This window comes from Mustela lutreola, chromosome 16 (genome assembly GCF_030435805.1).
Source record: "Mustela lutreola isolate mMusLut2 chromosome 16, mMusLut2.pri, whole genome shotgun sequence".
Taxonomy (NCBI): domain Eukaryota; kingdom Metazoa; phylum Chordata; class Mammalia; order Carnivora; family Mustelidae; genus Mustela; species Mustela lutreola.
Window position 1 is genome coordinate 51,015,652 of NC_081305.1, and position 71,516 is coordinate 51,087,167.

At 44.8% G+C, this 71,516-nt stretch overlaps 3 protein-coding genes across 3 annotated transcripts; 1 reads left to right on the forward strand and 2 right to left on the reverse strand.

The window, feature by feature from the left end:
* The first annotated feature begins 6,606 nt into the window (after positions 1-6,606).
* LOC131817672 (cationic amino acid transporter 3-like) lies at positions 6,607-11,117 on the forward strand. Its single transcript, XM_059151208.1, has 11 exons — positions 6,607-6,997; positions 7,420-7,578; positions 8,345-8,522; positions 8,726-8,838; positions 8,998-9,220; positions 9,370-9,509; positions 9,610-9,712; positions 9,903-10,105; positions 10,281-10,447; positions 10,720-10,828; positions 10,996-11,117. Exons 1-11 carry the CDS (start codon positions 6,607-6,609, stop codon positions 11,115-11,117), a joined length of 1,908 nt encoding a protein of 635 aa, XP_059007191.1.
* A 4,564-nt stretch (positions 11,118-15,681) lies between these two features.
* ZNF331 (zinc finger protein 331) lies at positions 15,682-28,477 on the reverse strand. The gene is made up of 5 exons (XM_059151423.1): positions 28,290-28,477; positions 27,518-27,581; positions 20,824-20,868; positions 19,473-19,599; positions 15,682-17,010 (listed from the first exon to the last, which is right to left on the reverse strand). Exons 3-5 carry the CDS (start codon positions 20,830-20,832, stop codon positions 15,824-15,826), a joined length of 1,323 nt encoding a protein of 440 aa, XP_059007406.1. The 5' UTR covers positions 20,833-20,868; positions 27,518-27,581; positions 28,290-28,477; the 3' UTR covers positions 15,682-15,823.
* A 9,034-nt stretch (positions 28,478-37,511) lies between these two features.
* Positions 37,512-48,119, reverse strand: LOC131817673 (zinc finger protein 83-like). Its single transcript, XM_059151209.1, has 3 exons — positions 48,085-48,119; positions 38,087-38,720; positions 37,512-37,751 (listed from the first exon to the last, which is right to left on the reverse strand). Exons 1-3 carry the CDS (start codon positions 48,117-48,119, stop codon positions 37,512-37,514), a joined length of 909 nt encoding a protein of 302 aa, XP_059007192.1.
* Between the last annotated feature and the right edge of the window lie 23,397 nt (positions 48,120-71,516).

The window sequence follows — 71,516 nt, forward strand, 5'->3', positions numbered from 1 at the left end:
AACCCAAACATCCTGGGTGCATTTACTATAAGCTGTCCAAAAGGTCCAGGTGTGTCCCCTGAAAAGCATTTCATAGATAAGGAGTCTAGTTAGGTTTCTCTGATACCAGGAGAAAGTCTGATAAGCATCTTTATAAGTCAGGATAGGAAGAGTGGATCATAGACCAGATGCTAACTCATTCCTTTCTAGCACTCCACAATTCAGACCTTTCAGAAAGGAGGGCCCATAGTCCAACTATGGAAAGAGACTTGATGTCCATCGACAGATGAATAGATAAAGAAGATGTGGTATCTATATACAATGGAATACTTACTACTCAGCCATAAAAAAAAAAAAAAAAAAAAAAGAAATCTTGGGGCACCTGTGGCTCAGTGGGTTAAAGCCTCTGCCTTTGGCTCAGGTTATGATCCCAGCATCCTGGGATCCAGCCCCACATCAGGCTTCCCACTCAGCAGGGAGTCTGCTTCCTCCTCTCTCTCTGCCTGTCTCTCTGCCTACTTGTGATCTCTGTCTGTCAAATAAATAAATAAAATCTTTTAAAAAAATGAAATCTTATGATTGGCAAGGACATGGATGGAACTAAAGGGTACTATGCTAAGTGAAATAAGTCAATCAGAGAAAGACAATTATTTTATGACTTCACTCATATATGGAATTTAAGAAACAAAACAGGATCATAGGAGAAGAGAGGGAAAAATAAAACAAGACAAAATCAGAGTGGGAGACAAACTGTAAGAGACTCTTAACTCTAGGAAACAAACTGAGGGTTGATGGAAGGAGGTGAGTACGGGGTTGGGGTAACTGGATGATGGATGTTAAGGAGGGCATGTGATGGAATGAAAGCACTGGGTGTTATATGCAGCTGATGAATCACTAACCTCTACCTCTGACACGAATAATACACTATATGTTAATTAATTGAATTTCAATAAGATAAAATAACTAAATAAATAAAATTAAATTTAAAAAAAAAGGAAAGCACCAATCACTCCACCTGACAAATGACTTAGACAAAAACACAGTGCTGACCCACCACAAGAATCTAGAAGGCATGGTGGAAAAGAGAGAGATAAGTAACACTAGTGGTCTTGGGTCCAAGGTGCAGTGGAGATTATGGCTTGTTCACTAACCACACTGAAGTAAGAATTCCGTGTAGACAGTGGCTGGAACCTTAAGGATTCAACCACTGGGTGGGCTTAAGGTGGAAATGATGATATTTGAGAAGTGAGAGGGTTGTGTAGTAGCAGATGTCACATCGTATCCCCTTGGTGCACCTGGAACGTCAGCCTGGGCTTTGATGCATAGTCTCATGCAATCACGGGCTCCCCTTGTTCTGCCATAATCTTAACCTCAAAAATGGACCATTCATCCTACTGTATTCATCTCTGGAGTCTTTTCTGGTGCTAACCCAGAACTATCCAGGAAGTCAGTGCCTCCTAGGAAAACTCCTAGCCAATGGGGGAAGGGTTAAACTTGGTACATAAATGCCCTAAACTCCCGTCTTTCCCTCAGGGGATTATATAAGGCATCATATATGCTCTTTCATAGGATTCAAAGGGATGAACCACCCCACCATCGCTCACACCATGGATTTCAATCCCTTATCCTTGCGTTGGCCTCTTCCTTCCCCCATCTTCCTCTATTCTCCTTGCTACCTCCTTCTTGTTTTGGGGGATCATTTTCCAAATAAAGTCCAAATCTTGAACTCAAGTCCCTGTATCAGGCTCTGATTTGGGAAATTCAGATTAAGGCAGTATTACTATTCTTATAAACAGGATGAGGAAGAGATGCAAGAAACAGACAGAAGTGAAAGATCTCCATTTCCCTAAAAAAAAAAAAAAAAAAAAAAAAAAAAAAAAAAAAAAAAAAAATTCAGTGATGGATAAAATTACCAGAGTACAAAAGACTCAGGGATAGAAAAACGTAAAGAAATGGGCGAGCGAGTGCAATTGCTTTTGCAATTCTCTTCTTTCTCCCCAGTTATTCATACCGTCTCTGAATTCTTACACTACACTTAAGATAATTTCTCTAGGGTGCATCAAGATTTGGTGCATCAAGAGTCAATTGATGTATATATGGTGAAGACAAGAACTGTTCATAAAGAAATAACAAAAGTCCCCCCAGCAATCCCAAGTCTGTTCCTGCATCCTTCTGCAAGCCCATTCAAGAAAGCCTATCTATGGTGATTCCTATTCTGATCGAAGATAATGTAGCTCATAGGTGAGATTGCAAATCAACAGTAGCACTTAGGAGTTCAAAACACCAGGGCTGGGACGCCTGGGTGGCTCAGTTGGTTAAGCAGCTGCCTTCGGCTCAGGTCATGATCCCAGCGTCCTGGGATCGAGTCCCACATCAGGCTCCTTGCTCTGCGGGGAGCCTGCTTCTCCCTCTGACTCTGCCTTCTACTCTGTCTGCCTGTGCTCGCTCTCGCTTGCTCTCTCTCTGACAAATAAATAAATAAAATCTTTAAAAAAAAAAAAAAAAAAAAAAACAAAAAAACACCAGGGCTAAAACAAAAAGAAATAACATAATTTTTTTTTTTTTTTTTTTTTTTTTTTTAAAAAGCCAGGGATAGGGTGTTATGTATTGTGGAACTGGAACCAAACATGAGGTCTGGTAGTTCCCAGGCTGGCCTGCAGGGATCATGTGGCTCTGAAACAGATAGCAGTATGCGCAGAAATGGAGGCAGGAAAGGCATGTGTGGAGGGAGGTGGTGTCTGGGGTGGGAGGTATAGATTTGCCTTGGTCTTGGTCATACTCATACTGACCTTGACTCACCATCCAAGTATTTACTGCTGTTCTTCCTGCAACAGCTTTTATGCCTCTCTTTTCTCTGGATGGAGTCCATCGCCTAGTAGACCAGGACTGAAGAATGTGGAGAGCATGGGCTGCACCTGGAGAGTTTTCCTTATTTTTTAAGAGGCAGCTGCCGCCAGGCAGCAACATTTGGTGCACATCTCCTCATCCCAGATGAAATGAAGAGGACCCTTCCACACTTGCCCCTAGCTAGGTTTTCCCAGAAGAAGTAAAGGAGATGGGAAGTAGAAGTGAAGAGATTGGAAGAAAGAGGAAAGATCAAGAACTCTGTAGGAGGATGGAAAGAAAGAAAAATGGATCCATCCCAGAGGCTCTTCAGTGGGTTTCAGTAAAGGCCCTGGAGTGTGGTCAGCATGATCCAGCTTACAGAACTCTGAATGTGATCTGGAGTCAGGGGTCCTCAGGGATTATCCTAAAGGGTTTGGGGGCCTTGGAGACTCTGAGGAAATCTGTGGGATGGGGTCAAGCTTGCATTGATAGAGCCCCTAGTGTGGACAGGTTCTGTACTCAAGGAAGCATCTTGGTTGCTGGAAAACACCTTGATTGAACAGAGTTCATGGGAGCATGGAACACATTGACCATTGAGCCTGTATATCATGACTTTCAGAGTCTTGTTTGGGTCTCCTAATAACAAATATATTTTTCAACATGACCCAATATACAAACTTGGACAGTTGTGCTTTGATGTTTCTAATCTATTCTGCCTATGTTTCCCAAAATCTGAATCATAATCAATACACTAATTTCATGATCCACTAATTTGTTATGGTGAGCTGTTTGAAAAAAACACTGTGGGAAGGGGGAAGGATGGTCTTCCCAGTAAGCGGTGCTGGGACAACTGAATTTCCACGTGAGGAAAAAAAGTACTGGACCTCTACCTCACCCTACGCACAAAATTAATTCTAGTTGGTTGTAGGACTTAAATGTGAAAGGCAGGACACGAAAGCTTACAGAAGAACTTCCTGACTTCAGGACTAGGCAAACATCTCTTAAACAGAAGGCAAAAATATTAACCATAAAGGAAAAAGGCTGAAACATTTTCTTATATTAAAATTAAGGATCTGTGTTAATCAAGACTATTTAAGACATTCCCCATAGCGTCATGGTAGACACTTACAGATGAATCTTCATACATCCTTTAAGAATCAGATCTGCAGAATGAAATCCCCCCCCTGCCACACATTAGGGCATAACCAACTGACCTTGACCCTGTATTTCCCCATACACAAAAATCCAGTATGAATGACTTACAAACCTAAAGTCAGAAGGCAGAACAGTATGTTTTTAGAAGACAATGTACAAGCACATTTTGATGATTTAGGAATAAGCGAAGACTTACTGAAAAGGAAAATTATTGCTTGATTCTACCTCTATGAAGCATCTAGACGTCAACCTCACACAGACAGAAACTTGAATAAGCTGAATGGTGACTGCCATGAGCTGGGGGAGGGCGATGAGCGAATTGTTTAATGGGGACAGAGTTTCAGTTCTGCAAGAGGAAGCTTTCTGGAGACGGACGCTGGTGACAGTCGTACAAAATATGACCGTACCATACACTTACACGAGTGAACCATACACTTAAAAACGGCTCAGAAGACAAATTTTAAGTTATGTGTATTTGACCACAATTGAAAAAAAGGTCTTTAAAAAAACTCTGTGGAACCACGAGTGTCCCTGTCAGACAGCATTGCTGCGGAGGCACCCTGCCCTACCCATCCCCACCCCACCTACCAGGCAATCCGAGTTGTCTTTTCTGCCTGTGGGCTCCCAGCTCCAGGTGTTAGAGCCTGACCCGCTCCAGCCCAGCTCGGCAGAACTCTGCTCTGCTGACAGACCCCACGCTCCAGGGTCTGCTCCCACCACCTGGTAAGCTGGTGGCCCTTCTTCCTTAAGGGATCCAGGTGCACAGTGCAGATACTCCTAAAAAGACCTGCAACCCAAGTGTGGGGTTGCTTGGCCAGGCTCCGGGTGGAGGGTGGTAGGACCTGTTTTCCACATGGAAGGCGGAGCGTGGTGCTGTGTGTACTTCCCTGGGTGGGAAAGACTGGACAGGTGTCTGGAAGCTCTTAGACTCACTTTCTTTGACTTGTGTTCAAACAGTATTAGAGATTAAACCTTACAAGGGGGTTGTGATTTTAGCCTCACGTCTGGTTATTCGTTTGGTACGCACAACAGCGCAATGAGGCTGCCTCCATTATTAGCTTCGGCAGCATTTCATTTATTTATTTATAGATTCTATTTATTTGTTTGAGAGCGAGAGCTCAAGCAGGTGGAGGGGCAGAGGGAGAGGGAGAAGCCTACTCCTTGCTGAGCAGGGAGCCCAATGCGGGACTCGATTCCAGGACCCTGAGATCATGACCTGAGCCAAAGGCAGATGCTTAACCAACTGAGCCACCCAGGTGTCCTATCAGCAGCATTTTTTAAAAAAATGGTGGTAAAATACACATAAAATTTATTGCCTTAAACCGTTTCTTAAATGTACATTGTGCAACCCATCTCCAGGACTCTTCATCAAGGGGGGAAAAACTCTGTATCCATCAAACAATGCTTACCATCGCTCCCTTGAACCCAAGGCAACCACCGTTCCTTTTTTTTTTTTTTTTTTTTTAAGATTTTATTTATTTATTTGTCAGAGAGATAGCCAGTGAGAGCAAGCACAGGCAGACAGAGTGGCAGGCAGAGTCAGAGGGAGAAGCAGGCTCCCTGCGGAGCAAGGAGCCCGATGTGGGACTCGATCCCATAAAGCTGGGATGATGACCTGAGCTGAAGGCAGCTGCTTAACCAACTGAGCCACCCAGGCATCCCGCAACCACTGTTCTACTTTCTTTTGGATAGATACACCCTGAAGTGGAATTGCTGGGTCATACGGTTGTTCCATTTTAATTGTTTGAAGAGCTGCATCTTACCCACAGCAGCTGGACCCTCTTACGTGCTTGGTAACGGTGCATGATTCATCGGCAGCATTAGGTAAGGAAGAAGTACTGCTCTTCACCAACACGCTGATCTTGTCCTTTGGATTATCATCGGCAGAAGCCCTTGACAATACTGGTGTTGGCTGGCTCAGTCTCGCCCTGCAGAGCAGTGAGGAGACCTTCCCTTGCCCCAAAGGAGCAGATGGCAGGTCTGTCTCTTCTGCCTTGGAAGGAAGGTCAGTCCTCCCTACCTCTAGGCAACTGGGAAGTCACTCAGGTTTCCTGCTCTCCCTCAGCCAGGCTAGTTTCTCCCTCCCTGCAAATTCCGTCTCATTCTGCCCCAGCTCAAAATTCCAGTTGCATTTTGCTCTGCAGGCGAAGGAGGCAAAGTTATCAGGATCCTTGGTGCAGAAATGCCTGGGGTGTGAGCTCTCTGCCCAGTTCCTCAAAGCAAGCATTGCTTCACACATAATAAGGGAGGCAGGGAGTAATGGCCATCATGATGACTTTCCCCTGTTTTACGGAGGGGAGGGCCAAGAGTGGCAGGTGGCTCGTGGGAGATCGAGATGGCTGATATGAGAACCTGGATGGTCTGGCTTTGGAGGTCAGGGCTCTTGTCTCCTCAGCTAATGGGGATAAACTTAAACGTTCTGCAAGGTTTTGCTTGCTTCTTTTCAAGTAACCCTCCCGGAAACTTTGCAACATACTCAAAGTCTGTCTTACCACCCTCGCTCTGTGGGATGGGTCTTCTGTCCGAGGACTCTCAGGGCCCCGGGGGATAGACTTCCAGGGCCCCGGGGGATGGATGCTCTTGATGGTGGTCTCTCATTTTCTTTGCAGATATTGGCCTCCTCTTCTTCTCCTCCACTCCACGAGGATGCTGCATCACCACATTTGTCAGTTTGGCCGGAAGCTGGTGTGCAGGCGGCCCCTGGGGCCGAGGGAGGGGGTTGAGAGTGGCTTGGCCCGGTGCCTGAGCACTCTCGATCTGGTGGCCTTGGGCGTGGGCAGCACCCTGGGAGCGGGCGTGTATATCCTGGCCGGTGAAGTGGCCAAGTACAAAGCTGGGCCGGCCATCACCATCTGCTTCCTCGTGGCTGCCCTGTCTTCCGTGCTGTCCGGGCTCTGCTATGCAGAGTTTGGGACCCGTGTGCCAGGCTCCGGTTCTGTCTATCTCTACAGCTATGTCACAGTTGGACAGTTGTGTGCTTTCATCACTGGTTGGAACCTCATACTCTCCTATGTCATTGATGAGGTGGCAGGGGAAGGTTGGGGGAGCTGGGCCATAGTACAGGAAACCCCCAAACTTCATTCTACTGAACTCTGTCCTGCTTTCCTAGAATGACAGGACTGGGGAACCAGGAAGGAATAGGGACTGTAGAACACGGGGAGGCGGAGCTCTGGTGGGAGACAGGGAGACAAGTTTGGGAAGGCTCATCCCCCATGACCCCCAGCTTCCCCCTGTTTTCTTGCATGAGATAACCTCGATCTCTTTCTGACTGTATTAAATAGTTGACCTATTTCATGAATCTTCTATGTCTGCTCTCCCCACCGCATGAAAGGAAACTCTTAGAGATTAGGCATTTTGTCTGGTTTCCGTCCCCCTTGGCCCCCAAAAAAGAGCTCTTGTGGTGCATAGTAGGAACTCAGTTTTGTTTGTCAGTGAACCTTCCTCCTCCTCCCCCCACAGGTGCTGCCAGTGTGGCCAGGGCCTGGAGCTCCGCCTTCGACGACTTGATTGGGAACCAGGTCTCTCAGCTCCTGAAGGGAGGTTTCTCTCTGCAGGTGCCCCATGTGCTGGCCACATACCTGGACTTCTTGGCGCTGAGTCTGGTGCTACTGCTTACTGGTAAGGCTGGCGTCCTCTAGGATGGGAAGAACAGGGCGTAGAGGGGGAGTTGGTTTGGACTGGTGGGCAGCGCTGGAAGGGAGGGTCTGTGATGAGAGACAGGAAGACAAGTCTTAGACCACTGCTTCTGTCCCTGGGCGTTATTGACATTCTGGGCTGGATCAGTGTCTTTGGTGTGGAGGGCTGTCCTGGGCATTACATGTGTGGTGTGTGTGTGTGTGTGTGTGTGTGTGTGTGTGAGAATCATTGTTGGATGTTGGCCTCTACTTCCAAGATGCCATTGGCACCCCCCCACCCAAACTGTGACAGTCAGAATGTCTCCAGGTATCACCAAATGTCCCTTAGAGAACAAAGTCACCCCCAGTCGAGAATCATTCACTTAGACTGACAAGTTTCTTCCTTGGTACTGAGACCAAAGGTTTTTTTTAAATAGAGGTGAAATTCACATAACATCCAATTAACCACTTCATTTTACTATTCCCAGCTTTATGGAGATTTAATTGACATATAACATTGTGCAAGTTCAAGGTGAAAGACATGATGATTTGGCCCATGTGTATATATCACAAGCTGATGACCATGTCCATCTCAGAGGGCCCAGTGTCATGCACCTTCCATGTCCTTCCAGACCCCAAAAGCACCAGTATCCCCAGAAGGAACCCTCATACCATCCCCTGTCCCCGCCAGCCCCTGGCGACCACCGGTTTGCTCTCTGTATATATGGGTTTAGTTATTTTGGATATTTGATATTCCATTTTCCCCACAGGACTTCTGGCCCTGGGAGCTAGTGAGTCGGCCCTGGTTACGAAGGTGTTCACGGGCGTGAACCTTTTAGTTCTTAGTTTTGTCATCTTCTTTGGCTTCATGAAGGGAGATCTGCACCATTGGCAGCTCACCGAAGAGGATTACAAACTGGCCATGTCAGCATCCAATGACACTTCTAGGTTAGGAGGGTACTCCTGGCCATGGTAGAGTGTGTGGGGGTGTACAACTGGGGAACGGTGGGGAATAAAGAGGGAATATGGTGGGCTGGATCCCCACGGGGAGCAAGGGGAATGGAACCCAGGACTTTTGGTATGGACGGAGCCATCAGTAGAGATGGCTAAACATAGGCCCCTGTGTCCTTCCTTGTTCCTTCTCACCACAGCTTGGGCCCTCTGGGCTCTGGAGGCTTTATGCCTTTTGGCTTTGAGGGGATTCTCCATGGAGCAGCGACATGTTTCTATGCATTTGTTGGTTTTGATTGCATCACCACTACTGGTAACATGGTCATTCTGCCCCATCAGGGGTTTGGGCACATTTGGGCTGCCCTTGGGCAGAGGATTGGTAGGAGGGTAGCCTGCTTCTGAAGGTGGAAGAGGGAAGAGGATTTGTGCCTTCACCCCAGAGTTTTCCTGAGTACGTCCACCTGTCCCACAGGGGAAGAAGCCCGTAATCCTCAGCGTTCCATCCCCTTAAGCATCATAATCTGGCTCTTCATCTGTTTTTTGGCATATTTTGGTGTCTCGGCGGCACTCACCCTCGTGATGCCCTACTACCAGATTCATCCCGGCAGCCCCTTGCCACAGGCATTTCTCCATGTGGGATGGGCCCCTGCTAGATATGCCGTGGCTGCTGGAACCCTCTGTGCTCTTTCAACCAGGTCAGTGTCTGCCTCTCCCTGTCTGGTGGGAGATTCTCAGGTATCCCAGCCCTTGGGATTGAGAGATGAGAGAGACATCTGACCCCATGCTGACTTGGGTCTGTTCTGCTCCTTCAAGAGCTCATGTATATTCCGGTTTTCTTCTCCAGCCGCCTGGGTACCATGTTCCCCATGCCTCGAGTGATCTGCGCAATGGCAGACGATGGGCTCCTTTTCCGGGGACTCGCTCGGATTCATCCCCGCACACACACTCCCATCATGGCCACCATAGCATCTGGAACTTTTGCAGGTGAGAAAACAAAACTCACACCTTTCATCAGTTTCCTTACCTTGCATATTTCCAGTGGTTCCTCATCCCCCTCCCCCACCTTGTTTGTGCCTCATTCTAGCACTCATGGCATTCCTCTTCGAGCTCAGTGATCTTGTGGACCTCATGTCAATTGGGACCCTGCTTGCTTACTCTCTGGTGGTCTTTTCTGTTCTTGTCCTCAGGTGAGACTCCACTGCATCTTGGCTGCAGGTTCTTGGACTCATGGGGACTGGATGAGGAGCTAGTCCTCTTCCGCTTCATGCTGCCTCCTAAGCATACTACAGCACTCAGGGTAGGAAAAGGTGGATCAGGATGCCTGATATTGGACGAGCAGGGGCTGGTGTTCATAGTGCCTTAATACCTCTCATTCAGGTACCAGCCTGATGAGAATTTAAGTAAGAACAAGAAAACAGGGGTGGAAATAGTTGAGATAAAGCCTGCACCTCGAGCAGGTTCTTTGCAACCTGTACCTGAAGCAGGAACCGTGCAGGCTCCGCCCAGTCTGCATAACCCAGACAAGACCACCCCAACTCTGAAATCTGGCCGCATTGTCTACGCATGCAGCTTACTGCTTGGTGAGCAGTGGGGTTTCTGTCTGTGGAGGGAGAGGGTGGGAGTGTGTCTTTGGCAGCTGAGGAGGAAGCTCAGAGAGTCGGTGGCCCTTCTAGATGGGGCAGTTTTGGGGTGGGGTGTCTTGACATATTTGGCTTCTGGAGTTGGACCTGTTGTCCTCCAACTTGACCCTTGCAGCTCTCCTGCTGATGATCCTGGACCTAATACTGGCCCAATGGCCCAGCCATCTGCTGTCTGGAGACCCGGTGTATACCACAGGGGCTGTGCTGCTGCTGCTGCTCATTATTGGGCTCACTTTCATCATCTGGAGACAGCCCCAAAACCCCACTCTTCTTCACTTCAAGGTAGGTGACCTTTTGTCCCCAGACTCTCCACCCTGAGTGAATGAACTCTGTATGCTTTGAAGTCTACCACTCTTGGCTGGGTCAGAGAAGAAAATGGTCAGTTGCTAAAACAAGAAACTATTGTTTCGCATTCAGTACTTGGCTACCCACTCCTTTGGGAGCACTCAGTGGGATAAGAGTAGGCACTGAAGGTGCAGCGTAGGACTGGGGTCTTTCTTCCCACCCAGGTGGGGTAGATCTCCCTTCAGACATCTGTGCCGTGTTGCCCACAGGTTCCTGCTTTGCCTGTGCTCCCACTGCTGAGCTTCTTTGTGAATGTTTACTTAATGATGCAGATGACCGCTGGGACCTGGGCCCGATTTGGCATCTGGATGGTGATGGGTAAGTGGCTTTCTGGGGGGAAAGAGGCTTCTCAAGGGCTACCACTCAACCCTCTTGCTACTGCCTTTCCCCAAAACTGTCTCAGAGGCCATGGTAGAAGGCCTGTTGGGCACTTCTGAGTGGGTGGAGTGCCTACTTTTCCATGATTTGTCTCATTTCTCTACTAGGATTTGCCATATACTTTGGTTACAGGATCCGACACAGCTTGGAGAAGGACAGTGATCAACAGCCACCTGCCTCAAGCTCCCAAACTCTTGGCAAAAACATCCCTAGTGCTGAATTAGCTTAACCACAGGAAATAGATGCTGTGTGGAATTCCTCTGTACACTGGAGGTATCTTCTGTTTCAAGGGAGACTTTGAGCCTCTATGGAGTGAGCCTCTGTGTGTTTAGAGCACTGTATTTATTGCCAGTGGACAAAAATACCCTTAATCTTGTTTAAAATTTAAGTAAACCTTTGAAAGCATAAAATAAAAAAAAAATTACATACTTCATAAATGTGCAGTGGGATGAATTTTCACAAGGTACCAACAATGTAACCAGCAACTAGAGGAAAGGTAAAATATTACCTACACGTAAGAAGTGCCTTCTTGTGCCTATTTCCAGCGAAAACAGAGATTGCCACATGGGAAGAAAATGCAGGTTTCTCCTCTGTATTGTGTCAAGAATTGTACTTAATTTTTTATTTTTTTTAATTTTTTTTTTTTTATTTATTTGACAGACAGAGATCACAAGTAGGCAGACAGGCAGGCAGAGAAAGGGGATGGGGAGAAGCAGGCTCCCTGCTGACCAGAGAGCCGGATGCGGGGCTCGACCCCAGGAACCTGGGATCATGACCTGAGCCAAAGGCAGAGGCTTTAACCCACTGAGCCACCCAGTTGCCCCAAGAATTGTACTTAATTTTTTATTTTTTAAATTTAGTTAAAAAAATACTCTCTGTGAAGTGTGTAAACCTGGTGATTCACAGACCTGTACCCCTGGGGATAAAAATATATGTTTATAAAAAATTAAAAAAAAAAATACTCTCTATCCCCAGCACAGGGCTCAGACTCATGACTCTGCAATCACAATTTGTGTGCTCTACCAACTGAGCCAGCCAGGTGCCCCTGAAGAATTGTACATTAAGTTTTAGGGCCCCCAGGTGCCTGGGTGGCTCAGTCATTAAGTGTCTGCCTTTGGCTCAAGTCATGATCGCAGGGTCCTGGAATCGAGCCGTGTCAGGCTCCCTGCTCCATGGGAAGCCTGTTCTCCCTCTCTCACTCCCCGTGCTTGTGTTACCTCTCTCGCTGTGTCTCTGTTAAATAAACAAACAAACAAACAAATAAATAAATAAATAGAAAAAAAATTAGGGCCCTAACAGACTGGAAGCAAAAGGAACAGACTGGAAGCAAAAGGAACAGTAAGCTGCATGCACTTGCAAGTGCTAACAGGAAGCTGGCATAGCTATGTTAGTGTCAGACAAAGTAGACTAAAAAAATCACATGAAGTGGATCATTTCAAAATGCCCAAGAGAACTGGTTGTTTTTATTTTCCTACCAGCTTTATTGAGATATGACTGACTTATAACCTCATGTAAGTGATCATCTTTCTTTCTTTCTTTTTTTTTTAAAAAGATTTTATTTATTTATTTGACAGAGAGAGAGATCACAAGTAGGCAGAGACAGGTAGAGATGAGCAGAGAGCCCGATGCGGGGCTCGATCCCAGGACCCTGGGATCATGACCTGAGCCGAAGGCAGAGGCTTTAATCCACTGAGCCACCCAGGCGCCCCAAAGAGATCATTTTTCTTTGCATTTCTGTGGTACTCCTAGAGAGGCTGATGAAGAAAAGTTGTTGAGTTGAAGAAAACAGCATTTCCAGAAGTGGGGGCAGTGTGGGAAGTAATGGTGGTTGATCAGTGCGTGCTGTTGGGTGGAATGAGAAGACAAGACAGCAGAACACAATGCGTGAAACTGAGATTCTAGATGCTAAAGATGTTGGTAATAGTCAAGGACAGAATTGTCTGTGGGGTGAACGACTCAGGGAGAGTGACCATTTGCAGGGATGGAGGTCAAAGAAATGGAGTAGCAAAGTCATTCAGTGAATTTAAAAATGTAGGTGGAGGATTAGCAGCATTAGAAATAGCACCATTCTGCAAGTCCTAGGGAAATGATAGGGCTAGGGCAGCATTGGTTAATGGGACAAATTAAGATGAAAGTCTGATGGAAAAAGGTTGATTACCATTGTCACCACTAACATGGGACAACCAGATACATGTGCATCCTAGAGGGCTGCCATAGGCAACAGTGCTATCCATAAAGTGCTCGTGACAAAAGGAATCAGAACATAATCAAACCACACAATCTCCCCTCCCCCAACTCTCCAGGGGAAGTCAATGATCAATGAAATTTTCACCAAGGAGACCCTGAGAATAAGAGGAGGTTCTCTGGAAAGGTGATATGTGTAATGGTATAAAAATAATATATTCTTATAAGTGGAAAGGCTGACTCAGACCATATAGACTTAAAGGTTTTGGCAAATTTCGCCAAACTGCAGCAGCAGAGTATTGTGCTGTCCAAACAGACCTAAAAAGAGCCACATAGGTAATTGAAGTGTTCTAGTTTCATGTTAAAAAAAAAAAAAACCCTGTGTCCGTAAGCTTTAGGTGAGCTCCAGAGTGGTTATAAGGCTTGGGTGGCAACTGAGATGTTTCCGATTCATCCTGCCATGGGCAAAGTTTCCAGGATAGATTCATGAACTAGTCAGTCAGCGAGACTCCATTCTGCAAAACCTGTGGAAGGGTCTGGGAGACTTTCTCTTGGTGTTATGAGTCCTACGAATGATGAACCTGGCATGGTCAGGACCACCGTGCGCAGCATCAGCAGAAAAGCTACCCTAGGAAAGCAGAGCACAAACTCAGGGCAGGTATCTTGAGGTGTTGTGTAGAGGCTATATCACAGTGACTCCTGCACAAGCCCATTTTTTTTCTCCCCACCCTACTCCCTTTGGCTACTTTCAATAGGTTTTTGTTCCTTGAACTAGGAGTCCTGATGGACATACAATCTTCTAGTTTCCTTCTGTGGATCACCCTTGTGTGTCCAGACAGTGTCCTGCATCTCCCCTGGGGCTTCCAGTCTGTCGGTGTTGTCTCCACTGTGACCCTCCTGTTCCTCCTCTTTATGGCCCCCCATGCTACCCTTCCAATTCTATCCCCTCATGTCCTTTCCCCACCATACTCCTCTCCTTACTCCTCCACCTCCTCCATTTATTCAGGACAGCACCCACCCACACCTGTAGTCTATGGATACTGGCACCCCAACCCTGGGGCAAACCACACATAAGCCCTATTTGTACCCCAGACTCTGGATCCTTGTTGACCTCTGTGAGACACTCCTCTGTGCTCTAACCACACAGCCAGCATGGTGCCAAGGCTCTCCTTAGGTCTCCCAGGCCACACTCATGAGCATTCAAGTCTTCCAGCTCTTGAAGGCTACCCTGGACTCTCCTTGAGTCTCCCAGGACCTGTCTGAGCACTAGCCATTCCTCCCCCCAACACCAGGCCCTTCCACCCCTCTTCCTGCTTCTCAACTCACTCCTGTGGGCTCTAGTTCTTTCCACAAAAGGACCCATACCCTTCTCTCCGGGGCTGACAACTTCAGATGGCTTAGGCCCATCCTGAGTCTAACAGCTCCCTCAACTCTTCCAGGACTGGATCCTGGGCCCTGGCCCCTCCCACAGGACACAGTCACTTGCCCTCCTCAAGCATCACCTCTTTGCCCCTGCTGCAGGACCTCCAGGATCTGGTGGAGGTCCCGAGTACTGGTCCCATTCCTTCCTGAACAGATCGCATGTGACCACCCAACAAAGTGACAGGCTCATACGTGATTTTAATGTTAACTATTCTAGTGAGTGTCTAGTTAAGCTGCATGGTGGTTTTACTTTGCATTTCCTTGATGAAAGATGAAGTTGAGCCCATTTTCACTTGCTCACTGACCATTTGGCCAACTTCTCTTGGAAGTGGTTATTTAAGTCCCCTCACCCCTTTAAAACAGACTTTTTACTGACTTGGGGGATTCTGTGTTCTATATGCGTCCTGTCAGGTGCATGGAGAATTATTACGTTGCCCAGTATGCCTCTGACTTTTTTCAGTCTTTGAGGTGTCCTCGATGAACAGAACTCTGTACTTTCGATGAAGTCCAACGTATAAACTTTTCATGTTTCGCATCTTCTGTGTACTAAGGAACACCGTCCACCCAAGGCTGTGACAGTAATCTCCCGTATTTCCTTCTACAAGTTGGACCGTCTTTTCTAAATTCTTGTGCCCACGGGGGGTGTTCCTGTAGGAGTTCACTAAGAGCAACACTAACGGTGATGATGGTAAGAACAACAGCTAATATTTATTGAGCATACACAGTATTCCAGATACACCGTCAGAGTTTACATGTACCAAACTCAGTCACCACAACAGCAGTATTAGGCAGGTGTGATTGTCCCCATCTCACACACAACGCACAGGGGTAACAAGGTCATTTTTCCAGTGTGTCACAGGAGTAAAGGGGTGGGATGGTGATGGTAAGGGAGGGTGTGTACCATGGCGGGACGCTCTCCCACATGGGTTACATTAGCAGAGTTATTCCCTAGAACAAATCTGAGATAGAGCTTGAATGGTGGAGGGAGGCTTCTATCCACCCATGAAACCAATTCAGCAAGACAAAAAACCCCACAAAAAACAAGTCTACACTTAGTGTGTTGTGATCATGAAGAAGTGATTTCTCCATTCTCCAAATCTGCCTTGAGCATGACTATTCTGAGATGCTATAAGCAAGCAGGAGAGTGACCAGTGAAGGCTTTCCCATGCTAAACTGTATCATGGATTTTCCTTGTGCTGTGGAAGCAAGAAATGCTGTATAGAAACTTCTGTCCTTTCTTTTCGTTCAAAAGGTTTATCAGCAGCGTGAACACTTGGATGTTCTCTAAGATGGTTCACGTGGTGACATGCCTTCCCACATTCCTTACACTCAAAAGGACTTCTCACCAGTGTGAATTTTCTGATGCTGTGTAAGTTGATGGCCATGACTAAAGGCCTTCCCACACTCTTTACACTCATAGGGCTTTTCCCCTGTATGAATCCTCTCATGTTTAACGAGGCTTGACCCATAGATGAAGGCCTTCCCACACTCCTTGCACTTGTAAGGCGTCTCACCCGTGTGGATTCTCTCGTGCTGGGTGAGGTGGTAGCCACAATTAAAGGCCTTCCCACATTCTGTGCATTTATATGGCTTCTCACCAGTATGAATTCTCTCATGTTTAACCAGGCTCGAACCCCAGCGAAAGGCCTTCCCACACTCCTTACATTCGTGAGGTTTCTCACCAGTGTGGATTTTCTGATGCTGGGTGAGATAATTGACTCGAGTGAAGGCCTTCCCACATTCCTGACATTCGTAGGGCTTCTCACCAGTATGAATTCTCTTATGCTGAACGAGGCTCGAGCCACAGATAAAGGCCTTCCCACAGTCCTTACATTCATAGGGTTTTTCACCACTATGAATTCTCTTGTGCTGAATTAGTTTATACACACGGCTAAAGGTCTTGCCGCAGTCTTTGCATTCATAGTCTTTCTCCCCAGTGTGAAATCTCTGGTGCTGAGTGAGTTCGTCACCACGTCTAAAGGCTTTCCCGCAGTCCTTACATTCATAGGGTTTCTCTCCCGTATGGATTCTCTTATGAATGACGAGGCTCGAACCCCATCTAAAGGCCTTCCCACAGTCCTTACATTCATAGGGTTTCTCACCAGTGTGGATTTTCTGATGCTGAGTGAGCTGATTACCCCAACGAAAGGCCTTTTTACAGTCCTTACATTCATAGGGTTTCTCACCCGTGTGAATTTTCTGATGCTGAGTGAGCTGGTAGCCACGACTAAAGGCCTTCCCACACTCCTTACATTCATAGGAATTCTCCCTAGTATGAAGTCTCTGCTGTGGTCTAACAGAGGTATTTTCTCTACAAGCAGGCGTTTTCTCACAGTTGATTATCATTTGATTGAAACAGCCCTCTTGAGGGCCCCGTGGTCTTTCACACTCACCTTCACACATCCAGTCAAGGCCAAGGGATTTACTTTTTCCATTTGAGTTCCATTTGGATAAATTCATTTCATAAAGGCCCTTTTCTGTAGGCAAACTCTTGGTCCCATATGGTGACTCTAAATCTGGAAAAAATTAACAGTTTGTTTTATTTTAAGGAAAATTAAAACGCAAACGAACCTAACCACAACCCAAAAATTTCTCTGACAGAAATAAAACTTCTCTAGGAGAACAACACAAGTCACCTAGGGCTCTCATTAAATGTATGGCTCCACTGTACTTAATGAGGAAACATCGCAGACGCTCCTGCTGAAGTCAGACAAGGAAGAGGAACCGCCTCTTAGCCCGCAGATTTCCTATCAGCTGTCATAATTAAGGAAAAAGCAATCGGAGGGGCAGATCTCAAAAACAGAACACAATGTGTGGATGATGTGATGATGCACCTGGACAAACCCAGGAAAATCAAATATAGAGCTAATGTGAAAAACAAGAAAATAACCTGGGTATAAAACTAACATTCTGAAGTTAATGTACCTGTCAGTCACATAACGAAAACAATTCTGGACAAAAAGACCCACCATCAAAGGCAATGAAAAGGACATTGTAGGAGTAACTGCAACAAACATGGTCAACGCCTGTGAGGAAATGTTTTGGGGGATCTGACCGTCAATGGGGACACTTAACTCCACCAGGCTGCAAAACCCAGAACGCACTTAAGTGCATGACTTCATAATGGTGCCAGAAAGTGTCAGATGATCAGCTTTGGGGCATGCGAGCCAACCAGCCCTTTATTACAAGAAATAAGTTTTTCCTTTAAAAACAACATTTTTATCCATTACGAACAGTGTCACTACATAACCAAGTAGCAGATACAGCACAGTTTCTCTGTAAGAACTGGGAGCGCAAACAAACAAAGCAGTAACAGAAGGGCGCTCGGTGCATGTCCGCTGAGCTCTGGGTCTGCCTACTGGGTGTCGGTGAGGGCTAACTGCACAGGAAGAACCATACTGGATGACGTCCTGTGACATCAGAATGTAACAGCATCCAGGAAGGAGCATTAGCGAACATTAGAGAAAAGGAAAAGAGCACTCAAGGCTGGGATACCAACCACCTCGCAGGAGCTACGAAGGGCACGGGGTCATGTGGTCTGCACCCCTGCTACTCAAGGCGTGGCCCACGGACCAGCAGCATCAGCAACATGGGAAGCAGGAGTAAGCGAGAAGCAAACCAGTAAGAGGGGAATGGGATGAAGATCAGGTTCATGGTGGTGACTTCTTCCCCAGAGGCCATCCGTGGCCTTCATAGGGAGCTTTCCAAATGCCCAAGGGGTACACCCGTTCCTGCCTCACAGAGATGTTTACTGAAGCGATGGCTTGTCCCAGCCAGCCCAGCTGTCATTCTCCTCGGCACTGTGCTCCCTCTCAGCCATCTTTCCCTTGTTCCCCAACACAGCAAGTCACATCTGGCTTAGAAATGAAAGGTCCTGCTTTCACAAAAAGAAATGTCACATGGTGTAGAATTTGAGAAAAAAATTATATGCTCAAAAGTTCTTTGGAGGAACGCCTGGGTAGCTCAGAGGGTTAAGCATCTACCTTCGGTTCAGGCTGTGATTTCCAGATCTTGGGATCAAGTCCTGCCTCTGGGGCTCTCTGCTCAGCAGGGAGCCTGTCTCTCCCTCTGCCTGCTACTCCCCAACCCCCCGCCATGCTCTCTCTCTCTCTCTCAAATGAATAAATGAAACCTTAAAAACAAAACAAAACAAAAAACACAAAAAAACCTTTGATGGAGACTTAGAAATTTATGTCAAGCTGAAAGTCAAAATGATGAGAATGCAGAAAAGAAAAGGGATTAAAGAACAAGCAACCAGAGAGGAAAGGTCTTATTTCAAATTCCGAGGGTCTTACCTTTGGAGGCAGGACAAGAGGGGAGGTGACAGTGTGGATTCTTGGTTCTGCCTCCCCTGTCTGATCAAGTTACTCCGTGTCTGAATAAACTCACCCACAAGTTCGACACAGCAATCGTGCCTACCCCACAAACTCGTGGGACTGAGGCCAAGTGTAGCAATCAGCCACTACTATTACGGCTGATACCTCTCTAATAGAAAAACAAGACATAGCCTGAGATGTATGTAAGATGTTTCCTCCAAACTGTAACTTAGAATTCAGGAATTGTAACTTTCCGCCTCACCTCAGGTACAAAGCACAGCCCCTGGAAAACGCCGCTTCGCTCCACTTCCAATGCAGGCTGGCTTACTAGAGGAGGTCAAGCTCCCTGAGGTGGCCCACCAGAGTGCCGCAGACCACTAGCAGCAGTCGGGCATGAACACACCAAGCCGGGGTGCAGCTCAACTCTGAAGACGGTTAGAACTGGAACTCACCCTCTGGTCACTGAGGAGGAGAGGGGCTTAGAGGAAGGGCCCGGCCAAGCTGGGAAGAGGTGAGGAGATGGAGGTGTGTGATGCCCATTTCAGATGAGACAAGGCTCAAGACACTTCTTGAGAAGAGGAAGAAATTCAACCCCTTCTTGGAAGTCAGTCCTGACACTCGCAGTGGAGGGAGTGGACATTCCAGCGGACAGGGCAACTCACCCAGGGAGACCAGGTTACTGTAGTTCTCCAACATCACGTCCCAGTACAGGTCCCTCTGTGAGGAGTTCAGGCATGCCCACTCCTCCTGAGAGAAGTTGATGGCTACGTCTGAGAATGTCACCAAACCCTGAAAACACAAACCCACACATCCCTGAGGAGAAGGACAGCACAGAGAGGGCTCTGCTCTGGGTTGGGCTGGACCCAGCAGCAGACCACAGGACTGTGAGGTACGTGGGGCACAGTGGGGACTGGGACAGAGCAGAGCCCCTAATGCTCCTGAAGAGCTCGCTGCTGCAGAGAAAGCGCACACCCTGCGCAACACCTCATCACCCCAAGCTGTCAGGAGGCACGAAACCATCCCGGGCTGCTCCTGTTCACAAGCACGGGGCCCGCTACGGGCCTGCCTCGTCACATCTCGGCAAGCGTGGATGCCTGCGGCACCTTTCCACCCTCCCAGGGAAGGAAAAGGCCTAGGCTTTTGATTCTGAAGTGTGAAGTGAGAGCTTTTATTTTTGAAACGAGGGTTTATGTGCCTGAATATTCTCAGCCTCAAGGTCATTATTTTGCCAAGGTTTTAAGCATTCTTCCTACGTGACGACAAAAGCATTTTCTTATTCCATCGCAGGGATGGACTGGACTTAATTCTTAGTTGTACACTTAGGTACAACCAAACATCTAAGGTTTTCCCCAATTCTGGGGGTATATGATCACCTACAACTTCTGCACTGGGTGGCCGTGACAACCCACCACCCCGGGCTTTTCTCTGCTCCTGATTGAGAGAACTGCTGTCAGACGCTGGCTGGTGTGGAGGGTGTGCTCAACAAGCGCCCTTCATATCCCCTGGTAACCTCGCGGCCTCTCAGCGCTCGGGCCCCCATCATAGTCCAAGCCAATCCCAAAAGCCTCACGGAGCTCCAGCTCTCACCACCACTGACCCGGAGAGCCGCCAATGTGAACTTTCCCTCCCCTCCGCCGGGGAAAAACGCCGGTGGAGAACGGCAGGGAGTTTCCGTTTTTGCATGCGGTCAAACGGGGACCAACATCTGCAACTCATAAACCACACCCATGACTCGTATTTTTCCCAAGGGACTCTCCTCCCCTCCTGCTCCTGCATTCCTCTTGACGGCAAGGTGAGCACAGAGGAGACATGGAATGCCCAGCTCGGGGGTGAAGAGAGCATTAGTCACACAGGTGGGCAGGGGCTATACGGCACTGCCATTCGCCAGAATAGGAAGAACCTGGCAGTGGGTCATTACATGGGCCTGGGATGGGCAGGAGGCTTCAGGAATATTTCACAAGAACAGCCACGGGACCTAAATACATTTTAAGAAGGAAAGAAATATATACTTACGTGTGCCATAGTTCTAGAATCAACTGATCTGTCCTCTTGGGGTTTCTTTTATCAAAGACACAAAATCCAGAGAAGCCAGAGATAGACGAGAAAAAAACAGGCATTAAAATAAGTGCACCTTGGTCCCCAAATGACTTAATACGAGCTTACTGGTCCTCCATCTTTGTTTCCAAGCCTCCCGACCCTGGCGGTTTCCTCTCCCACAAGACACACACACCAACATGATGAATCCAGAAAGGATGAAGAAGGATGTGAACAAAACAGAAAAATAACCTTCCTGAAGCCCTGTAAAACCCAGCTGTGCACACAGAAGAGTTTTTATTTGTTTTTGCCTTGAAGTCATACCTACTTTTATCTGTTGTTTCTCAATGTAACTTAAAAACAATTTTTTTTTTTTTTGAAGTATGCTCTACTGCCCACATGGGGCTTGAACTCATGACCCTAAGATTGAGAGTTGCATTCTCCACCGAATAAGCCAGCCAGGCACCCCTCAACATGTTTTTTCTTACCTGAACTATGCTGACACACAGTATTAGTTAGTGTCAGGCGTACAACACGGCGATTCCACAAATCTGTACATTATACTGTACATGCCACAGGTGTAGCTGCCTTCCGTCACCACACGTCACCATGGACTGTGTTCCCTATGCGGTGACTTCCCTCCCCAGGACTCACTCCCTAATTGGAAGCCTGGGCCTCCTGCTCCCCTTCACCCATTTTGGCCCCCCTGCTCCCTGGAAACTATGTTTATCTGTTTTCTGGATTTATGGGTTTGTTCTTGTTTACGTTTGTTCGTATGATTTATTATTTAGATGCCACGTATAAGTGAAGTCATATGGTTTTTACCTTTCTCTTTTCACTGAGCATCATACTCTCTAGGTGCATCCATCTTGTTGCAAATGGCAAGATCTCATTCCTTTTTGTTTTTTGTCCCCTACTTCCAAGAGGTAATCTACATTATACCTGATAGGAAGGTCTTGGTTTTGACCAGTCGTAGGGCGGGAACTGACTACACCAAGAAGACCCACCAGGAGATTCAGGGTGGCGCTTTGGGTCATGCGGTATCAACTGGCCTGGGAACCGAGACTGACACGTAGATGAGTCAGCCACATCTGGATGATCGATCAGTGAACTGTGCCTAAGTGCTGAAGCCCCAGCGGAAACTCTAGGTCGTGAAGCTCGGTGACCTTCCCTGGTTGACAATCCTCTATGCATACTGTTCTACATCGATGCCAACAGAGCACCCAGTCCCAACTCCAGTGGGAGAGGACACTGGAAGCTCCGTGCTGGGGATACTCCGGGACTTGAGTTTATAGGCTTGTTTCCCTGGCTGGGGTGAATCTACATCCTCTCCCTGTATTTACTGGGAACTCTGAGTAGAATGGCTCTCAAGGGATTTCTAGGAATCCTTCTAGTTCTGAGAGAGATATAAAACAGAAACAGAGAAACAGCAAAAAAAAAAAAAAAAAAAAGAAAAAAGAAAAAGAAAAGGCCTGGGAAGGTCACGATCCCTTGTGCAGAAAGAGTAACGAGCGGGCGCCTGGGTGGCTCAGTGGGTTAAGCCGCTGCCTTCGGCTCAGGTCATGATCTCAGGGTCCTGGGATCGAGTCCCGCATCGGGCTCTTTGCTCAGCAGGGAGCCTGCTTCCTCCTCTCTCTCTGCCTGCCTCTCTGCCTACTTGTGATCTCTCTCTGTCAAATAAATAAATAAAATCTTTAAAAAAAAAAAAAAAAAAAAAAAAAAAAAAAAAAAAAAAGAGTAACGAGCAAAAACTGCTTGTGAGACTGGCCCATGGCCCATGACTGGACCTCCAGAGGGTCCCCGCGGTTCCCTGCCTGACATGAGTGGCTCATGGCTCTTCAGCTGGTTGTATGAATGATGTGGTTTATCCTGCTGAGCCCGTGCTTTCCTCTGGGAGTCTGGAACTTTGGTATGTGCCAGAGAGAGGGTCCTCTGTGACTGATAAAAACCCTGGCCTTCCCCGCCCACATGAGCTTCCCTGGTGGACAAGGCTTCGAGGGCGTTGCTGTAACTTGCTGCTGGAGTGATTATGCGTGTCCTACTTGCCTGCACTGGGAGAGCGCTCTGGGAAGCACGTGCCTGGTTTCCTTCTGGTGTCGTCTGTCCCATGCACCTGTCCCTCTGCTGATGGTGCTATGTATCCTTTCATTGCATAAATCTTGGCCTTGGACAGGACTACGTGTTGAATCCTGTGAGTCCACCCAGAGAAACAAGAACCTGGTGGTGGTCCTGGTGACACCCAGACACACCTTTTGACCTTTGACCTTGCTTTTCTTCTTTTTAAGTACACCTCATGGGGTGTCTAAGAGGAGCAAGGCATTGGCCTGACATGTGTATGTGTGTGCGTTTCTTTTTAATTCATGAAACGACACTCTCTCAGAGAAACTTCTTTTTAAACAGTTTCCCTCTGAGGTATCTTTGCATTATTTTACTCACAACTTTTGTTTCCTTTCGCTTCCTAACCCCTAAAGCAACTCTTTGATGTCTACCTACACCCACGTATGTCAGGGCACTGACTAGAAAAATGACTAAGATTCTGAAGGACATTCTGTGCGTGCTGACGGCTATCTGGGTGGGAGGCTGAACTTGACTGAGCTTTTTCCTCCAGCCATGGCGTCCTGTGGAACCCTACACCACGGGACCCTGTAGGCTTCACTTTGCATCAACATCATTAGAGAAAACATGTATGGTGTAACACTTAGCAAACAAATTCCACTGTACTCCACACAGAGCCCATGTGTTCAGAATGATCCTGTCATGACCTGACAAGAGAATGATGTCCCCTTCCCAGCACCTCTCACGGCACAGTCACCTAGAAGTCTCCACAGGCCGTGACCACAGGCTGCCCTGGGCTTCCATTCAGTTTCCCTTTCCAGCTGGCTCATAAGAAATGGGCAGGGAACAACGTCCTCTCAGTCACCTGCTGTTCTAAGCACTGCTATTGTATTGCAGGCACTTAACAAGAGTATGGCTCGGCTGCAGCATTCTACTTTTTGGAGTTATCTCTTGGAAATAGGTAGAGTAGTGCACAAATGTATGTATCAGAATGTTCAAGGGCTAGGTTCCAAAAAACTTTCTGAACTAAGTGTAGATTCATGTGCAGCTGTAAGCAATAATACCGCAGGATCCCGCACCCTTCCCCCGACTGACCCCAATGGTAATCCATCACAAATATGTAGTACGATGTAACGACCAGGACATTGATATTGATGTCAGCCACCAATTTTATTCAGATTTTCCAGAGAATCATTTTAAAAAATGAAAGAAAAAAAAAAGCAGAGATATCTCATATAAAAGAGATTAAATAAATTATGTCTGTTATAATTGCATCTAATGTGCTTACTAATAACGATACTGATTTATACTATTTGAGAAAGAAATTTAAGCTGAAGTGCTAAGTGAAGAAGGTAGGTTTAATAATGTATGCATAATGTGGGAGGAGAGCTCTTGGTGAAAGTAAGAATAAGGCTCTGTGGTCTGACTTTCAGGATGTGAATCTGAGCTTTGACCATTACTAACCTCATACTGTCTCTTCCCCGCGGAAGACTGGGGTTAGAAACAGCACCTGCCAGGTTAAGACTGCATTGAACTTTTAGGAAGATAATCTACATGAAACACAGTAATATCAACAGTTACTTAATACAATTTAGCAGTTATAATTGAAAATCAGTAAATTACACAATCCTTAATCTGATTTTATAGAAAAAACTCAAGCCTGCCTTCTCTTTTCTTCTTATGCTAAAACACGCACTCACAACTGTGGCCTCTATAATCCACACTAACTCAAAACTTTCAGAGCCTCTTAAAAACGAAGTTCTTTTTTTATTAGCATTAGCAAAAAAAGAAGGGTCTAAGACATATAAGGAGGAGATGTTCCCTCTCCATCCGCAGAGAGGGACAGACATGCTTCTGCATGGAAAATCCAGCTCAAAGAATGTAAACTGAGGGGCGCCTGGGTGGTTCAGTCTTAAGTGTCCAACCCTTGGTTCTGGCTCAGGTCATGATCTCAGGGTTGTGAGATCGATTCCCCCAACAGGCTCCATGCTGGGCGCGGAGTCTGTTTGAGGCTCTCCCTCTGCAACTCCCCTGCTCACACTCTCTGTCTAAAATAAATAAAATAAAACAAACTGAGGAGAGGCCAAACTGAGAACACTAGCAAGTGGCCAGATCTTTTATTCCAAGGAAGATTTCTGTGAACACTTTAATTTAAAAAAAAAATAAACAATCTTTAAACCCAATATGGGGTTTGAACCCATGACTCTAAGGGTCGCATGTTCCACTAAGCCAGCCAGGTGCCTCTGTTTACATGAACATTTTAAACTACTGTCTTCTTACATTTTTCTCAAATATCCACTCATGGAAATGTTACATGCAGTTCGTATTTGTAGTATCAGTGACTCCTGTCATGCTCTGTGAAAGAAAAATTAAAATCCTAGAAAATCAAATTTTGAAAGCCTGTCTTTACTGATCCTGTGTTCGTGGCATTAGTTTCAAATGATGTCTTTCTAATCCTTTAAGGTGTAAATGTATGAGAGGTTTTTGGAAAGCAAGATGCGACCCACCGGTACACCACTCTCCTCTCCACATGCACCCAGGTATCACGTCACTCGCAACTGAGCTGGACTCCTCTATAAACCAAGATTTGGAGACTGTTTGGTTCAATTATGTATCAGCAGGATCCAGTGCTCTGGAGACATATATGCACACACCCATGCATGGGGCGGGGGAAGGGCTGGAAACACACATACCAAAATATTAACAGCAATTATCTCTGGATGGTACAGCTATGGGTAATTTCAAGTGTCTTCTTTACGAGCTCCTTAGGAAACAACCTTTTGCTGCAGGCCTGTATTAATTCCATGATAAGAAACAGGATTTAAGATAGTCCCCAGTTTAAAACAAATCAATAAAGAAAAAATCCAGTTATGGGGGAGTAGGTATATTGTGGTCATGAGCCTAACTGTGTGTGGATAGGCCTGTCTCCCCAACATGTCCGTGTCCTAACCCTGGAGCCTGTGAACACATTATATTACATGGCAAAGGCGAGTTAAGTTGCTGGTCAGCTGACCTCAAGACAGGGACGTAGCCCAAATTACGCCAGGTAGGCCCAACATAATTGCAGGGGTTCTTACAAGCGAATGAGCGGGAGAGAAGAAAGAAAGACGTGACCACCGAGGCAGGGTCAGGATCAGTGTGACTAGGTTCTAGTCTAGACAGGATTTCTGAAACATGCAGCTGTTCCCTGGGGAGACCTGGTCTTTGAAAAATGGGAGTAGCTTCATAGTAGAGAAAACTGACAAACCACCTCAGCTAGATAACCAAGCACACACTCCGCAATCATAAATCATGCTGACGGTTTGTCTTCCTGCCACAACATGACGAAAGTAGTTATCTCCCACTCCCAAAACCAAAGGCCCAGGCCAATCACGAGAAAAGCATCAGGTTCCAAGACAGGGGCATCCTACCAAACACCTGTACCTCTTAAAACCTTCAGGGTCATCAGAAACAAGATAAGTCTGAGAAACTGTCACAGCCAAGAGGAGCTTAAGGACACATGACAATGAAATGTAATGTGATCTCTGGGATCGCATCCTGGAATACATGAAGAATGTTACATAAAAACTAAGGAAATCTGAATAAAGCATGAACTTCAGTTAATGTATCAGAACAGGCTCATCAATTTTAACTACTATCCCATACTAAGGTAAGTTGTTAACAACGGGACAGTGGGTACAGGGTATCGGGGAATTCTCCCTACCAACTTTGCAATTTTTTCTGCAAATCTAAAACCACTGTAAAAATTAACAAGATCAATTTAATAAGAAGAATATGGAACCATATGTAGCCTACAAAGCATGAACTGTTCGATATGTGACCTTTCAGAGGGAAAGCCTGCCAAGCCCTGCTCTAAGTCCCAGAACTCACACTTAACATCAAGCCACATTGCTTCTCGCAGTTCATGCAAAGATGCAACTGAAACAGACTGAAGCTGTCAGACTTCCAACAAGATGTGGACAATACAACAAATTTCTATTTACTGATCAGTGAAAAAAAAAAAAAAAATCCCTGGCTTTGATGATAAAGACCTTTGTTCAAACCCCATTTTTATTTATTTACTTATTAAAATAATGGCTCAATTCCTTCGAATTTTATTTCATTTTATTTTTTAAAAGTTTAAGTGGGCTCCTTGGCAAACGTGGGGCTGGAACTCACCACCCCGGGATCAGGAGCTCCACGCCCCCCCTGCTCGCTGGGGCAGCACACTTCCTAATAGCTGCACACTCTACTCACTGGGCCAGCCAGGCGCCCCTCAAACCCCACTTTAAAAATTTTTAAATTTAAAAGCATCACCAAGCTGGAAACGTTGTTATTTAGTGGCCACAAGAATCAAACCTTCTCTGTTCTCACTGTACTCTGACAGTCAGGCCTGTGGGAAAGACAGAATCCCACCTTAAAACAAGTATCTTCCTAACCAAACCACAGGCTAAAATCAAGCACAAGGCAAACCTCCCGGCCCTGTCCTTCTGTTCTGTGCATACAAATGCAAGGCCCCATCTCGCCTCTCGGCAAAGAATTCGTCCTGGTGGGGGGCATTTCAGGCCAGGGAGAGCAAATATTCCAGAGTCCTCTCAACACCAGACATGTACCGAACGAAAAGGTAACTCATCTGAACCTTGACTTTAAGATGCGTTAAGAGTCTTCTTCCTTCAGGGTACTTGTTCCGGAGGACGGCTGGCCTGGGGAAAAGAGAAGGAGATACTAGGGCCTTTCTGGAGCACACGTGGGATCAGAAAGCTCCGTCCAGACCAACGCACCCTAACTCAACCCGATCGCAAACAAGGGGGAACTGCGATCTGGTATCTCTGAGCTTTCTGGGGACCAGGTCGCAGTAAGAGGGGTTCTGAGGTATGCAGCAGCCCCCTGCCCGCATCTCCCCGTTCCCTCCTGCTACTCAGGGAGCCAGGAGAGCGCTGCTCCCCTCAGTCATCTCAGCCCTGTGCCTGCCCCCTTCCTGCTGGTCACTATCTGCGGGGCGCGGGCTCTCCCCTACCTCTGAGACCACTGCCCCTGAGTTGGCCTGCGAGGCCAGAGAAGGCAGTCGGACCTCAGAGCTGCAGGCTGCACTGTCCCCCAGCCCCGGCCGGTCCCCCCAATCGGTCCCGCGGCCACCCCCGCGGCGGCGCAGGGGTCCCTCCCCGCGCGCAGCCGCTGCCGGGCAGCGCCGCCCCGCCCCCACACACTCCTCGAAGTGCGTCACAGCCACGGAGCCGGGGACTGTCCCCTCCCCGGGGTCCCCGGGCCCCAACACCCCCGCCACCACCGCACTCCTCTACCGGGCGGCGGGCCCCGGCTCCGCGTCCGGCCTCCTCTCCCGGGGCGCCCTCCTGGCCGCCCTTTCCCGCCGCAGCGCGCATGGCTTTCCTGCCAGGAGGCCAGTCACTCACCTCTCGGGACCCCAGGACTCAGGGCGTCAGGAGGGGGCGCAAGGCTGGATGTCAACTCGGGACCGCGGCTACGGGATGCCGAACCCAGACAATCCTCCGCGCAGTAAACCTCTCCCAGCAGGCACCTCGGGGCGCTCCGACTCCGGGGAGGGAGCGGCGCAGGGGTCAATGGGAAATGTAGTTCAGCAGCCCGGGAATACGCGGAGCTGCACATGAGGCGGTCTACTTCGCCAGCATGGAACCCTACGCGGCCCACAAGGAGCTGTGCCTCACAGACTTCTGGGAAATATAGTTCAGAGCAAAGAATTGCTTGGGGATGAGAGACCAGCCCTGCTCCCAACATGCATTTCGCTCTCTTACGTAAGGGTGGCTAGCCGTCTGTGTGACGTTACTCATTGATCAGTAATTGATTTTAGAGTGATTCAGACTTGTCCTTCGTTATTTGATTAAAAAAAAAAAAACCCCGTTTTTCTAATTTTGACATCCCTTCTACATCCATTAATATCCATTATAAGGGAAAGTAAGGCTTTCCCTTACAAAGGTGGACTATGTGGTTCTACTCTAGTATTGATCCCTTGTAAAGGCAGCATCTTTGTCTTCTTAACCCTTTTTAGAGTCATCAGTCATTTTTAAAAGCTACCTTTAGTGATAAGTTGTCTCTGGCTTTTTCTTGTAGGCACACTTCATTTTTCTCAGAGATTTTATTTATCTGAGAGAGTGTGTACACAAGTGGGGTGTGGGGAAGGGCAGAGGGAGAGGGAGAAGCAGGCTCTCCACCGACCAGGGAGCAGGGAGCCCCACGTGGGGCCTGATCTCAGGACTCTGGGATCATGACCTGAGCTAAAGGCAGAGGCTTAACCAACTGAGCCACCCAGGGCCCCTCTTGTAGGCTTACTTTATTCCTTCTCTGTCCCAGATGCAGAACCAGCCACTTCTCCAAAAATCCCTGGCTCCTGTTGTTTGGAAATGACATTAGAGAACACAAACTCTGTACTTTTGGGTTGACAATCCTTTTAGGTATTTCCAGTGAACAGAAGTGGGGAAAGAATCCTTGTGTTTCTATTCAAGTATTTTCAAATAAAACTTAATCTTATAGCATTGTTCCCTCATTAGGGTCCGAAGTCAAAGGCCAAAAAAGAATTCTTGAGATGTCTTTGTGCCAAAAGGTTGTTTTATTAAAACATGGGGACAGGACCCAGGGGCAGAAAGAGCTACCCTGGGGTCATGAGGAGTGGCCCATTATACACTTTCAAATTGGGAGGGGGTTAGGGATAGTACCAGTCTCTAAGAAATTTTGGAAGCAAGGTTTCCAAGGTTTCCAAGACCTTTAGTGGGCTCACTATTGTTGGGAAAAAGTTATTTATTACTAATAAAACCTGAGTCATGAGACCCTTCAGATGTATATCGGTGGATCATGTGTTTGGGGGATGATTGCCCATCTGTATCTTGAAGGGTAAATACAAAGGAAGTTTCCAATGGGATTTTTAAAAAAATATTTTATTTATTTATTTGACAGACAGAGATCACAAGTAGGCAGAGAGGCAGGCAGAGAAAGGGCCAGGGAAACAGGCTCCTTGCTGAGCAGAGAGCCTGATGTGGGGCTCGATCCCAGCACCCTGGGATCACGACCTGAGCTGAAGGCAGAGGCTTTAACCCACTGAGCCACCAGGTGCCCCTCCAATGGGATTTTTATATGCTAAAGTAGACTTACAGGATCCTGGGGGTTAAGTGACAGTTGGTTGCCTTTTGCCCTTAGCAAAGTATTAACATTGAGGCAGTTCCTAGAGGAATGTCACTCTGCTTGTTTCAAGGACTTGTCAATGGGCTGTAGGTGGTAAGGGAATTTAGTAATTTTTCTTCTTCTTGGGGCACCTGGGTGGCTCAGTGGGTTAAAGCCTCTGCTTTCAACTCAGGTCATGATCCCAGGGTCCTGGGATCGAGCCCCGCATCGGGCTCTCTGCTCCACAGGAAGCCTGCTTCCCCCTCTCTTTCTGCCTGCCTCTCTGCCTACTTGTGATCCCTCTCTCTCTATCAAATAAATAAAATCTTAAAAAATAAAAAATAATAATTTTTCTTCTTCCTTTGTTTCCCACATCATCAACTTTATAACACAATTATTTCCTGTTACCTATAATATATACTTTCAGAATAGTAATGTCAATAGTACTATGAGTGATGTAACTAAAGAAAGTTGGAAATGTTCTCTGTAATTCCTTTTGTCTTTAGAATGGGTAAAGCCGATGGGGCACCTGGGTGGCTCAGTTGTTGAAGCACCTGACAAAGACTCAGGTCTTGATCTCAGGGTCCTGGGACTGAGTCCCATGTCAGGGCCTGTGCTTATTAGCAGGGATCTGCTTGTCTCTCTGCTCCTCCCTCTGCTCATGTTCTCTCTGTCTTGCGCGAATCAATCAATCAAATACATAAGTAAATAAAAGATTTTACTTATTTATTTGAGAAAGTGAGTGAGTGAGAGAAAGAGAGCGCAAGTAGGGTGAGAGGCAGGGAGAAAGAAGCAGACTACCTGATGAGCAGGGAGCCAGTCATGGGGCTTGATCCTCGGACTCTGGGATCATGACCGCAGCAGCCTAGGGCAGATGCTTAACCGACTGAGCCACCTAGATGCCCCTAAAATCTTAAAAAAAAAACAAAAACAAAAACAAAAAAAGGTAAAGTCAAGATACTGTACTGTTTCTTCATCAGTAATGAACTATGTAAAAATTGTGCTGGAATGACAAGAGTAGTTATTTGGAGAAAGATCAAATTCACTCACTATCTCAAACTATATATCAGAATAAAGTACAAATGGATCAGAGATGTAAATGTAAAAAAAAAAAAAAGCCCCCCAAAAGCCAAAAATAGAACTATCCTAAAACTCAGCAATTACACTACTAGGTATTTATCCAAAGGATACAAAAATAGTGATTCAAAGGGACACATGCATGCCAATCTTTATAGCAGCAATGTTCAAAATAGCCAAAATATTAAAAGAGCCCAGATGTCCACTGAAAGATAAATGGATAAAGAAGATATTAAATATATAATGGAATATTACTCAGCCATCAAAAAGAATGGAATCTTGACATTTGCAATGATGAAACAAGAGGGTATTATATTAGGCAAAGTAAGTCAGAGAAATACAAATACCATATGGTTTCACTCATGTGGAATTTAAGAAAAAAAAAACAGATTAACAAAGGGGAAGGGAAGGAAAAAATAAAATACACTAAAAACAGAGAGTCAAACCATAACTCTAGGAAACAGGATTGCTGGAGAGGAGGCATATGGGGGAATAGGGTAACGGTGGTGGCCATTAAGAAGGGCACAACTGAGCACTGAGTGTTATATGCAACTGAGGAATCACTAAATTCTACCCTTGAAAATAATAACGTATTATATGTTAACTAAATTGAATTTAAATTTAATAAATTTTTAATAAAAATGTCATAGGGCACCGGGGTGGCTCAGTGGGTTGAGGCCTCTGCCTTTGGCTCAGATCATGATCCCAGGTTCCTGGGATCAAGCCTCACATCTGACTCTGCTCGGTGGGGAGCTTGCTTCCCTATCTCTCTCTGCCTGCCTCTCTGCTTACTTGTGATCTGTCTCTCTGTCAAATAAATAAATAAAAATCTTTTAAAAATGTCATAAACATGATAAAAATGTGTCCATAATATGGAAATAAGATCATTTCTTTTTTTTTTTCTTTTTTAAGATTTTATTTATTTATTTGACAGAGAGATCACAAGTAGGCAGAGAGGCAGGCAGAAGCGGGGGTGGGGGGGCGCGGGAAGCAGGCTACCCACTGAGCAGAAAGCCTGACATGGGACTCAATCCCAGGGCTGTGAGATCATGACCTGAGCTGAAGGCAGAGGCTCAACCTACTGAGCAACCTGGCCGCCCCAAGGAGATAATTTCTAATTCAATTCAAAACCCAGAAGTTAGTTGTAAGAGACACATCATAAAGCGTTGAAAGCAAAAGACAGAAAGAAACCGTAAAGCAGTTAGAGAAAAGACTCATCACATTGAGGGTAACAACAACAGGACAAATGCCTGGCTTTTCATAACTAATAGTTAACAAATGAAGGCAAAATCAAAGAGGAATACTATATCCAGCAAAACTGTCCTTACAAAATTAGGGCAAAATGAAGACACTTCCGGGTGTGTAATATGCAAAGAACTTTTGTAACTTATGAAGAAACCAACCCAATTAAGAAAGAAATAGGAAAAAGACTTAATAGACATGTCACCAGAGATATGTGAATGGCTCATTAGCAAATGAGAATATGCTCACCATCACCAGGCATTAGGAAAATGCAAATCAGAACCAAAATGCAATATTACACCCACTCCAATGGCTACAATACAAGAGTGAAAGCATTGTTATGAAGGCTGTGGAGAAACTGGAGGCCTAACGTATTTCTGCTCAGAATGTAAAATTGTAAAGTACTTCCTATTTTTATTTTTAATTTATTTTTAAAAAAGATTTTATTTGACAGACAGAGATCACAAGTAGGCAGAGAGGCAGGCAGAGAGAGGAGGAAGCAGGCTCCACACTGAGCAGAGAGCCTGATGCGGGGCTCAATCCCAGGACCCTGGGATCATGACCCAAGCCGAAGGCAGAGGCTTTAACCCACTGAGCCACCCAGGTGCCCCTGGAATCAAATTTAAATGAAACTTGAGGATACAGGGATAGGAAAAACAAAACAAAATGAAACAAACACAAAAACAAAACAAAAAAACCAAAACAAAACAAAAAAACAAACCCCAAACCCCAAACCCAAAACTCTTTTATGGGGAAAACCCTTTCCAGTGGGGCACTGGGGCTGTACACACTCCACTGAAAGAGAACTTTGGGTGCCTCCATTTTGACCTCAAAATTTCTGGTTGGGTTCTTCTTTCCAGCTCGAGTCTCAGCTCACATGGAAGATCCTGAGAGCAAATCAAAATCATCCTGAGGGAAACTGAAACCACCCCCTTAAGCAGTTAAGGATGGCCCTGAGCCAGCAAGTCCCCACCAACTATTGACTCACAGACACCATCACTTTTGACTTCCACTGCCTACCTGTACTACTCATCCATCCACCTTTGCCCTACATTTTCCTTAGAAACATTCTTAGAAATTCCTGGGAGTATTTTCAGTACTTTGGACACAGTTTTTGAGAGGCTACTCTGCTGTCTTCCCATTGTCCACCTCCCCGAAGCAAATCCCTTTTTCCTTTCACTGCCACTGGTTTCTCTGCCTTTGAATTTTATCAGTGGGAATGGCAGAACCTGGTCTGTTTGGGACCCCAAAAGATGTGGATCCCAGCCCTCCACTGTGATATGGGAAACAGGCAGAAGAGAAATTATTAAATGCCTTTACTGTTTACAGCCCAATGACAAGTCCTTCAAACAGAGAGACATTCCTCTAGGAACTCGGCTGCCTTGATGTTAAGACTTCGCTAAAGGCAAAAGGCAATCCCAGCCTGATCCCCCCTCCCCCCGGATCCTGCAAGTCTACTTTAACATGTAAAAATTCCTTTAGAATTTTCCCAATGCAGGGCTCAGACCTGAGCCTCAGGCAGACAATGACTGAGCCACCCAGGCGCCCCTAGAACTATACCGATCATGCTCTGAGAAAAGGGAGGAAGGTCCTGCACAGTGGGGAAACAGCTTCCCTGAAGGATCATCCAACCACACCGATCTGACCTTGACTGGGATTTTCTACCTGGGAAATGGCTTGTAAGCAACCACAGCTCATGCCTTGTTGATCTGGCCTATGCCACTGTCATAAGTCTTCTTCTAATCCCACATAATTCCATCATCCAACACCCTCTTCCATCCCTTGTCATGGATCTAGCCAGGGGAACTTACAGTAATCACTGATATCCAACAGCATTAGTCCTCAGGAAGACACAGGTCGTCGATCAAATCATCAGGATAAACCTGGACTTCCCTACTATTGAGAAACCCACATTTTCCATTTCTTTTCCCCATTACATGTATTCATCAGATGACACCAGCAGGAGCTCCTTGTGCCTTTGCAGTGACTAAAAGGAGCCACTTCTGGGTCCCTCCCAACATGGGAAATAGTTCCTCACATTTCCTTTTAATAGGTCCTGTCTTTTTGGTGAAGGATGGTGCCTTCCTCACAGTTTACTTAGACTCACATCCCACATTGTTGTGCTAAATGTCTGCATTAATACCCATTTGCTTTCTATCTGTCTAATATCAATTAAGCATTTTCTGAGGACACTATCTCAATAATATAGGCAAAAAAGAATGGTTTTAGTGCCTACATAGGTGGAAAGAAACATGACCGCAAATGCAATTGGAGCTCTGAAGATAAGGTCATAAAACAAGTAAGAGTTATTTTTCTACATCTAGGGAGTCACAGGCAACTAGGGATAGTTGTCCTCCTCTACATGCTAATTCTTCAGCTTAAATATTTTCCGTCTCTTCCCTGGGCTACCTCATCACGTCTATTGGGATAGAGGTCTCCTTCTTATGGGGTATCTATGACACACATAGGATGGTCATATGCGCATGTGCACCTCATAGACACATCAAAACAACACTCAATGTAGGATGTGGGGCACATACCTTCATTTAGGGCCATGGTGCAGTGCTACAGAGTCCCAAGTCTAAGTCCAGAATATGCCACTCCGACAAAAACAGATTTAGAGAAGTGCTGTGGGAGGGGGAGTCTTCTTTATGAGACATGGGAAGGAAAGCACTGGGAGAAAGGAGAGATGGTGGCTTACAAGGACAGAGTGCAGATGTCATATGAGATGTTCCACTAACCTGTAACCCTGCAGCATGCTGACTGTGGAATGCACTAGTTTTCCATTTCTTTTCCCCATTACATGTATTCATCAGATAACACCAGCAAGAGCTCCTTGTGCCTTTGCAGTCACTAAAAGGAGCTACTTCTGGGTCCCTCCCAGAAGTGGGAGGTCCCTGTAAAACTGCTGGCTACACAAAATCAATGCCAAGTAGCGGTATCATGGAGTACATGAGCTCAAACATGAACAGTATCTCTCTGTTACACACCTCGGTAATACACGCACTATAATATCATTGTATTCACAAAGAGGAGAAAATCACATCATAGACTACGGGAAAACATAATCACACAACCCTTCAACCTTCAGACCACTGGGAAAATGGATTCCTAGGTTTACTGTTCTACTCCAGAATCAAACAGGTGATTGATTCAATCAGCTCCCTACAACTCTCAATGAGATAGATGAACACTAGACATAGGACAACACATCATTCATGACACATCCATATCCGTATGTTGAAAACCAGTATTTTATTAGTGAAAATGTATTATGTTCACACATACACTAAGTTATGCTTTGAAAATCCACTCTATTTTTGACATCCGAAATACAGAATACACATGTGCAAAAGCATTCGAGTGTTGCAAGAAAGACACGGAGTACCTATTTCCAAAAATTTCACGACAGAGGTACACTCCTCAGAAATGTGTATGTTCAATGGTATGGCATTGGAAGAAAGCGTTAGCTACCCTCTTTCAGTCATCTCTCAGGATCTCCTCATTTAACCATATCCAGTCATACTCAGTAACGATTGCACTTAGGAAGATACATTCATAGTTTACTGCACAGCTACCTCTTTTTCCTTGAAGAACAATTAGGAAAAGCTCCTATTTCTAATGTTCAGGAAGTTCTTTAGTTTCAGTACATCCAGGAAGTGTGTGCTCTGAACACCTATCCCATGGACTGTCGTATCAGTGTTGTAATTCTAAACACCATCTACACAGAGATGTACCTCATATGTTGTATATCATATGGTCCTCTTGCATGGAAAATTAGGTACACCATGAGTCCCACTTAATGGAGCAGGACATCTAATATCTTTGATGTAGCAACATGGGTGTTCTCACACACCCACGAGGAACAGAGAAATTTTCCGGAGTGATTTCAGAAGAAATACATTAATATAGTTGGTCACAAATCTCAAATAGGGTTATTGTAAAAATTTAAAAAATACTGAAATCCATATATATATACACACACACACACACATACAAGTCCACCCACTAAATCTGTTCAACAGACTACCATATACATTTTCTAAGTGTACAGGTCTGGTGTGTATGTATGTATGTATGTATACACACACACACACACACACACACACACACACACACACACACACTTATACAAGTCCACCCACTAAATCTTTTCAACAGACTACCATATACATTTTCTCAGTGTTCAGGTCTGATTTCTCCTTATAATCACTATTTTCATGCAGAGAAATGTGTGAGTAGGGTCAATAATGTATTCTATTGGCTTGATTTCCGTAACACTCATTGGCATCTGATGTTCAATTCAATAGTTTTCTAAACATTGCTAACTTTCAATGGACTTTCCTTAATGCACTCTCTGGTGTGTGTTCCAGTGTATACTAAAATGAAGGCCTCATCACATTCACGATGTTCCAAGGGTTTGAATCTAGTATGCATTTTGACATATTGTGTAAGGACTAAATTCCAGTTACAGGCTTGGCCACTTTCTTTACATTTCACACTTTCACTCCTGTATGAAAACAACGATGTGAAGAAAGTTGGGAGTCCCACTGAGAGGTCAGACACATTCTTAGTGTTTGTACACTTACTCTCCTATTTAAAATCTCTTACATGGAGTGAGGAGGGAGCAGTCCTTAGGCACTCTCTCACATTAATTACATCCGTAGTTTTCTCTGCAGGGTGAATTCTGTGATGTGCAGGAAGGGTTGTGTGCCTGCTAGAGGTTTGGCCACATTATTCATCCGGTGTCTTTCTAGTTATGAATTCTGTTTGGAAGGTGTGCATGGAGAAAAAGGCCTTGCCACACTGGTTATATTTGTGAGGTTATTGTCCAATATGAATTCTCCTGTAGGCCTGAATCGGTGAGCACTCTTTAGCCAATTTTGCTCACATTCTCTTTTTCTTTCATTCTTCACTATATTATTTATTTGACAGAGAGATGGGAGAGAGAGCCCAAGTAGAGAGGATGTCAGGCAGGGGGAGAGGGAGAAGCATGCTGCCCGCTGAGCAGGGAGCCCGATGCAGAGCTGAATCCCGGGACCCTGGGATCATGACCTGAGCCAAAGGAAGCCGCATAACCTCCTGAGCCACCCAGGTGCCCCTGTTCTTACATTCTACACACTGGTAAACCTTCTATCTAGTATGAATATTATTTTTAGTGAGGACCAAGTGCCTGAATAGGCCTAACAACATTCTTGATGTTGGTAATGTTTCTCTCCAGGAAGAATTCTCTGATTCTCAGTAACACTTGACCTCCAGTTAAATTCATGACATTTGCCTGGTTTCTGTCCAGTATGAATTCTGTGATGTCGAGTAAGAGTTGAGCTGTGTATAAAGACCTTGCTACATTCTTGACATTGGTAATGTTTCTCTCCAGTATGAATTTTGTACTGCTGAGTAAGACCTGAGCTGTGGTTAAAGGCCTCCACAGTCTTGATATTGGTAAGATGTCTTTCCATCACAAAATCTCTGATGCAGACTAAGCCTTGAGTGCCAGTTAAGAGGCCGTGCCACATTTTTGGAATTCATAGGGTTATGCTCTTGTATGAGTTCTACTATGTCGACTGAGGTGCAGAGTTCACCTTGAAGGCCTTGCCACATTCGTGACATTGGTAAGGTTCCTCTCCAGTATGAGTTCTGTAATGTTCAGTAAGAGCTGAGCTGTCCCTAAAGGGCTAGCCACATTCTTCACATGGTAACATTATTCTCCACAATGAAAACTGTAATGGTAAGTTAGACCTGACCTCCTGCTAAAGGCCTTGCCACATTTTTGACATTGGTAAGGTTTCTCTCCAGTATGAATTCTGTGATGTCGTATAAGGATTGAGCTGTTGTTAAAGGCCTTGCCACATTCTTGACATTGGTAAAGTTTTTCTTCATTATGAATGTTTTGATGTTGATAAAGATATGACCTCCACTTAAAGGCCTTGCCACATTCTTGACATTGGTATGGTTTCTCTACACTATGAATCTTGTGATGCCGAGAAAAACTTGACCTCCAAGTAAAAGCCTTGCCACATTTTTGACATTGGTAAGGTTTCCTTCCAGTATGGATTCTATGATGTTGAGAAAGGTGTGAAAGGCAGTTATAAGCCTTGCCACATTTTTGACATTGGTAAGGTTTCTCTCCAGTATGAATTCTGTGATGTTCAGCAAGAGATGACCGCTGGTTAAAGCTTTTGCCACATTCCTGACATTGGTAAGGTTTCTCTCCAGTATGAATTCTGTGATGTTGAGTAAGGGATGACCTCTGGTTAAAGCTCTTACCACATTCTTGACATTGGTAAGGTTTCTCTCCAGTATGAATTCTGTGATGCTGAGTAAGGGTTGAGCTGTGGTTAAAGCTCTTGCCACATTGTTGACACTGGTAAGGTTTATTTCCACTATGAATTCTGTGATGTTGAATAAGTTTTGAGCATGATGTAAATGCTTTGGCACATTCATTACAGTTGCAATTTTTCCCTGCAATATGAATTTGGTGCTGTCTATTAAGACTTGAGTGATTGTTAAAAGCCTTGCCACATTCTTGACATTCGCAGGGTTTCTCTCCAGAATAGATCTGCGAATGTCCATTTATTGATGAACAGTCCTTAAAGCTTTGATTGCCTTCTTCACATTTGTATACTTTTTCTCTGGTATGCATTCGCTGATGTTGAGATAGTGTTGAGTGGCAGTCAAAGGATTTACCACATTCCTTAAAAATATAAGTTTCCCTTCCCATAGGGATTATCTCCTTGATGTTTAGGCTTGATGACTGACTAAACATGGTCCCTGGTTTATTATATCTGAATGGGCCTTTTCCCTCATGAATTCTCTGATGATCAGCAACACTGGAGGACTGGTTACGAGCTGTCCCACATTCATTATCCTTGTGAGGACGGTCTCCTGAAGGGAGTATACTGAGGTTAGAGCTTGGATGAAAGCCTTCCCCACATTTATCACATTCATGATGGTGCTCAGCAAACCTAGCCCTGACACATCTGTGAACTCTGGAGCCCTGGTCCAATGTTTTCTCAGATTCAGTGCATTGAGTAATTCTGTCTCCAGTGAAAAGCCTCTGGTCATACTGTTGGGTCGACTCCTCAGTGAAGTCCCTCTCAAATGGATCCCACTGAGGACTTTGTTCTTCATTTCTAAATCTCTGATTTAAGGTCAGGCGAATCCTATCTTCCAAATGGCTCAAATCATTATTTTCAGCATGAACTCGGTTACTTTCCAGATGTTCCAAATGGTCTGTCAACAAATAGCTATGGTTGAATATTTGATTGGAGCTTGTACTGACAGAGACCCACTGCTCTGCAGAAACAGTTGACTTAAAAAGGGAGGTCTTCCACAGCGGTTTATATCCTTCACCATTTGGGGCAGTGAGAGTCTCATTAAGGGCAATTGCCTTGGTTTGGGTGTATCGTCCAGGATTTCTTTGATGCCCGTCACCATCCCCATCACTGTCCCAGTCTGTACATGAGTGTAAAATCTCAATAGCACTATATTTGTATCTGTGCGTTGACCCGTTCTGGTAAGAACCTTCTCTGCTCTGCTGTAGCAGGAAAATCGGGGTCTCATGTGAAGACAGAGCTGAAAGATACCAAATAAGAGTAAAACCACTGCACTTACTACATTCAGAAGAATATATTGATGACTTCAAATGCAGAAGCACCAAGTCACTCAGACAATGACAGAAAGATGGCTGAGAAAGTCATCAGGACCTCATTTCCCCATGGATATGCAACATGGTACACAACATACTGACCATATATCCTAACAGAGAATTCTGTGATATGGTCCCAGTGTAGCAGAAATCACTTTCCTGTATCTCTAACAATCACAGAAAGGATCATATGAGCTCTAAGTTAGCAGAAGAATGGAAGATATGGAAAACAGAAAACTGAACTGAATCAAAGAGAGTACGGTAAAAATAGGAACATATCAAGCACAGGAAGAGTTGTTTGGCAGAAAAGACCAACAACACTGACAGCCCATGAAGTAAGTGAAGAGTAACAGAAAAAAGCCTGAGTGACAAGTGAGGAAGTGAAAGAGGACAAAGTATAACTGATTGTAGGAATAAAATTTTAAGAGGCAACAATATCTGAGGGGGGGAAATCACAAGATTTTGGGTGGGAGCTACAGAAAGAGGGAATCACATGTAGGCGTCACACTGAATACACAGTGTGACTTGAGCCTACATCACAGGATCCTGAGATCTGAGCAGAAATCAAGAGTCGGAACTTACCCAAGTGAGCCACCAAGCACCCAATTATTTTTTAACTCTTATCTCCGTGGTAAAGTTCTCATTATTGTTTTCTCAGACCTTCAGTATCTTTATGGTTTCCCAACCTTAAATTCTCCATCAAGCTCCTTACTACTGTTTTCATTGTATGTCTGCCCTTGGTCTTATCTGCTGGTTTTCTTTGGGATAAATTCTTTCATCTCGGCATTTCTCTAAGTCTCTACTTTCCACTGTCCATTAGAAAAGCCAGTGATGTGTCCTATTGTATCCTTCAGACCAGTGGTCTGCAAGGGCTCTCTTTGCCTGCTACAGGCAGTGTTTGGTCCCTGGCCTGAATGTGGCCAGTTTGAACTAGGTTAGCTCTGCTCTGATTGTGAAAGGAGACCTCACATCAACTCCACCAGGACTGCAGCCCTGCAGCTCAGGAGACGTGATGTGGGCAGGGGCTGACCTTGCTGAGACTGAGGAAAGCCTCACTGAGAAGAGCAGTCCCCTCAGATCACAGGGGGTGGGGACTGGTACAAGCAAGGCAGACAGCCAATGTCCTCACTGAGTGGGGCTCTGCTTTATGCTACAGGAGAGGGCTCCCATGTTTTGTAAGTCACATGTCACTGAATGTTTCCTCTCAGGAATGTGCTCCTAGACTACTGAATACTCTCCCCACTGTGAACCCCAGGTGTTCTCCAGATGACTGTTTCCACACTCGGTGCCCCCAGGTTGTTTGCCAGCCTTCTCTCCAGGAGCACCCCAGTGCCCTCCTGGTTCTCTCCCATCCAAAGCTGCTGACCATTAAACCTCCAGACTTTGAGATGTGCTGGTTCCAAGAACTCAAGAAATTCAGCCCTTCTCCCTCTCCAAGCCAATGGCTTTGGGAAACCTCCTTAGGTCCTCTGTCATGACACCTACTGCACAACCGGGGTTCCCTTCTGGCCACAATGCTATACTCCTTTCCTCCCTAAACTATGTCTCCACACTATCTGCCATCTTCCATGTGTCCTCTTCTCTCCTCTTACTTGGGGAGTTTCTCCTATCACTGTTCAGCCCAATGTCTGAGGCATTTAGAAAGACCTGATAGTTACATAATGGTGCTCATAACAGGACACATGAGTCTAGGACCCTCCTACGCCACTGCCGTTTCTTCTCCTCAAAATCCTTATTGTTTTAATCCTGTTAAAACACATATGGATTTTATAAAGCTGGTACAAAAACCAACACATAAAAATTAGTTTTTTCTACACAACAAAGAACAATTCCCAAAACAGAGACATCATACATTTACAGCAAACGCCCGCACCCCCCTCCCAATAAATGCTTCCAATTTAACATAATGGTAGAGGTCAAACCACAAACGATGGAAAGTGCGATAAGACTGTACAGGAATCAAAAGATGAATAAGTAGGAAACCTAGCTATATTCTTTATTTTTTTTTTTTAACGATTTTATTTATTTGACAGAGAGAGAGTAATCACAAGTAGGCAGAGAGGCAGGTAGAGAAAGGAGGAAGAAGGCTCCCTGCGGAGCAGAGAGCCCAACATGGGGCTCGATCCCAGGACCCTGGGATCATGCCCTGAGCTGAAGGCAGAGGCTTAAACCCACTGAGCCACCCAGGTGCCCCTAGCTATATTCTTTAAATGGAATAATTGACACAATAAATCCTGAAGGGATCTACAGAAAATGTAATCTCTGCCAAAACTCCAATACCATTTTTGCACAAAGATCAAAATCCATCCTTTTGTTATAACCCACACCCAAAATAATCTGGGAAATAAAGAGCATATATTCTGATTTAAGACATACAACAAGTCGGGGTGCCTGGGTGGCTCAGTGGATTAAGCCGCTGCCTTCGGCTCAGGTCATGATCTCAGTGTCCTGGGATCGAGCCCCGCATAGGGCTCTTTGCTCAGTGGGAGCCTGCTTCTCTCTCTCTCTCTCTCTGCCTGACTCTCCACCGACTTGTGATCTCTCTCTCTGTCAAATAAATAAATAAAATCTAAAAAAAAAAAAAAAGACATACAACAAGGCACAGTTATCAAACTAATGTCCTACAGACATGACGTCAGGAGTAGAATAAAGAGTCTGGCTGAGCTAGATGTGCACGTCTCCAACGTTAATGTGTATGACAATGGACTGAAGATCCTGTTAAAATTCATACTCCCATTTGGACGTTTGGGTAGCATCTGAGTTTCTACTTTTCACAAACATGCCACCTGATCAACAATGCATGCTCCGCTCGAAATTCCAGGACTGAATCACGATAGTTTCAAAGGTTCCTAAAAAGGGGGCAGAGCATACAGGTGAGTATGCAGTCCTTCGCTTCCCTTCACTCTTCATTGAAACCAACCCTACTCCTGCATAACAAACTTAACCCAATCACTCCTCTCTGCACTTCTTATTTTTTTTTTCTTCAATTTTCCATGCCACCATACTCATGGAAACAGCTCCCTCCTTTACAAGAAATGCAGGTACAATCTGCTTCCGGCTGCAATGCTAGATTTTGTAGCTTGAACCTCACTGCATCCGTGGCCTTTATCAATTTCAAGTTTCCCCTGCATTTCTACTAATACCCATGGATTCAGGCTACAGGATCACTTCTTTGAAACTAGGCTTCCTTCTGAAAACTGACTTTGCCTAAAATGAGCAGTTCTACAAACTCGTTGCACTTTCTGGTCTTCCCCGAGGAATATACCTCCAAAGAAAAGCCTTCCTGATGTTCCTCAGTGGTGAGAGGAGGGAGACCACACTCAAGGAAATGGAGTTAAGAAGCTCTCACAGGAATAACTGTCCTTCCATGTACACCCTGGGCTGCTCTTCCTGGGCTGCCTGTGAGAACCACAGGCTCTTCTTGGTCTTCCAGTTCCCTTCTTTGCTCTGCTGGGCACATGCTTCTCTTTCCCTGTCCCTTCCCTTCTACACTGAGGAATGTTTATCTCCACTGTGATACAGATCAGTTTGCTTTCCTAGCACTTTATCCTACTGTGAGTACTTAGGATTAGCTTCTTTGGAAGAGTAGGGTTAGTTTTCTTTCCCTGCAAATTCTTAAGACACTACTTTAATCTACGTATGTATATGCTTCTTGATATCCATCTTGATTTCCTTTATATTAATATATACTTTACAATGTTCCATTACATTACGTGTACAACATGCGGATTCAACAACTCTATAGGTGCTACTATACTCACCAATAGTAGCTAATATCTGGCACCATAAAATACTATGGGAAAACCATTGGAGGACTTCCCTGTATTCTTTTCACCCCACAGAAGCCTGTACTTCCCATTCCCACTTCCTCATGTTGCCCATCATCCTTCTCCATTCCACACTGGTAACATTCAGGCTATTCATTGTATTTGTATCTCTTTCAGCTTTTTTCATTGTCTTGTCATTTCTGATAATGTGGTTTGACCCAGAAGGTGTTATGCGATGTGAACTAAGTGACATACAAATACTATATGTATTCACTTATGTGTACAACCAAAACAACAACTTAAATGAATAAACAAGAAACAGACCTATGAATGTCTATTTTGTTTTGAATAAAGTCCATGGATAATCTCAATAAATATAAAAATTCCAAGATGACATGCATTCTGTCCTGTAACCCATTGGTCTGTAACAGTGTTCCAATATGGGCAGAAGCCAAGAGGTTCCCAGGTCAAAGTCCAAGTGTCTTATGGCTCACGACACAGCAAACATCATAAACGTCTTCATCACACTAATTCCGCTGGCCAGCCACCCACCCCCAACTCATACAGGGACACACTGCACATGCGGTGGGTTTGTTTTGGACACTCTGAGCACAGGAAACCCCAGTATCTTCAAGGTACATCTAGCTTGTATGCCCAATCCTTGGCCATGAAAATAGACCATCTGTTTTCCAGTACAATAAACTCACCTGTCCTCGACCCAAGATCAAGATGCTATCACTACACTACCAAGCTTTCTTATACGCAAATATGAGTGGAATGACCATTATAACTAAAATGTCCATCAAGGAAACGCTCATGCAGATCACGAGGTCATTACATGACTTCAAGGAAGAGTGACATTGCTGTATAAGGCACATGTATGATTTGGCTCAGATATCTACCACAGTACAGGTACATTTTCCTTCATGATATTTTGCTGCTCACCTGGCATTGCTATACAGTCACTTGCAGGGTAGATGCCAAAATCAATGTACCTGGAAGGTTTGACTTTGAGATCTTCCAGGCATCCGCCCTAGGGCCAACTGCAAAGACCTGGAAGACGCACACCGTACCACCAAAGACACATCCCTGGCCACGCTGTGAACCTAACAAAGTAGCATTCATCCAAAGTCAGGGTAAAAATCTTTCACCCAAAACCTGTCGGTGTGGGTGGGAGTCTATTACAGACAATGTCCACTGATTGCCTATTCCCCTGTTTAGATAAACCTACCTGGCTAAGGGGAATTGTCAGCACCTGTGACTGACTTGAGTGTCCAGCCAATGCTTTGAACAAGAACATTCTATGTTCTCTGTCTGGATAGCTATGCACGTTCTAAGTCACTTCCCATGGTTGATGCTAGCCTCCGTTCCTGGACCACTAGAAGCCTGAACAGAGACCCTAGACAACCTGAGAGCCTCTCTTATAGGCTCCTGTCCAGCAACAGAAAATGGCCTTCGGTCCTGCCACATGTTCAGTATCACTTCTGGCCCTGGCTGATCACGGAGTTGGAGGTTTTGGAGGCACTCAGGAGTCCACGTGTGTCCATGGACAGATGTCTAGCCCTCTGTGCAGAAAGAGAGTAAGTTTATATTAAAAATGATTGTGCATGGTTTACACCAGAATTTTCAGAGGTCCATGGGATACCTCTAGAAGGAATGCCAAACAGTTGGCTACATACAGATGATAGAGTATAAAACCACTCATACTTGCCTTCCTGACATTTCAGAAAAGGAGAAGGCACAGATACAAGAGTGAACAGGATTCCACAGGATTCCAATGAAAATTGGCATCAGACAGATACTTCCCTATTTCAAATGCACACAGGGTATTTTTTCTTTTTACAAGGTGCACTATTGGCATTCAGAGACAATTCCATATGAAACATGACTTATGGGCTACTTTTTAATCATTAAAAAAAATCCAAAATATTCACTAGCATCTGACACGATCCTCTGTATACTGCATACAATGTATGTCCCACGGTTACTGAATCTGCTCTTAATGTATTCAATGCTCTGGATTCTATGCGTTAGGGCTAATACTATTCTCCTTGAACTGGAAGACATGATTTATTTTTTCATTTATTGATTTTGAAAGAAATGATGTAGATAAAGGAAGGCAGAGTCAGGGTTTGAATCTGGCTGACCTACGTAGGAACATGAGGCACACGGGACAGAGAAGGAGGAGGCCCTTCTAGAAGATGACCCGGGTTTAGATTCTCTTTCCTCCTTGATGCACAATAATATGGTTCATCCAGCTGTCCGCACCTAGAACAGCTTCCCTGAACGGACACTTCAAAGTCAACATTCCAGCCCATACCACACCTATGGAGCCTGAGTGGTTTCCTGGTTGACTCCTCCATTATCAAAGGTCAGGCATCCAAAGTGCAATACAGGAAAGGCCCAACACACAGGAGTCCAGGTTCACACCTGGAGAATCAAGACGACACACCTGAGTATCTCACTACATTACTCAAGGGCTACCTTTCCTGAAGAACCCAACTATGAACGTGTCCCCAGATATAGGTTCTCAAGGTCTAGTCCCTAGAAAGCCACCTGAGACTGGGTAAGAAAGGAAAGGTGGGGGGCTGCACCCCAGAGCTACTGACATGGTAATGTAAGGCTGGGCACAGTGATCCAAATTTACAAGTATTCCCAGTGATTCTGACCCAGACAAAACTTGACAACCTTTGCAGGAACTAAGTTACAACTATATCCTGAGTTATCCCCACAGAGGTCACTCTCACAACCCCTCCATGCTTGTGGTCATGTTCGTGTTGGGACACACACACATACATACAACATACACACATACACATTTTCCTTCACTCATTAATAAATCTGACTCTATCAGATTTATCTATAACAGAATCTATATTGGCTTTCTCTTCTTCCATCTCTTTTTTCTCCCCCGTCCTTCAGCTTGCTGAGATCACCCTGGATACACTTTTGATCATGTTCCTCAATGAAAGCAATCCCAATTTAGGTGAATGGGAACAGGAGTTCTGGGGTCGCTCAGTTGGTTAAGTGCCCACTCTTCATTACAGCTCCGTTCCTGATGTCAGGATTGGGTTAGATCACGTGATCAGTTCTCCTCTCAGCAGCGAGTCTGCTTCAGGATTCTCTCTGTGCCTTCACTCTACTCACTAGTGTGCTCTAACATAAATAATGCTTAAAAAAAAAAAAAGTGGGGCTCCTGGGTGCTTACTGGGTTCAATTTCCAACTCATTTCAGATCAGGTCATGATCTCAGTCTCAGGGTCCTGAGATCCAGCCCTGTGTCAGGCCTCAAGCTCACTAGGGAGTCACTTTGAGATTCTCTCTCCCTCTCCCTCTGCCCTGCCCCTGCCTCTCACCTGAGCTTTCTGTAACATAAATGAATATATCTTATTTTAAACTAATCTGGAACTTATGTAAATACTTTTTTAAGTATTAAAAGTATTTTAAGTATTAAGTTAAGAAATGCATGAAAGACATTAATACATGTTATGGATTATATAGTGCTGAATATAGTATTCTCACGATATATCTGTATTTGACTATTTTTATTGGACGATCAGAAAGAATTGTAGGCTTAAGCAGGTCTCCATCATCATGCCAATGCATGCAGCAGAAAATCCCATGCACTCAGATTAAGGGCACTCTCAATTTTAGGGTTTCTTTGAAACAGCTAGTCAGTTTCAGGGCAAAGTGTCATCACCCTTTGTGCCAGACACTGTGAAAGAATTCAAACAAGACATTCACAAACATCTTCCACATCCACCTCTGCTACAATTGTGTGTTTCAATGTAGACTGGCCCTTGTGACAGTTCTGGTCAGTAGAGAGAGTGGTGCCTTGGGGAGGATGGTTTCCCTGAATGGGAACAGAAATGGTTCAAATCAAATCCCCTATGTCCTGTCAGGTTTACACCATCTCCTTTGCTACAAGAAACATGGATTGGTCCCCAGTGCTGGGCAGTTATCCTGGGACCAAGAAAATTCAAGTATAAGCACTATGGCCAGGGGTGAACAATCCCAGAAATAATACATGTAAAAATCAGATTATGCTTGAGGTTATCTGGGCTATTTCAGAAGACCTGAGCATGTACCAACACACTAGATCTGTAAATATGCACATAGCCACCTTCTTTTCTGCATGTACACAACAGGCTTTCATGGTACTGCTGACCATAGGAGAACAGCTACTGAAAAATCTATCATCCTTCAACTGATCCCATGTTCAATATGAGCGTACCATGCTACCCTAACTCGAATGTTACTCCTGGATGAGAACTATGTTGGGTTATATTCCTGGGATACCAATGCTTTGTGAAACCGCAACACACACCTGGCTGGTTCTCACCGGTAGTGTCCAGCAGCCTTCTTCGTCTTCAACATCTACTCTGTCATGTGACATCTTTAAGCTATGCCCACCATGTTTAAATCAACTAATACCCCCTCTCCACACACTCCATGCATCTGGGCCTCAGAGAGTACAATTATCTCTGGCATCCAATAACAACTGGTCCTCAAGACCAGCAGGGAATACATTACATCATGAGAAAAGCATCGGACGTCCCAGACAGCCACATTTCCCAGGAGTGCTTCTCTGTCCCATTAGCTCATCACGAGTAGCTTCCTAAGGCCTTGCAGTGACCAAAGAGACCTCTCTACCAGATCTCTGCTCACATTTCAAGAGTTCGCCATATTTCATTTCCATAGCACTTACCTTCCTCTCAAACTGTCGCAACATCATGTTTTATTTGTCCTCCCAATTTCCAGTGCCAAGTGCCTAAACTAATTCTGTGGCCTAGTGATGGTTTTTTGCTTTTCTTCCAGTGTAGTGGTGAGGACATTGTATTTAAAACAGACATACAGCCTCACGTGGTCCCGTTATCAACCATTTACAGTGGCATTAGAAAACTCCAAGCTAGTCCTTAGGCTAGGCAAGGGCCTGCCTGGCTTAGGTGGGAGGGGGAGTGCAGTGACAACGAGGTTTCCATAACACAGGAGGAAAGTCAGCTGTGATGCCTCCACTCCTGAAATAGAGATGAGACAGAAGAAGAGGACAACATTTGGGAAGAAAGGAAGTTACCTTTCTAGATTCAGAGTCAGTAGTGTAGCCTTGGACAGGGGTCCTCTCCCCAGATGAAGAATCCAAGCCAATGTTTCAGCTTAGATCTGTCTCATCTCTTCTGCTGGGCTGCTCCATCACTCCTAACAGAATGCTGTGTTCTGTTTAAGTTAGAACAACTACTCAGCACCCAGTCCTATCCCATCTTTGTTTCCTTCAAGGAAGTGTTAAAAAACAAAAACAGAAACAAGATTCATGAACTCTCCACATTTTTAAGTAATCAAATGCTGACACTGAAGTGACCAACATGGATGACGTCACTTCCTAGAAGAGAAAAGAATTATAACTAAGTAACTCTTACTTTTCCAATCCCAAAGGAAGGGCTGAAGTCTCAATTTAACTATGTGGAATTTATAATGCTCCCTGGAGAATTACTCTCACATTTAAATTAAATTTTGAATACCATGTCATTCCATGGAAATTCTTGTTAAAATCTCTCTCAAGGTAGGTAAGCAATAGGTTGACAGAGGAATAAGGAAAACAGAGTAGATCCTACAGGAGTAAAACCCAGTTATGTAAGAGATGATTCGGGGTGCCTGGGTTGCTCAGTGGGTTAAAGCCTCTGCCTCCGATTCAGGTCATGATCTCAGGGTCCTGGGATCAAGCCCCACATCAGGCTCTCTGCTCAGCAGGGAGCCTGCTTCCCTTCCTCTCTGCCTGCCTCTCTGCCTCCTTGAGATCTCAGTCTGTCAAATAAATAAATAAAAATCTTTAAAAAAAACAAAAAAGAGACTATTCACATGGGGAGATTCTCAAACTAAGATACACCAGATGTAGGAAGCATAAATTCAATACAATACAGAGAAAAACACTGTTTCTATTATGAATCTAGAATCTCTTTCCTTGCTAGGAAGTCAAACTTGGAAATGACCTGGTTTGAACCAAGATTCCTTTTCCTTCTGAAGATACAGGTACACACACATATGTATGTACATGAGCTTCTTCCTAGTTAGTTCTGGGACTGCAAAATCTGTCTTTAGCTTAATATGACACATTGCATTCTGTGCAGATCAAAACTAAAACTCTGCTTGTGTTCTCTATGCTCACAGACCAACAGGTGAAACATACAGGGTAAAATTTGATCTATAGTCCTTGAGAATTGTGTAGCTATGGCTTATTATTCTATGTGTAGTGACTTTGTTCAATTAGCAATCGTTAGGTAGAACCTCTGGGCATTAGATGGTAAGCCATGGTTCAGGACAAGAGAAAGAAACTAACATTTACCAAAATCATTCCCAACAATCCTTATCAAAATCTTAGCAATACGAATGCCTGGGTGGCTCAGTGGGTTAAAGCCTCTGCCTTCAGCTCAGGTCATGATCCCAGGGTCCTGGGATTGAGCCCCACATCGGGCTCTCTGCTCAGCAGGGAGCCTGCTTCCTCCTCTCTCTCTGCCTGCCTCTCTACCTCTTTGTGATTTCTGTCTGTCAAATAAATAAATAAATCTTTAAAAAAAATCTTAGCAATAATTTTGAAATAGAGAAATACACTCAAAACCATTCTGTGAGGTCAGCAGTATGCTGGTATCAATGCAGCATAAACAAAAGATAAAAGTCTAGTTTATCTGATGAAACTTCTGCTACTCTGGCTTTCTTTGGATACCCATCTACATGTACAAAATAGAGTCAAAAGAAAAATGAATCACACTGAAAATAACTCTCCCTCTCTAGAGATCCATCTGCCCCTGAATCCTTTCATGTCTGCTAACAAACACAGTTGACCATTGATTAATGTGCTTTTCACCAATAACGGTCCACTTAGACACAGAGAAGTTTGCTTGATAAATCCAGTGCACTACAATAAATGTCTTTTCCTTATGATTGCCTTCGTATTTTATTTCTTCAAATTACTTCCTTATAAAACTATGGTATATACAGCAGACCACATACAAAGAATGGGACGACTCACGATGTGTTGTAATTAACCCACCCAACACCATAGATGAAGACAGACCTTTGAAACACAATGACAGGGGCACCTGCGTGGCTCAGTGGGTTAAGCCCCTGCCTTCGGCTCAGGTCATAATCTCAGCCCCCCATCCAGCTCTCTGCTCAGCAGGGAGCCTGCTTCCCCCTCTCTACCTGCCTCTTCACCTACTTGTGACCTCTCTCTGTCAAATAAATAAATGAATAAACAAACAAATAAATAAATCTAAAAAGAAACACAATGACAAATCCACTTCATCTTGTGCAAGAGCTCCTAAAAATCACTAGGATTCTCACGAGTCTCAACAGCAATGGGGCCTGACAGAATGTACTCAGGTACTCAAAGACTGAAAAATAGCCACCAATACTTTACTGAGCAAAATTCTTTTCCACAGAGCAGAAACGAAGACATTCCCAAGTAAAAACCCCTCTAAGCTTACCAATAGATCCTACAAGGACCATTAAAGGAAGTCTTTCTAGATGAAATAAAAGGATTCTACCCAGAAACTACAACCACATGAGAACACAGAGCTCTCTGCTGAACATAAATATGTAGACAATTACACAAACGTGCTGTGTGTTGCAATGAGATACCAGTCACATTTATTTCTGCTACAGTTTTGTTTTGAAGAAAAATAAAAGAATAAAAATCACAAATGTGGGTAATAAAGGATTCAACATAAAAGAATTTGTGATGTCGTTAATGAAGTCGGGAGGGTGTGCAGGAGTGGAGACAGGAAGAAGAGTTTTCTATATAATTGACAGTGAGTTTTAAAAGGTTTGTTTTAGGGGCGCCTGGGTGGCTTAGTCAGTTGAGCCTCTGCTTCGGTTTAGTTTAGGATCTTATGGTCCTGGGATCGAGACACACCCGGAAATCTCTGCTCAGCAAGAAGGCTGCTTCCCCCTCTGACCCTGCCTACCTCTCTGCCTACTTCTGATCTCTCTGTGTGTCAAATAAATAAATAAAATCTTTAAAAAATAAAAACAAAATTAAAAGATGCACTTACAGCTAAGTTGTTTTAATGAATCTCTAAGGTAACCACAATGAAAATACTCACAGAAGACACATAACTGAATGACAAAGGTACCAAGACATATGAGTATTAATCCTACAATTAATTAAATTATATCCTTTGTATTTCATACCAAAACAGAAGTATCCAGAAGTATAAAATGTTTGGAAATTACTCTGAATTCAAGAAGTCCTTCTCTCATGCACAGAATAAAAATTCACCCACAAATACATCATGAAATTAATTCTATGTGTTTGACAACTCACCTAGACATGGTAAAACATTCACTGACCATGCATCAAGGAGCCAAAAGTAGGGGTGACACTGTATATATGTGCGACATACAAACACCAGACAAAAACACACGGTAATTTATCGGCAAAAAGCATAAAGGCCTCTCTTTTTGGAGTTATCCTCACATGGTCTTGAAATATGCTGAAATATTGCCGCTTCCAGTCGGCGATGAGAGAAGAATGAAGCACAAACAAGTCAGCTACAAGAGACTGGGAGCAGGGGACAACAGTCGAAAAGACTGATGCCCAGAGCAACTCAACAGTCTCACTTTTATTAGATAGAAACAATAGCCAACAGAAGGACCAATGAAAGTCAAACATTAGTCACATGTCTTGCAGACGAGCAAGGAGGAGTACCAAGTTTATAGTTAACCAAGCACATTCAAAGGACTCATCTAACTAACAATGGGCACTTCTGGGAAGAGAAAGGAGTGATAATGGAAAAGGGAAGCAGGTGGTATTTCATTCCACCCTGAGCGAGCCGGGCATCCCCAGCTGCCCAGCTTCACGGTCATATATCGTCCTTCTCCCCAAAGACCTGTTGCCAGTATATGTTTTTCTTAAGACCATATCTAAATGTGCTTGGCAACTAGTAAAATACTCCAGGGGTTATAGTTTAAGTAACAAATTGTTCCGAAGGGCTGTAGCAAATATACTGAGCTAGAAATTCTTCCTCTAACAATCTGCACAGATAACACCCAACCTACACCTAACTAATGTCATGGAATGAGACAGACAAGGAAGCACATTCTTAGGAAATTACCAAGCCAGAATAAGAGAAAAATCAATCCATGAAATTCTAAATAAAACACTGAAATATGACAGAAAAGGTAAACTTCTATATAGCCATAATTCTGAACTGTGTCCACATACCCATGAAAAACAGGCAATTGATTGGCATGTCTTCATGGATTCTAATATCGTAAAGAATTCTCATTAATCATTAAAATTAATCATAAATAGCTGTAAATGAAAATTTTATTAACACTTAAAAAGCTTGAAAGACGTGTATTGTTATTAATATATTTGTTCTCCTCCACAGAATGTAACCCTACAGTCCAGTCTGTTATGACAGAAGAAACAAACAACATCTTCATTTCTAAATAAATAAACATCATAGATGTTGAAAATATGCAGAGAGACTCTGTATATGAAATTAGTATTTGGGGAAAAATTCTGATACATTCTGAGGAAGGTAGAAGAAAAGCTCATGATTAATTTCCCATGAAGCAACATTGCATTACTGACCACAAGGATTTTTCAAACATGGAGGTTTAGGGTACCTGGGGACTCAGTCAGTTAAGTATCTTCCTTCTGTTCATGTCATCATCTCAGGGTTCTGGGATCCAGCCCCGCACTGGGCTCCTGCTCAGCAGGGACTGGGCATCTCCCTCTCCTTTTGCCCTTCTCCTCTGTACTCATTTTCTCTCTCCCTCTCTCTCTCTGTCTTGAACAAATAAAAATTGTAAACAAACTATATGGGGATATTATTAATTGTCTAACTCACTTCTTTTTTTTTTTTTTAAGATTTTATTTATTTATTTGACAGACAGAGATCACAAGTAGGCAGAGAGGCAGGTAGAAAGAGAGAGAGGAGGAAGCAGGCTATCCGTGGAGCGGACAGCCCGATGTGGGGCTCGATCCCAGGACCCTGGGATCATGACCTGAGCCGAAGGCAGAGGCTTTAACCCACTGAGCCACCCAGGCACCCCTCTAACTCACTTCTTATAAAGCACATGCCCATGTCGTATCAGGACATTTGATGTAAAAGTATTCAAAAATAAATCTCATATAAAACTAATTAGAGGGGCACCTGGGTGACTCTGCCTTCGGCTCAATTCATCATCCCAGAGTCCTGGGATGGAGCCCTGCATTAGGCTCTCTGCTCAGCAGGGAGCCTGCTTCCCTTCCTCTCACTCTGCCTGCCTTTCTGCCTACTTGTTATCTCTGTCAAGTAAATAAATAAAATCTTAAAAAAAAAAAAACTAATTAGAAAGTGAAAACACACATGACAAAGTTACCAGAACTTCATAGAAGAATCATACAATGATGCAATTATTAAAAAATAAGGTAATAAATGACAATTTATTAAAGGCTACAAGTTCAAGTTGGAAATGTGCTAGTTCCCCGGTAGCATTTGTTATGTCGGAATTCTAGTAAACAAATAGAGACATTACAGTATTTCACCACTGAGGAATGGAACTCACAGAGCAGAAATTTCTCTACGTGAAAAAGAAAAAGAAAAAAGACTATTTGAAGGGAAATAAAACAGTACATTTTCTTATTTTAGGGCAGTGCTTTGTTAACTGATGAGGTTACCAAAACTCAATTTTTTAAAGATTAAGATTAACGCCTCTGTAACATAGAAAGCATAAGCCAGAGAATATTAAAAATCTATCTCCTGGGGCACCTGGGTGGCTCAGTGGGTTAAGCCTCTGCCTTCAGCTCGGTCATGATCCCAGGGTCTTGGGATCAAGCCCAACCTCGGGCTCTCTGCTCGGCAGGGAGCCTGCTTCCCCCTCTCTCTGCCTCTCTGCCTGCTTGTGATCTCTCTCTCTCTCTGTCGAATAAATAAAATTTTTAAAAAATCTATCTCCAGTGTTCCAGGAATTTCTCCAACAAACTCCAGTGTGCATACAACCACCCTGACCTACTTGTCCCATAATGAAAACCAGAACTGACAAAGGCTATAGCATACAGGTCCTCAGAAATAGGATGCCTTCTCCAGGGCCCTCACAACAATAGAAAGCTCTCAGATTAGGTGGCCCTCCCCCTTGAAGGAGAGTCTCCTGGCTCTCCTACGAATGTGATGGACCATCACTGCACCTGAAGGAGAATCCCCAGAGAATGCAAGAGCTTCATGATGTTGGAGAGAGAGACATAAAACTAGGCAAGTCTCCAACTTATTTTCATTCAAGGAGAGCTAATCAAACCACTGCTTACGGTCTACCTTCCTCCTTCAGACTTGGACCTCCCCTCTGTCATCTGCCTCATTCATTCCCACCTACCTGGATGGAAGCCTCCGGTCTCCTTTCTCTTCACATCCCAGAGCACCTTCTCTTGCTCCAAATAAATAATCAGATCTGGCTTTGACAGAAGGAGACCTGTTTATGAGGAAAAAGGAAAATGACTCTTGCTGACAATTCTAACTTTCCATGAGTCCTGCATTCAGGAGAGAAGAGATGATATTGTACAATCCTAGAAAATGGTTTCCCAAAAGGGTTCCCCAACAGTCCCTTTAGCAAACACAGGAGGTGGGGCACCTGGGTGGCTCAGGAGGATAAGCCTCAGGCTTTGGCTTAGATCATGATCTCAGGGTCCTGGGATCAAGCCCCACATCAGGCTTTCTGGTTGGCGGGGAGCCTGTTTCCCACCTCTCTCTGCCTGCCTCTCTGCCTACTTGTCATCTTTCTCTGTCAAATCAGTAAATAAAGTCTTCAAAAAAGAACACACTGGGGGAATTTCCAATGTTCACATCCTGACCTACACTTCCTAGTAGTAGACATGATAATAAGGAGGAGAAATTTCAGTTTAAGATGTGAGCAGCACCATTCATGTCACTAAAGGTTGAGAACTACCACTCATTTACACAAGCAATGATGTTTGCTTGAGGAAGAAGCTAAGGCTGAGAAGGAAAGACCATGAAGATTTTTCTCTCCATCTACAAAGCCCTACTTATTTCCTTTTCTGCCTGGATCTGAATTCTAGTCATTCCAAGAGAAATATCTGAAAAGACAGTCTTCACACAGGAAGGAATAAAACCCTGAATGGGGTTTGGGAAATCTGGAAAGAGTCTTCCTCACCCAAGAAGAGGAGGTGTCCGTAGTTCTCCAACATCACATCCCTGTACAGTTGCCGCTGACTGTGGGTCAGGCGTCCCCACTCATCATCAGAGAATTCTAAGGCCACATCGCTGAAGGTCAGCAGTCCCTGTAATAAACATCACAGTCACCAAGTGGCCATTGACACAGTTCACGATGTTTACTAAGATGGAAGTAGGAGTTAATGTCACCAGCTAAAACCAGATCTGACCTTTCCTTCTCCCTGGGATGGGTGTGGAGTTAAAGAAAAACCTATGGGACAGAGGGCTGCCTTGTTGAGAACTTTGACTCCTTTCACTCCCAGAAGTCAACTCTATCCACTACAGAGGTGAAAGCCCTCCTTGTCCAGTGCAAAGTGTTGAGATGTGGGAGAGAAGCCAAAGGTCAAGAAACTCTAGACATGTTTCTGATGTGAAATATTAGGGTTCTGGAGTAAATGATAAAGAGAGGATTGTTGAGATACCCGTGGTACAAATACTGTGGTCCTAATGCAAGGGGAGAGGGATGTGAGCAGTGACTGGTTCTATGCTTTCAGGTGGGGAAGGGGTGAGGGATAACAGGAGGCTCTAAGGAATTTGGAAGCAAGTGAGGCCACTCACTGTTTAGTTAACACTTTAGTCAGGAGACCCCCCAGATATCTATCAGGGGCCACGAGCTTGAAGGAGGGTGGCCAAGCTACACTTGGGGGATAGAGTTCAAGAAGTTTCCAAAGTGGGGCGCCTGGGTGGCTCAGTGGGTTAAGCCGCTGCCTTCGGCTCAGGTCATGATCTCAGGGTCCTGGGATCGAGTCCCACATTGGGCTCTCTGCTCAGCAGGGAGCCTGCTTCCCTCTCTCTCTCTCTGCCTGCCTCTCAGTGTACTTGTGATTTCTCTCTGTCAAATAAATAAATAAAAATCTTTAAAAAAAAAAAAAAAAGAAGTTTCCAAAGTAATTTTCATATGTTAAAAAGGAATTACAGGATCCTGGAGGTCTACTGTTAGGCTAAGGCTGCTTTTTGCATCCAACAAAACGTTAACTTTGAGGCAGTTGTGAGTTCCCTGAGGAATGTCCTACTCTGCCTTTCTCAGATATTTATCAACAGACTGGAAGCTGAAGGACATTTAATTTTATCCACACCTCTTTGGCTTTGTTCTCCTCCTCAGAAACTACAAGTAAGGGGACCCAGACAGTTCAGTGGATTAAGGGTCTGCCTTGAGCTCAGGTCATGATCCCAGACTCCTGGGATGGAGCCTTAAGTTGAGCTCCCCACTCAGCAGGGAATCTGCTTCTCCCTCTTTCCCTTTCCTCACTCTCATGCTCGCTCTCTCTCAGCTGAGAAAACATTTAAAAAAAGGAAAGAAGGAAGGAAGAGAGGAAGGAAGAAAGGAAGGAAAGAAAAAGAACGAACCTACGAGCAAGAAAAATGCAGAAGAAAGAAGTTGACACCTGAAATTCAACAGTTCCTACATATTCCTCAGTACCCCCTTACAAATGACAGTAGGGAAAATAGGAACATTTCAGGGGAGGATCTGGCAGACAGCACAAAGCCAGTTAAGAGAAGTTCCCATCAGCTGAATGGAAAGAAATGTTATCAGCACCTAATGCACATCAAAGGACACATCACACTGGAGTTTCTATTGGATTGAAAGCAGGAATTCAGAATGTAAATCTAATTGTGCAAATACAGTGGGTATACATTCACAATTCAAACACTTTCCTTCTGTAGAGACTGCTTTTAGGCAAGCAGGCTTGAGCAAAGGAGTGGAGAAGGGTCCCAGTGTCCCCTTGGCTGAGTCCAGAAAGGGCCATCAGGGGATACACCTCAAAATTACCAAGACCCTAAGGAACCAATGGGCTTCTGACAACCAGGCACAGTGAGCAGAAAGGAGCAAGTTCCTGGTTCCCCAGAATTCCTCACCTTCCTTCCCCCTTTAAGAACCGCCTCCCCACCCCTTGCAGACAAGCTCTCCCGGTGTCCTCCTGTGGCTCATCTCTTCTGTCTTCAGGAAAACTTCCACTGCCTTTGTCCTTCCTCCCTCAGGGGAATTCCAGCAGTGCTGCAGGACAGGCTTCTAGCCAATCATGGACCCATCCCACATCTAGCCCCCCAAGCCACTGACAGACACTAAACTGAGATGGCACAGCGTCCTTGTGCTAGTAATACATAGTTTATGCCTTTCTTTTCTTTTAATTTTTAAGATTTGTTTTTATTTTCATCTTTAAAGATTCTATTTATGGGGCAACTGAGTGGCTCAGTCAGTGGACATCAGCCTTCTGCCCAGGCCAAGACACAAGGTCCTGGGACCACCTCCTACATTGCTGGGGGTGGGAGGGTGTCCTTGCTCAGCAGGGTGCCTTCTCCCTCTGCCCATAGCACACCCTACTTGTGCTCTCACTCTTTTTCTTACAAATAAATAAAATTCTTTACAAAGATTGTATTTATTTCAGAGAGCAAGTGAGAGAGCACGTGCAGGTAGAATAGGAGAGGAAGAGGGAGAAGCAGCTGCCCACCTGGGAGCCCGATGTGGGGCTGGACCCCAGGACCCTGAGATGATGACCTAAGCTGGAAGCAGAGGCTTAACCCACTGAGCCACCCAGGTGCCACAGTAAATAAAATTCAGAAAAAAAAATGTATTTATTTCAAACAGAGAAGAGAGAGACGACAAACAGGCAGAAAAGCACAGGGAGAGGAAGAAGCAGGATCCCTGCCCACCTGAGAGCCCGATGCGGGCCTGGATCTCAGGTCCCCGGGATCACGACCTGAGCTGGAAGGCAGAAAGCAGACTCTTAACCAATTGAACCACCCTCAGTCTTTAAGATTGATTTATACTTTAGAGGAGATGGAGACTGGCAGGAGAGGGAAAAAGAGAATGTCAAGCAGACTCCCCTCTGGGCACAGAGCCAGAAGCGGGGATACCAGCCCAGGAACCTGCGATCCTGACCTGAGCTCAACCAACAGTCCAAACTTAATCAATGAAGACCCCCAGGCACCCTCCTCTAGTAGACTTTAAGTAGAATATCTCTTTCACGTACTAAAGATGAAGACACACATATCCCCTTTCTTAGAATGAGAAGTTTCCAAGTTTTTCTGGACTCATACCCACCGAGCTTGTATCTGCATTTCCTTCCTCCCCGGCTGCACACAGCTGATAGAGAATCCAGATAAGCCCGAATGAGAATTGATTTCCCTCCCTAATATCCCAGGACCAGACCTCATCAGCCACAGGAATCTCAGACTTGACTCCTTCCCCTCCGGATCTGCCACCAACGGAATATTGTCACTCCTCGCGGGACTTTAATTCTAAGTGACAACGGCTGATGCACTATCGAAGCCAGGTTGGGGACACAGGACAGAAGGCTCTGGGGCATGGAAAAGCATTCTAAAAACCTAACTGTGAGTATCACTTCTGACCAGATCTTAAAAACAGGTGAACGCAGAAGTGAGAAGCACCGGGACTCGAGGTATCCGCATCTGCAGCTTCTAAACGCGAGGGTCTGTGGAGAAACAGAGGACACGGCTCCGCGGGGACACCAGGCTCACCTGACAACCGGCCATTTCTGCCTTCGCCTCCACCTCATTTCATCCTCACGAGGGATCTGTGGGAAATCACAGCTGCATCAGGAGAAAACGCCCTGAAATCCAGAAACAGAGCTGCTTGTCCTCACAGCGCTTGCCCACGGGCAGGACTCAGATGCAGAAACGGCCCAACTTCCCAGTCCTTTGTGTCCGGAGCAGCTCAGAAACTGTGAGCTCCCAGGAGGACACCCATCCCTGCATTTTCCTCACCTGCTTTGTGGGGAGGGAGTGGTCCCCTGCCACCGCCCCTCACAATTTCAGGGTCAGCATCGGAACCGCGGGCTGCAGGGACCCGATCCTCCCAGACTCGCGGAGCAGAGACCCTGTCACCTCTCCAGGACCAAAGCCACAAATCCACTCTCAGAAAACCACCAAAAGCCCTCGGACTCCCCCCGGGCGTCGCTGAGAATCTCCTGGAGCCCTTAATTAACACAACAGTGTTGTTTTCGCCCAAACCAATTGACAGAATCTGAGGGGGAGGCCCACAGAGAAGATCCTTCCTGAAACTCCTGTGGGAGGCCCCAATGAGGCTTGAGACCAAACCAGGCCAGTGACTTGTGCCTCCTTTAAAGTCCGAAAAACCTAACAAAAGGTTTAGGACGGGAAAAGTCGAGTAGCACTGAGAAAGGGCCTGTGCTGTGTGTTGCACGCTCGCCTACGTGACTTCCCACACGCTTGCTAAACAAATGAGAACAATTTGGTTGGGGTCATAAGTTCATGGCTGGTCCTTGCTGCACTAGTACAGTCCATAAATTACTTTCAGGTTTGTTGTATGAATACAGAATAATTGTACTGGCATCAGCCGTTTGGCGTCACGAGGTCTGCTTATGGTTAAGTGTGAAACTTACTATGGAAACTCGTGGTTGTTTCACTAGACACAGATATATTGCTTCTCCTATTGTAATATCACTATATATATGGACTTAATGCTTTGAATAAACTTAGCGCTGTTGGACATCCTCCTCAGTGCTCCTCCTGCCCCCATCTCTCTGCTTCTCGAGTTCTTTTCTTCATCCTCTTACCCTCATGTTCCTGGTCGATTTGTTATGATGGCCACGACAAGTGGTGCCCAAACAGGGACCTGAGAACATATCAAGGGAGTGCACATACAGGTAAGTAGTTACTGATATTCAGGTAAGAGGAGCCCGGGTCGACGGGTGACAGCAGGAGTAAAATAACATGGGGCATTCTCAATCCTTAGAACAGGATCTTTTTGTTACTGCACTGCAGGCCTTTTTAAAACAGAAAGGGTCAAAAGTCTCTAAGAAGGCTTTACACCAGTTTTTTTGCTGTGGTTTTTGATCTCTGCTCTTGGTTCCCCAAAGAAGGAACAGTAAATCTGCAAGCCTGGCAGAGAGTGGGGGGAAGAGATTAAAAATCAATTAAAAATTAGGGGGTCATGTGCTTGTCCTGAAGGAACAATGAAAATTTGGGAGGATATTCAGGAGGCTTTAGATCCACAGCACTCTATAGATTTAATATCTATAGCCTCTCAGGATTCCCTCTGAATTTGGCGGTAGAAGAGCAAGAGGATATATATGAGCATTTGGGCACGGATATTCCTCCTCCCTGTCCTGAATTAATCTCTGGTCTCACTGGTTCACAATCAGACCCTTTGGATGCCCCTGAAGTTGGAGTGCCTGTGGATGATGATAAAGAGATATTTCTTGCCTCTGCTCCTCTAGACTCGGGTCAATCTAGTCGTCAGCCTGAGCATTCTTATTTTGGAAAACCTATTAAATCTGCCGGAGTCCAGACATTATTCATGAGGCAAAAGCAAACTCAAACATCAGGGATGAATGACCCCCTCAGGGCCTCTAAAGACTCACTTGCTGAATTCCCATTAATGCAGCATCCCCAATCCAGTGTGCCTTATGAAGAAGGGGCACCTATGCCTAAGAACATGTTCCCAGTGAGTCCTCATTCGGCAGTTTATCCCAAACAGCTTCCTGAAGAAGCTAAGCCTCTAAAGATTACACCCCTTCAGCGGACACTCTATCAGGCCCAGCAAACTAGGGAGGACACCTCTGCCTTTTCTGCCTATCCAGTGACTCAAATGGCTAATGGCCGGTGTGCCTATAATAGTGTAAATTTTAAAATGCTGAAAGAAATAAAAACGGCCACTTCTACAATATGGACCCACTGCACCACATACTTTATCTTTGTTGGACAGTGTGGGTTTAGAGGCCTTATGCCCAGGAGATTGGAAGATCATTGCTCAGGCATATCTGTCGGGGGTGGGGAGACTATTTGTTATGGAAAACAGAATTCTTTGAAAGAGCTAACAAATTGGCAATGTACAATCGAAGAACCAACATTCCCATTTCATATGAGATGTTAACAGGAAATGGGGCTTATGCCGAAATACAAGCACAAACTGAGTATCCTGAGATTGCTTATCAGCAGATTTCGCAGTGTGCCTTGAAAGCATGGAAGCAGCTCCCCTCCTCTGAGGTAAGAACTGAGGAATTATCAAAAATACAACAGGGACCAGACGAGCCATATCAAGATTTTGTGGACTGGTTATTAAAAAGCGATGGGCAGAATTGTGGTTGACCGAGAGGCTGGAACAGTTATTGTTAAGCAATTGGCATTTGAGAATTCTAATTTTGCTTGTCAGGCTGCTATCGGCCCATGGGAAAAATCAGGTACCTTAGAGGATTATATTCGCCTGTGTGCCAAGATTGGGTCATCTTATATTCAAGGGGTAACCTTAGCAGCAGCACTAAAGGGTATCTCACCTATAGAGATGCAGAAATAAATGATGTCAAAAGGACAGTCACAAAAACGTCTTTGTTTTCAATGTGGCCAGCCCGTACATTTTAAAGCTCAGTGCCCACAGTTTGGAGGCCATCCAGGTCCTCCCGGGACCCATCTCCCATCTAACAATGGGAAGAAGTCTATGCATAACTCTTTATGTCCTCTTTGTCAACAGGGATTTCACTGGGTGAATGAATGTCATTCACCAAAAGACAGATTTGGGAACCCCATTCAGGGAAACTGGAAGCGGGGCTCACTGCAGCCCCAATAAACAATAACAGCAATGATTCCTCAGTCACCCATATCAAGGCCAATACCTCTGACCTCCTAGGTATCGACATACTATACCGAGGTACCCCCTCCAGTGCAGGATTAGATTTGGCCCCCTATACACCTGTTTATATGGAGGCTGGAGAGCCTCCCAAGGCTATTACAACTGGGATTTGGGGACAACTACCCAAAGGGACCTGGGGCTTATTACTAGGAAGGTCCAGCTGGACAATGAAGGGACTATCTGTCCACCCCAGAGTGATAGATGAAGATTATACGGCAGAAATTAAAATTATGACCACCTTGAGAGAAGGAGTACTCGCATTGCAACCTCAGGTCCCCATTGCACAATTAATTAATTATTATGCCATGAATGGAAACTAATCATCCAGCAATAAAGGGCAAGAGAGGAACTGGGGGTTTTGGTTCTATTGATGTTTGTTGGGCTCAGTTACTTTCTACAGATAAACCTTATTTGACTTTACTTATTCAAGGCCGAGCCTTTCTAGGGTTGGTGGATACTGGAGCGGATGTTTCAGTAATTGCTTCCCAACATTGACCTAAAAACTGGCCCCTTCTAGATTCAGATACTCCCATTAGAGGTGTGGGACAAGCTTGTGCACCTAAGTTGAGCGCTGATTTTTTAAATTGGTTTACTACTGAGGGGCATCAAGGGGTATTCCAGCCGTTTGTGTTGCAAATTGATCTTAATTTATGGGGCCGGGATGTTCTAACATATATGGGTGTCTCTTTAACAACAGCTCCTATTCCCAGGGCCAAACAGCCTTAGGTCACAATGGCTCTTAAAAAATGGGATATATACAAGGCAAAGGCTTGGGAAAAACATTACATGGAGAACCCAATCCCTTCCAAATACAATCACAACATTCCAAGGTTGATTTGGGTTTTTCTCAGGGCCACTGAAATCCCCTCATGTGCTGCCCGAGTGGAGATCTAATGACTGATCCACCCTGTATGGGTGGATCAGTGGCCCTTACCTGCAGAAAAACTGCAGGAACAGCTGCTTCTGGGTCATTTAAAAGAATCCTACAGCCCTTGGAATACTCCTATATTTGTAATAAAAAAGAAGTCAGGAAAATGGACCTTGTTATAGGATTTAAGAGCAGTAAATGCCACTCTGAAGCCTATGGGGGCCCTTCAGCCTGGATTACCTACACCATTGGCTATCCCTCTTCAATATAAATTAATCATATTGGATTTAGAAGATTGCTTTTTCACCATTCCTTTAGCCCCCCAGGACTGTAAGTGATTCGCTTTTACCATTCCTAGTACTAACCATAAAGAGCCTGCTAAACGTTATCAATGGCAGGTTCTGCCTCAGGGAATGGCTAATAGCCCCATATTATGCCAAGAGTTTGTTGTTCAGGCAGTTTCCCCGTTTGAGCACAATTTGAGCCAATGGTCTACTGCATACATTATATGGATGATATTTTATTAGCAGCTGAAACAGAGGACATTTTACAGTGTGCTTTTGCTTTTTTTTTTAAAGATTCTATTTATTTACTTGACAGACAGAGATCACAAGTAGGCAGAAAGGCAGGCAGAGAGAGAGGAGGAAGCAGGCTCCTTGCCAAGCAGAGAGCCGGATGCGGGGCTGGATCCCAGGACCCTGGCATCACGAACTCAGCTGAAGGAAGAGGCTTCAACCCACTGAGCCACCCAGGCGCCCCATGCTTTTGCTTTTTTAATTAATCAATTACAACAATATAATTGAATAGTTGCCCCTGAAAAGGTGCAAAAGATGGAACCTTTTGAATATTTGGGTTACATCATTGAGAATAAAAGAATTCACCCTCAAAAAATTTCCTTAAGAACTCAGTCTTTGCGTACTTTAAATGATTTTCAAAAATTATTAGGAGATATTAACTGGATTAGGTCCTTTCTACATTTAATGGCTGACGATTTGAAGCCTTTATTTGATCTCCTAAAAGGAGATAGCTCTCCCTCCTCTCCCCGGACTTTAACCGAGGACACTAAAACAGCGCTGCAATTAGTTAATGATAAATTGTCACAGGCGCAGCTTTGTCAGCATGATCCTATTATGCCAATATATTTAATATTATTGATGCCATCCAAATTACCTTTAGCAGTAATATGGCAAATTCATGGGCGTTTGGAATGGATTCACTTAGCACTACACCAGCTACACATCATTACTGGGCAGATAGAATTAATAATGCAACTGATTACTCGGGGCCGCCAGAGAATCATTCATATTACAGGTAAGGAGCCTGACGACTTCTTCTTCTTCTTCTTTTTAAGAATTTATTTATTTGACAGAGTGTAGTGAGTACGAACCTTTAATAAATAAAGTGTAATAAATAAATAAATAGTGTGTAGTGAGTGCAAACCCCTACTAAATGAAAAACAGGAACAAAATAGCAAGTAAGCCTAGACCATATGCGTGTAGTGATAACAAACTAACCATGTAGCAAATACCACATAGCAAGTAAGCCTAGACCATATGCGTGTAGTGATAAGATTAGCGCAGAGTAACAAGTTGTAAATATTTTAACTTGTGCGACATATCGTAGACCAAAACATGTTTACGACGTGTGTGTGTGTTTGGTGTGTAAGCATAAGAAAAATAAGTGATGTAATGTGTTTATGAAGGAGACTTAGCACAGTATATAAAGAGGCATCGGGTTGGACTGAGGTGAAGCGAGTTCCCTGTCGGGAGGACATCATCCCTGGTGCTACCGACATCCCAACAGTTTCGTTGCCAACCACTCGCTGGTTCTCAGTCTCAACTTCTGCGGTGACCTCTCTGTCTAGATTGTGAGTCGACATCTCCTTCTCCGTGACAACGTCAGTGGACCGTGACCGGACCACGATAGTAGTACAGACCTCGTCCCAATAAAAATCAAGTGAGTTACATCATATCCATCTCTCTATCTCTTCTTTACACGTTGCGACCTCCTGGCGGGACGCAGGGGTTTTGCTCGCGACACAGAGAAAGATCACAAGTAGGCAGAGAGGCAGGCAGAGAATGAGAGAGGAGGAAGCAGGCTCTCTGCCAAGCAGAGAGCCCGATGCAGGACTCGATCCCAGGACCCTGAGATCATGACCCTAGCGGAAGGCAGTGGCTTAACCCACTGAGCCACCCAGGCGCCCGTGACTTCTTAATTTTACCAATACTAACTGTTGACCGTGTACAAATGTTGTTTAAATTTAACCTTGACTGGCAAATAGCTCTCTCTAATTATCCAGGACAATTCACATATCATTTACCAGCGGACAAGTTGTTGCACTTCCTTTCCACCATTCCTATTTCAGTAAGCAATCCTGTTCAGATAATTCCTCTTGCTTCTGCTATTAATGTTTTTGTGGATGCCGATAAAAGAGGGCATATTGACATTTATAAATCTTCCTGCTCTGGTCATGAGTCCTTTCGAGCATTCTATGCTACTAAATCGGTGCAAAGGGCTGAGTTGAAAGCAGTACTGTTGGCCCTGGAAATGTTCTCTGAACCGTGTAATTTATACAGTGATAGTCATTATGTGGCGTGCGCCATTCTGCTGTTACCCACCGCTTACATTCTTACTAATGATGAGGAACTCCTCTATCTTTTCACAAACATTCAACATTTACTAAATAAAAGAATTAATCCTATATATATTGCACATATTCTAGCGCATACTAATTTGCCTGGGCCCCTAGCTGAGGGCAACGCTATTGCGGATGCCTTAACCCATATACAACTTGTAATGATCACTAACATTGAGCAAGATACTCAGAGTCACGCTCGATTTCATTAAAACGCAGCTGCTCTGTGTAAACAATTTCGATTAACCAGAGAAGAAGCTCGTCAGATAGTTAAAAATTGTTCTACTTGCCCTATTCATCATCCACAACTGACTTAAGCTGTAAATCCTCGAGGCTTGATGCCTAACCATTTATGGCAAATGGATATAACTATTTTTCCCCCTTTTGGAAAACTCAAATATCTCCATGTTTCTTTCTTTTTATTTTTTTTTAAGATTATTTATTTATTTGAGAGAGAAATAGTGAGTACAAGCAGGCAGAGCAGCAAGCAGAGGGAGAGGGAGAAGCAGGCTCCCCGCTGAGCAGAGAGCCCGATGTGGAACTCGATCCCAGGACCCTGGGATCATGACCCGAGCCAAAGGCAGCTGCCCAACTGACTGAGCCACCCAGGTGCCCTATCTCCATGTTTCTATTAATACCTTCTCTGGGTTTCTACACACTACATACAGCACACTCTGGGGAATCCTTTACAGATGTTCAAAATAATTTGCTTTCAACATTTGCTACTCTGGACACCCCAAAAGCAATTAAGACAGATAATGGGACTGCTTATACATCCCAAGCTTTCCAGACTTCTTGTGCCATTTTTAAAATAGCACATTCTACCGGCATCCCATATAATTCTCAGGGTCAAGCTATTGTCCAACGTGCAAATAGTACTCTTAAATCTTATCTTAAAAAATTAAAAGAGGGGGAGATACTACAGGGAAAAGTAAAATATTTCCCGCATATGCATTTAACTTTAACCCTGTATGTATTAAATTTTTTGAATGTGGATGATATAGGCCGAACAGCAGCTGAGCGATTTTGGCATCCTGATTTCTCTCCACTTCCATATGCCCGGTGGAAGGATCCCTTGACTTGAGTATGGAAAGGTCCAGATCCAGTGCTCTGTAAAAGGTAAGGGTTTGTTTGTATTTTTCCACAGGATGAGGACACTCCACGCTGGATGCCAGAGAGATGGTGCCGCCTCCTTGCCCCTGCAACAACAAATTGCAGCGCTGACCCTGAGTCGGAGGAATCAATGAAGAAGGAGGAGATGTCTGCCCCCCTTTCGCCAAGGACAAATGAGAAACCTTGTCCAATAGGCTCTTGCAATCGCTAAGCAGTCCCCTTCAAACAATACCATAATACCTATTCTTTATGCCTTGTTGGCTTTGATTAATGTTTCTGGAGCATATGCTATGCATTATTGGGCTTATTTGCCTGATCCCCCATCAGTGCGCCCAGTTATTTGGGCTAATCCTACCCCCCGGGTTCATACTAATGTCCCAGAATACTTTGGGGGCATTACTTCTGAAGGAATAGAGCATGCGGAACACTATATGAATTGGTCTGGAATTTCAGTACAGGTTCCTATTTGTTTGCAAGCTTCTTCTCATGAGCAGATTCTAATGAATGGGTGCATGATGGTTAAACAAGGTCTGCACATAGTATCTTATCTTAAAGAGGTACCTCAAACAGGAGCTATTGCCAAACGAATGGGAGAGGAATGGAATCTTTATGAGATCGTAGGTGATGAAGCCTCTACCTTTTTGGGATTAGGCATGCGACCCCCAGGTTATTTGCCCTGTCCTAGAGAACTCAGTTTTTCTGTTCCAGGACCCATTTGGAAGGAATGCATACAGGAGATACCCCAAATTATATCCCCGCGCATCCCAGGGCTTTCCATCACTGATTGGTCCAAGGCTCTGAGGAATCAAAATGAAGGACATTTTGCACATCCTTCAGATATTCAAAGGACCCATCTACATTTACACAATGTGACAATCCCAGGAGGACTCTTCACAATGGAAGAAATGATCTACCGTGAACTGTGGAAACTGGTGGCCACTTTGGGTCCTGTTACAGTCAAAGTGGGGGACAATGGTTTTGCCTGAGCCACTCAGCTGGACTTTTCCATAAAAGCCTGCATTCCCCGTCCTTTTCTTCTGATTGTGGGCCCAGGCACAGTCTTACCTTATGTGTTTAAGGGATCCAAAAGGCGGTAGCTTACTTACCATGTTGCATGTAATGAATGTGTATTAACTAATTGTGTACCTATTTCTTCCCCAATTCGTAGGAATCTTCCTACTATGTTTTTTTTTTTTTTTTTTTTTTTTTTTTTTTTTTTAGTAATGCAGCCCCCTTATGTGCTCCTTTGAGTAGAAGTAGAGGATTCCTGGTATGCCAATTATGGATATCAGTTAGCATTAGAGTTACAGGCCCAAGTAAAAAGGGTTAAACGTTTTTTAGGGCTACTCCTTGCGGGGATAACTGTGCTAGTCTCTCTAATTGCCACTGCTACCGTTTCAACAGTGGCTCTCTCACAAAAGGTTCAAACCGCCGCATGTGTTAATTCTCTAGCAAGAAATATCTCTCATGACCTTGCTACTCAGGCACATATAGACCAGAAGATATTAAGCCACTTGGAAGGACTGGAAGAAGCAGTAGAGTATCTGGAAGGACAATCATCTATGTTAGGAACCCCAATGTCTTTAGTATGTCATGGAGGGTTTCAGCATATCTTCATTACTCCCTTGAAGGCCCTGAATTATTCTTGAAACACTGTTAAGCATTATCTACAGGGGGTATGGTTTCATAATAATGTGAGCTTGGATCTTGCTGAGTTGCAAAAAGAAATTGCTAATATAGGGCATGCGCAATTAGATGTAGAAAATCCTGCTACTATAGTATCTCAAATTTTGGATGGTCTTCATGGGTTTAATCCTGGAAATATGATGAAATATTCCTTTTGGATTCTTATCGTAATCTTTACAATATTAGCTGTACTACTTGTGGGTTGGAGTGTTTCCCTGTTTCATACTGGATAGCAATGATTACATGCACAAATTCATATGCTTGACTTATTTAAAAAAGAAAGGGGGAGGTGTGGGAGGCCACAATAAGGCTTGAAACAAGGACCAAACCAGGCCCTGACTTGTGCCTCCTTTAAAGTCTGAATAACTTAACAAAAGGTTTAGGACGGGAAAAGTCGAGTAGCACTGAGAAAGAGCCTGTGCTGTGTGCTGTGCACTCGCCTACGTGACTTCCCACATTCTTGCTAAACAAATGAGAACAATTCGGTTGGGGTCATAAGTTTATGGCTGGTCCTTGCTGCCCTAGTACAGCCCATAAATTACTTTCAGGTTTGCTGTATCAATACAGAACAATTGCACTGGCATCAGCCATTTGGCATCATGAGGTCTGCTTATAGTTAAGTGTGAAACTTATTATGGGAACTCAAGGTTGTTTAACTAGACACAGATGTATTGCTTCTCCTATTGTAATATCACTATATATATGGCCTTAATGCTTTGAATAAACTTAGCACTGTTGGACATCCTCCTCAGTGCTCCTCCTGCCTCCATCTCTCTGCTTCTCGAGTTCTTTTCTTCATCCTCTTATCCTCACGTTCCTGGTCAATTTGTCCCACTGGCCGTGACAAACTCCACAGGTGACCCTGCTGGGAAGGAACTGGGGTGGTGACCAGGCCAAGTAGGGGAACCAAGTCTGGGGCTGGGAGCAGAGTTCAAGCCCTGCCTTCTCCACCATCAGAATTTCAGGAGACTGACACCTTCCCTCTGCTTCTGCTACACATAGGGAGACACCAGACAGACCAAACTTTCCCATTTAAATGCAAATGTATGTTTGAAAGTAAATGCAGGATTTCAGAGCTCTTCCTTTATCTGCATTTGATTCAAAATAACCAGCTGAAAATAATGCTCAGGCCAAGGAGACATATTTTAGTATCAAAAATATTCCCCTTCAGTAGGTGTTTCTGTTCATAAAGACTTGCAGATGAAGTTCTAGAACCTAGGTGAGGTTGGGTGGGGTGAGGTCCAGAGCCGACGGCTAAGAAAGAATTCTTAAGATGTCTCTGGTGCAAAAATGTGGTTTATTAAAGCATGGGGACAGGACCTGTGAGCACACAGAAATGCTGCCCCACTATCCCGAGGAGTGGCTGATTATATACACAGGAGTTGGGTAGGTGATGACAAAGGGGATGATGTTAGCCTCTAAGGAATTTTGGAAGCAAGGTCTCCAGGACCTTGGGGGGCTAGCTATTGTTGGGAGAAAGGTTATTTATTACTAGTAAAAAATCTTCTCATGAGACCCTTTAGATGTATATCCGTGGGTCATATGCTTGGGAATGATTGCTGACACTATCTTGGAGGTTTAGAGATAAAGTTTCACATTTCTCCTATAAAGTGTCCTTATTAGTGAGATTTAGGTTTAGAAGAAATTTAACTTTATTTACATTTCCTTCTACCTCAGCCTCCTTCAGTTTTTATGGAGGGGAGGGTGACATTAGGGCTCTAGGAACTGAGTTTTTTGTCTCTGGAAATTGGGCTATTGATACAATAACTTCTTTGTTGTAAATCTCTAGGACATTTGTAGTATTATTCCCAAATTCTGAGACCCATCAAAGACGACCACCAGAGTCCAGAGTCAAAGCCAAACAGCAAGGGTCGTTTATTACGAGTTCAAACCCGGACCTCCGCGCACTCATTGCCGGTGACGCTAAGAGGTCCCGAGCTCAGGATCACAACACTTTTTATACACTATTTTGGGGGAGGCAGGGACTTAGCATACATCATAGTATCTTGTAACAAATCACCACATACTACAGGAAAATCAAAAAGGAACTCTATAATATGATTGGCGTGCTACAGAGCGAGAAAAGGCTGGGAACAGAATATTGGTTAGGTCAAAGGGCTGTCATTCTTCAAACTGCTTGGTTGGCACCGCTAGGTTATCTGTCACCTCAGGATTGGCCGGGGTCTCCCTGTCAAGCCGCGGGGTGCCCGATGGTTATGATCTCCCGTACCCAAAGCTGGGTGGGGGGGTCCGGAGCAGTCACTTTGTCACATCCAATTCTGGGTGGGGGTTTCTCTGGCACCAGATGGCTGTTATCTCTCGGCCCAGAGCCGGGTGGGGGTCTGGGAGTGGCCATTCTGCTAGGTTCGATTCTGGGCGGGGGTTGTGTGGTTACAGAATGCCTATACAAAGTCTGCTGGTATTTTCCCATCTCCTCGTGGGTTAGCAAGTGAAGGTACAGAAGCAGAAATAGCGGTAATGGTGATAATTTAGGCATCTCAGTAGAGCAAGGGAGACTCCTGTCTTGCAGGATTGTGATCTCTGCAAGTTAACTCTTTGCTTTCCTTTTAGGGCAGCCAGGGGTGCCTGAGGAATGTTACACACACTACCGAGGGGAGCGGATGGAGAGGAGGTACAAGGTGCCAGCTTTTGCTTT

What these genes read in the sequence shown, in the direction of transcription:
- LOC131817672 (XM_059151208.1), top strand. Translation starts at nt 6,607, where the DNA reads ATGCTGCATCACCACATTTGTCAGTTTGGCCGGAAGCTGGTGTGCAGG. An exon ending in TCTGGTGCTACTGCTTACTG is followed by an intron (nt 7,579 to 8,344) that starts GTAAGGCTGGCG and finishes TTTTCCCCACAG; the next exon opens with GACTTCTGGCCCTGGGAGCT. An exon ending in TGATTGCATCACCACTACTG is followed by an intron (nt 8,839 to 8,997) that starts GTAACATGGTCA and finishes CCTGTCCCACAG; the next exon opens with GGGAAGAAGCCCGTAATCCT.
- ZNF331 (XM_059151423.1), bottom strand. An exon ending in CAGTAACCTGGTCTCCCTGG is followed by an intron (nt 17,011 to 19,472) that starts GTGAGTTGCCCT and finishes AATTTTTTCCAG; the next exon opens with ATTTAGAGTCACCATATGGG.
- LOC131817673 (XM_059151209.1), bottom strand. Translation starts at nt 48,119, where the DNA reads ATGTTGAAGACGAAGAAGGCTGCTGGACACTACCG. An exon ending in AAGGCTGCTGGACACTACCG is followed by an intron (nt 38,721 to 48,084) that starts GTGAGAACCAGC and finishes TCAACATCACAG; the next exon opens with AATTCATAGTGGAAATAAAC. An exon ending in AATGTCAAAAATGTGGCAAG is followed by an intron (nt 37,752 to 38,086) that starts GCCTTTAGCAGG and finishes AAGACTGTGGAG; the next exon opens with GCCTTTAACCACAGCTCAGG.